Consider the following 72,089-nt stretch of genomic DNA (forward strand, 5'->3'; position numbering starts at 1 on the left):
AAGATTGATGCAGTAGTGAATTGGGCCAAGCCGAAGAATGTGCAGGAAGTTTGAAGTTTCTTGGGACTGGTAGGTTATTACCGACGATTTGTAGAGGGATTTTTGGTTTTGTCAGAACCTCTCACACATTTGACCAAGAAGAATGTCAGATTTGTGTGAGCTGAAGAATGCGAGTAGAGTTTCCAGGAATTAAAGCAGCGGCTCGTCACTGCACCAGTACTGACGATTCCATTAGGAGGTGATGGTTATGTGATTTACAGTGACGCGTCTTTAAGAGGACTTGAGTGTGTACTGATGCGACATGGTAGGGTGGTGGCGTATGCATCCAGGCAGTTAAAAGAATATGAAAAGAACTACCCTACTCAAGATCTGGAATTGGTTGCAATGGTCCACGTACTGAAGATCTGGAAACATTATTTATATGGTGAGAAATGTGAAATATTTTATGATCACAAAAGCCTAAAGTACTTCTTTACATAGAAAGAGTTGAACATGCACCAGAGGAGATGGTTGGAACTCATCAAGGATTACAACTGCACCATCTGTTACCACCTTGGTAAAGCAAATGTGGTGGCTGATGCTTTGAGCTGTAAATCAGAAGATACAGCACAGCTAGTAGCAGTGGTTCAACACCCAATTTAGATGGACTTGGAAAGGCTCGGCGTGGAATTAATAGCAGATGATCCTTAGGTGTTTATTGCCAATCTGGTTGTACAACCTACACTATATGAAAGGATTAAAGCCGCTTAGGGGAATGATCCAGAATTGGTAGAAGTGATAGCCAGAATACAAGACGGCCAGGGAGAAGAATTCAGTATTTCTAACGATGGGGCTTTGAGATTTTGCACCAGATTGTGTGTGCCTGTAGATGACAGCATTAGGAGGACGATTTTAGAGGAGGCATACAGATCTCTATACTCTGTTCATCCTGGCAGTATGAAAATGTATAGGGATCTGCAAGAGTATTTCTGGTGGAGTGGCATGAAAAGGGAAATAGTAGAATTTGTGCAGTAGTGTTTAACGTGCCAATAGGTTAAGGCTGAGCACCAGAGGCCGGCTAGTTAGTTGTAGTCACTTTTCATTCCTAAATGGAAGTGCGACCATGTATCCATGGATTTTTTTACTGGGTTACCGTCGGCGCCGCAAGGTCAGAATGCCATCTAGGTAATTGTTGATAGGTTGACGAAGACAGCGCACTTTCTACCTATTAAGGTTAGCTACCCTATGAATAGGTTAGCAAAGATTTACATACAGGAGATTGTTCGACCCCATGGAGTGCCAGTATCGGTAGTCTCGGACCGTGATCCTCGTTTTACATCGTGGTTATGGAAGAGTTTGCAGGAGGCATTGGGGACTCAACTAGCATTCAGCACCACTTTCCATCCTCAGACGGACGGTCAGAAAGAGAGAACTATTCAGGTACTTGAGGATATGTTGCGAGCGTGTGTATTGAATTTTTGGGGTAGCTGGACTCAGTATATGTCATTGGTAGAATTTGCCTACAACAACATCTACCAGGCTAGCATTGGCATGGCTCCTTATGAGGCATTTTATGATAGGAAGTGTCGTTCCCATTTATACTAGAGTGAGCTGGGTGAGACACGAGTTTTGGGTTCAGAGATAGTTCAGCAGGCGTATGATAAAGTCCGACTCATTCGAGATAGATGTAGTACAACACAGAGTCAGTAGAAAAGCTACGCGGATACTTGCCTCTGGGAACTAGAATTTGAAGTGGGTGATCATGTATTTCTAAAAAGCGCACCATTAAAGGGGATCATGAGGTTTGGGAATAAGGGTAAGTTGAGTCCTAGGTTCATTGGCCCATTCGAGATACTCAAAAATATTGGGTCAGTTGCCTATCAACTGGCTTTACCGTCATCTCTATTCAGGATTCATGACGTGTTTTATGTTTCTATGTTAAGGAAATACGTCCCAGATCCTTCTCATATCATTAGCAATGCAGAATTGGAACTTAGCGGTGATTTAGCATACGAAGAAGCTCTAGTGCGGATTCTAGATAGAAAAGAACAGGTATTACACAGCAAAAGGATACCGTTAGTGAAAGTCTTGTGGATGAATCATGCGGTAGAAGAAGTTTCATGGGAGCTTGAAGACCAAATTAGACAGAAATATCTCACTTGTTTAGTGGGTAATAAAAGTGATGTGTAATTAAAGTAGTGATAATTTTGTTTTGTACAATGTAATTGTAATGTAGAGTATAGGATAGGTAGTATTTTGGTTTTGGGGGAATTTTCTTTTATAATTTTAATCTCCTAGAACTACCCATGTAACCACGATATTCCTCCGCCTTAAGTGAGGGCAGGTAATAAAATAAATAGACCGTTTTGTCTTTAAGGGATGATGAGCTATATGAATAGTAAATTTCGAGGATGAAATTTTATAAGGAGGGGAGAATGTAATGACTCGAAGAATAATGGTATTTAAATAATAAGAGGGAGGAAAATGGAAATAGGAATAGAAGGAGGCAGTCGACTTGCGTTCGTTGACAATATTGCATTTTGGATGTGATAATCCCAAGAAATTTTTCGAGCCTCGTCGACGAACACAGGGGTTTCATCGACGAGGGTTCTTCAGGATCTCGTCGACGAGGTCCTGTATCGTCAACAAGAAGATACCGAGAGAGAATTTTTGGGAAGTCTGAAATTCATCGACGAACTTTCTACAGGACTCGTCGACGAGGTGACGTGACTCGTCGATGAATCCCACAGTATAAATAGCCTAAATCCAAGTTAAATGCATAATTTTTCAACCAAATTCTTTTATTTTCTCTCTCCTACGGTCTCTCCCTCTTCTATCTTTGATTCCAGCCCCTTTAGTCGCCGGATCGACAATCTGAAGCCACCACGACGCTCATGGGAAAGTTCTCTCCAAGTCTGCCGGAGCGGATCGTTGGTGGGACGAAATTGGATTTCATCCTAGAATTAGGGTAAGACCTTTTTGTTGGAATTTGACTTTCCCGCAGTTGTAGGAAATGTTGTAGACATAAAAAAAGTAATATTTTGTTATGAGATATATGATTTTCAGGGTGTTGAGTGGAAGACCCTACGGGTGTAGGACCTGTCATAGTAGGGGGATTTTAGCATAAATCGGGTAAGGGAAATATGTTGTGCTAGGCTATACAAGTATGATTTCAGCATAAAATTATATATATATATATATATATATATATTCTACCAGATTATTATTCACAGCACGAATTTATGTAGTTTTTCTACTATGTTTAATATATTTAAAATTACTGTGTGGCTTGAGAATATAGATATAGTATAGAAACATGTTTTACAGTATTTTCCAGAGTTATGTTTTACTGAATATACAGACAGTGGATATGTTTTATAGTAATTACAGCATACCATGATTATATAGTTGATATAGATACAGTTTACAGTACCATGATATACAGTTTTACAGTTCATTTTAGAAATATAGTTGATACAGATACTGTTTATCACAACGTTATGGTTAATACAGTTATGACAAAAGCATGGTAAAACAGATAGTTGTATATAAAAATGTATTATATAGTATTAGACCCTGATGGACCATGCAGATACAGTTTACAGAGCACAATATCGTGGCTATATACAGTATAGAGTGCAACCACCTATTCAGATAATACGTGGTATAAGTCAATCGTATAGAGACCACGAGTGGACAGGCTCCCCATCAGATATGGGTTAAGGAGGGCTGATCAGACTGATGGAGTATAGTAGTTTATCCTTGTCGGCCAGCTAGGGTAGATCCCGCCTACGGGCCGCACAACCCTATCATAAGGGGTTAAATCATGACATACAGTTTTCCACAGGGAAGTTTTCAATTATTATATGTGTATACAGTTTTACAGTAACAGTGGGCGTACTTATGTATAGTAGAAATATTATGAATGGAAAACCTATAAAAACAGATATGTTAAGCAACATGGGTACATGTGGTGGTTTTACAAGTTATTTGTACTTGTATTCTCATATTTAGTCATACATGATTATATACAGATAGATTTTCATAGTAATGTAACTCATTTGCCACACACTAGCAATAGTATATTCCGTCTTACTGAGCATTGGCTCATCCCATTACTTTAACATTTTTCAGGTGATCTAGGGAGGTGAGCAGATCAGGCTCGCAGATAGAGGGGCTTCAGTACTACCCTATCAGTAGAGTGAGTATTTATGTATAGCCCTAGCCAATTGAGGGTATTTTGGGAAACAGTCATTTATGTATATTTTGGGGACACATTTTAGCACTCTGGTATTGTATATTTTCTTGATTGTGTTTTTATGGATTCTGCTTCTCACTGCTTAGGTTGATGGTTTGGTTTAATTTAGTTGGTATCAGAGCATTACAAATTTTATAGTATAAAAAAAAATCATAACTGGAAAATAAATAGCAAGACATTACATATTAGCTGTTAAAAGAATACTTAGATACGTTTTTTGGACTATTGAATTAGGATTATGGTATCCTAAGTACGCCTCATTTGAGATTGTCAGTTACTCTAATGCTGACTTTGCTGGTAGTAAAGTAGATAGAAAGGGCACGAGCAACACATGTCACTTTTTAGGACAATCTCTAGTTTCTTGGTTCTCCAAGAAATAGAACTCAATTGCATTGTCCACAACCGAAGTTGAATACATAGCAGCTGGGAGTTGTTGTGCTTAAATGCTTTACATGAAGCAACACTCATGGAGTATGGATTGCACAATGGAATTGTTCCCATAAAATGTGATAATACTAGTGCAATAAATATCTCAAAGAACCCAATATCACACTCACGAACTAAGCACATAGAAATAAGATATCACTTTATTCATGACCATGAGCAAAAGGGGGATATGACACTTGAGTTTGTGTGCATAGATGAGCAATGAGCCAATTTATTCACAAAACCACTTCAGGAGGATAGATTTATCCAAATTATACGTGAATTAGGCTTGATGCACAGTAGAGAAGTTGCCTAGAGATATATTGGAGTGCATAACTGAGGGGGAGCAACTCAACTTGAAAATATTATGGCTCTGAAAATTAAGCATTCTCACAACTTTCTCTGATTTTACACTTACACTTTTTTATGAATAGTTGATGCATCTTGATCACAACATGAATTTTGGACTATATTGAACTGAATTGTTTGTATGCTTGTATAGATGTTGGTTGCAATACTGTTTTGTGCTCAACATGAAAATTTTTCTCCAATACAGTTATGTTTTTTTGCCAAAAAGGAAATTTCTTTAAGCTAAGGATTCTTTTAAATGTTAATATCTTTTTGCCTTCGCCCTTTTTGTTGATGTCAAAAGGGGGAGAAATATTTCCTAGAAAAATTGGGCATATCTTAAGTAAGAAAACTTGGGGAAGATTTAACTGTGCATATCTTAAGTAAGAAAACTTGGGGAAGATTTAACTGTGCAAACTATTTCAAAATTGCATATTGAAAATTTTATTGTTTTCATTCTCATTATGTTTGGATTACATTGCAATATTTTTTTTTTCATACATATTCTTAGGGAGAGCCTTTTAGGCTAAACCCAAATTATTGCTAGTGTATTTGTCATCATCAAAATGGGAGATTTTGTTGATTCTATGAGTCCAATCCTATTTTGATAATGACAAATCACGTAGTATCTTACCTGTGCATTAAGATTTTGAATAGGATCATTACTTAGCACGCACGCATGGTAAGAATGCTACGTAAGCTATGAGGAACTTGAAATGCATACAGGTTGACTCATTCCATAGAAGTAGAAAAGAAAAAGGATGAAGATAATCCAGTTTTCAATTATAATGTGCATTTAGTCATATTTGTATTTACATGTCTCATAAGATATAGTTGGAAGCTCAAAATGACCAATAGACGGACCCTATGATGCATGTTTTTCATGAAATATTCATATACACTTGACTTAGGTTGGATATGTATTTTAGAAGGTTAATAGGGCTAAAAAATAGGGAACTCGTCGACTAGTCCCCTAGCCTTGTCAATGAATGCATGAAGGCCACTCGTCGACGAATGCATGTTCTCGTCGACGAGAAAATATCGAGACCCTAACTTTCTTAGACAGACCACTCGTCGACTAATCCCCTGATCTCGTCGACGATCGAGTGAAGGACACTCATCGACTAGTGTGTCCACTAGTCGATGAGTCTGTCAGGTAGAATGACACTCTAGAGCTTAACGAGCAAATTTTTATTTAATTAAAATATTTTTATTGATCCAACAAGTAGAAAACATTTAGATGTCGAAAATGCTTATATATATCAACCCTGAAAACCCTAAAAATAACTTTTGAGAGCTCTAGCCTACACTCTATCGCATTCAAACATTTTTTAGCATTCTCTCAGTTTTTCAAAGGGCATTCATACACATATCTTGCAACCATCTTTGGTATTGAGGTTTGATAAACAAGTATCTTATTTAGGCAATCAAATCTTCATCTCAAAAGTTTTTCTTTTCTTATACTTTTATATTTAATATTTTATTGAGAGCACGAATCCTAGTTTTTTCATACATTCATTGTTTGATAAATCTCTTGGGAAAAAGATTATACTAGGATTTAAATCTTTGAAGCATTCACTTTCATATTTTTATTCAAAGATTTCAGTCTCTAGTTTTACAAAAACTATTTAAGAGCAAAACCTCGATCTCCAACACACATATTATTTTAAAAATTATTTTTTGGAGATATATTGCACTGGGTTTAGATCTCTGAAGAAACTCATCATACATAATTTTATATACAAAGGTCATGTATTCTTTTATTACAAATATCATATTGAGATCAACACATTTATTCCATTGAGCTTCAAGTTATATCTTAAGAGAGTGTGTAAGATTTCACTTGTACACATTAGCTTGTTGAGAAGCATCTGAGTGTATCTGAAAATTTTTATCACTTGTATTTACCAATTTGGAATGTGAACCGGGAAGGAGGAAGTTACGCCTCTTACAAGTAACAAATTGTAAGGAGGAAGTTGTGCATTTTGTAAGCAGCGGATTGTAACAGGAAGTTTAGTCCCAAGTTAAGGAGCGGCATAGTGGAATCACTACCCAAGATAAGGACGTAGGTTAGGTTGGCTGAACCTCGTAAAATCTGGAGTGTGCATCTCTCTCTTCCCTTATCTCATTTTTATTTCCGCTTGCATTTGATTATTTATTTTATATATACATATTGTGTCTGTCTTAAATATTTCATGCACTTGTGATTGATTGGGAAATACTGATTAGTTGTGGAATACATAGCTTGAATCTGTTAGGTTGTGTAATACTGAAATCTATATATCTCCAAACTTGTGTTTGTGCCACTTTAAAATTAGAACTTAAAGATTTAGAAATTTTAAAATACCCAATTCACCCTCCCCTCTTGGGATTACATCTAATTTCACATATATTGAGTGAAATATATGCTCAATGTTTCCTTATAAAACTCAAAATATTTTCTCCAAAAGATTTTTCAAAATGAAGAGAATGAGAGAAATATTTCTTCAAGATTGACCTTTCAATAATCAAATTGCAAGAAGGCTTTTCAAGAAAAATATATAGATATGAATATATGCTTAAGCCTTGCAAGTATAATCTAAAAGAATTTTCCCAAAAAAAATTTCAAAAAGAAAAAGTAGGAGAAATGAGCTTTGATCTTCAAGAAGGAGTATAAAATATATTTGGGAATCAAAGAATAATGAAGTATGCTCCCAATCCCATTTTCTAACCTTATACAAGTTGTTTAAGCTTGTATTTATAGGTCAAAACCAAAACTAGCCGTTATATGACCGTTGCGAATAAAATAATATTATAATTTTGAATTTTTATGACCGTTTGGAGCTTAAATTGGCTCAACTCGAGTGATCCGGTTGACTGGCCCTGAGGTCTAGTCGACCGACTAAAGGGCGATTTCCTTTTTTGCGAGTTTCAGTCTGCTAGGCTCAAGATCCGGTTTGCCAGATCATATGGCTGGTCAACTGGACAAATTAAGCCTTCAAGAGGTCAGTTGACTGGGCACATATATAATTGCCCATTTGTTCATCCCGGTCGACTAGGGCGGCAAGGCTTGAAGTGGCCGGTCAGGCGAGCCTTTTTTAAATTATAGTTTTCGCCCTTATTCCCTGCTGGTCGACTGGTCCAAGTATAACTATGGGAAGCCGGTAGATTGGGCTTGTTCCATTTACTATTTTGGCCCTTATGCCCTCACTGATCAATTGACCCAAGTATAACTATGGGAGGCCGGTCGACCGGGCCTTAACAAAAATGAGTTTTGGCCTAATCTTTTATTTCAAAAGCATTTTAAACCTTTTGTGAAACATAATCTTTAAGTAAAAATGTTTTCATTTAATTTAGGGTTCCTAAGGTCAATCTAGGTCATGATAGAGCTTCAATTTAAATCAAGTGAGCATGCACACACAAATAAAACCTTAATTACTATTACAACTTAAAAACCATAAAGTCTTCAGGCTATGCTCTTTAAAACTTCATGGAATACGCCTTGGAATATGATCAGATAGGAGCTTTTTAAGGATTTTTTATTGTATCATCATCTGTGCTTTTTTAGAAAGATAAACCTGTATAAACTTGGCACATAAATGAGATGTTGTGATTTGTCATGATCAAAACAAGGATAAAACTAAAAAAATCAACAATAATTATCATGCTTCTACTCATAATATATATATATATATATATATATATATATATATATATATTGGATGCGCATGGTCACGCTAATTCTTTTTTAAAAATAAAAATTAATAAACCTATTTCAATTTTTAAATTTCTATATTAGATCCATAACTTTCTATGTTTTATGAATAACCACTTGGCTACCACCCTCAAGATTTGTATTGTGCATTGCTTAAAAAAAGTAAGAAGTTATGGAAATATTTTAGGAATTTTAAAATTGCATTAATTTATCAATCCTCTAGTTTTTTTTTAAATAAAAGATAAAAATGGACTTACAATGATATTTTAGAAATTTTAATAACTTGTCAAATTACACACACACACACACACACACACACACACACACACACACACACACACACACACATATATATATATATATATATATATATATGTATGTATCCATATGAAAAGCAAGGTGTAGTCCTAAGAGGGGGGGTGAATTGGATTTTAAAATTTTCTTTTAATTCCTTTTAAGATTCCTTTAATTTCTTTTATTTCTTTTAACCAATTCTTGACTTGTTTGTTTAATTTATTAATCACACAGGAGCTTAGTTTCCTTTATCCAATCAACAACACAATTAAACAACCAATTAATTAAGCACAATTTCCAAACCAAACAACTAATTTATTTGCCAAGTATAAGTTAACTGCAGCACTATTAGATTGATGAAAGATTCAACACTCTTTGGAATATAAACACAATCCACTTAATATAAAACTTTAAACCATTCAATCACAATATAGCTTTTGTTGTCAGCCTTGAGTATATAAATTTGATTTAAGCCCTGTAGTGAATGATAATTTGTGTTTGCTAATGTAAAGCCTTGTATTAATTGATTTGCTTAATATCACGTATAATATAAAATCCAACACAATATTCACACTCTTCCCAATATTCAAAATTCAAATAAACTCTCAATTAATTTATTTTTGGATGTTTAACTAAGTAACGTACTCCCATATAGTTTTCGCAAATAATGGTTTAACCAACGTACTTCATTTCGGTTTCCGCAATCCCAAATCTAAATTAAACTTTAAGTTTACTTGATTTCCAAATATACGTAGTATATATGATGTCCAATTAAACCATCTACACAATTTAAATATGCTGAAAATAAAGAGTAAGGGAAAGAGAGAGTGAGATCGGGATTTTTACAAGATTTGGCTTATACCCAGCCTACGTCCTCACCTTTGGCAAACCACCAAAGGACTACTAAAATCAGTTCTTTTTCTGGGAGGAACAATACCGTTTACACACTCCTTCTACAGGCTAGAGCCCGCCTCTCCAAATGATGTACCCTCGTTCGGTCACTTTTTCAAATAGGCTAGAGCCCGCCTCTCTAAGCAATATCCCCTTACTTAGCCAACGATCCAAACAATCCTTGGAATCATCAATCTACAAGAAATACAACCAAAAGATGTGTACAAAGAATGCTCACACAAAGAGCTGATTAGTACAAGTTAAATCTATATACTTCAATCAAATTCACAATATAAAATATATGAAGCTCAATAAGATATCACCATAAGCCTTCTTTCTAGGTTGAAAGAATTAAGAGTAGACTCAGAATTTTCTTGATAAATTCACAGCAAATATCAGTAGTGAAACTTGGAAATTGATTGCACAAGAGAGCTTTAAGATAATCTTGTTTGCTGTATTTTCTTGATGTAATTAATCCTTAGCCTTTGGAGGGTTATTTACCCAAGTGACTTGGAGTGTTTCCCAAGTTTATAGAAAGTTTGGAGCACAAGAAATATAAGTTTTAATTTAAAAATTTTCCAAGTACGTTAAAAGGTTTTTAGATCTAAGAAATTAACCTAAGAACTTCTTATATCCATATGAGAATCGAATGAAGTACTTACATAAAGCTTTCTTAAGATTCCTTCAACTCTTGAAATCTTCATGCTTTGTCTTTCTTTGAGCTCTCTCACTTTGCTTTTCTTTGGCTTTTTTGACTTCTAAATTTTCTTTGTCTTTCAACAAATCATCCATGTCCTCATTTTCTTCAAACTTTAAAATATCATCTTTAAATCCATGCTTTGACCCTTTTACACTTCATTTGATCCTTATGAGCACTTTGACCTTACTTTCTCATATATGAGCCCTGAGATAACATTACTCACACGAATACGTTAAATTCCACTTGTTTGTTAGCATCAAAACAAGATAACAAGATTTTAAACTTTGTAAGCCCAACAATCTCCCCCTTTTTGATGATGACAAATAAGGAGCAAAACTTTGAGTAAGCCTTAAAAAGGCTCCCCCTTTCAATAAGCATCATATTGACAAACTTAACAATATCATGATCAATTTCAAAAACTCTTTTACTATCATGCTCATATATCAAATCACATTATTCAATATTAATATCAATCAACATCAATTACTTCTCCTCCTTTAGATATATCATTTCAATAAGCTTCCAATTTTTAATATCATGCTCAATTTTTGCTGCCTAAAACTTCTCCCCCCTTTGACATCGATCAAAAAGAGTAAGACTTTAAATACTAAGGCTATTAGCATCAATAAAAAATATAGTTCTTTAAAACTTCAGCATGCATAATAATTCATGATACCAATTATTTATTCCATGATTCCAATTTAATAATTAGGGAAGAAACATAACACAAGCAATAAGTCATAATACTCCTCCTAAATTTAATACATTCATATTTGATTCCAATTATGCTTTTAAGTTATTATCCATGTTTCATATATTGATTCATATCTTGTATGTTCTCATGAACACAATCATCAAATACCAATCTCATATTATCATCAATATCATAACATGCTCATGAGTTCAATTATACTTATCATTCTTAAATATCAATTTGTGATAACAATTGAGCCATTTAAATTGTGATACCAATTAAAATTTTTAAAATGTGATACCAAAAATACTTTATAGATACAAAAACTAATATCATATCATGCATAGTTCATGGATATCAAAAATATCATTCATAGCTCATGGATACCAATATAAAGAGCATCACAAGACAAATTTATCCACTTGATTCATTATTAGCATGCATAACAACAACAACAACAACAAAACCAAGCTTTATTCCCACTAAGTGGGGTCGGCTATATGAATCCTTTTTCGCCAATTTATGCGATCATGAACCATTTCTTTTGATAGATTTAAGGATATTAAATCCTTACTCACTATCTCATCCCAAGTTATTTTAGGTCTACCCCTACCCCTTCTATTCCCCCCCCACAATAACTAAGTCACTCTTCCTCATAGGTGCACTATAAGGCCTATGTTGCAAGTGTTCATATCATCTGAGTCGTCCCTCCCTTATCTTATCTTTTATAGGAGCTACACCTAACTTACCACGAGTATGTTCATTCCTTAATTTATCTTTCAATGTTATACCACTCATCCATCTAAGCATCCTCATCTCGGTAACTTTTACTTTTTGGATATTATGTTTCTTTGTTGCCCAACATTCCGCTCCATATAGCATAGCTGGTCTTATAGCTGTCCTATAAAACTTCCCTTTCAATTTTAAGGGTAGTCTACGATCACATAGTACACTTGAAGTACTTCTCCATTTTACCCAACCTGCTTTAACTCTATGCATTACATCATCTTCAATTTCTCCTTCAGCTTGCATAATAGATTTAAGGTATCGAAATCTACAAGTACTATTTATTTCTTCATCATCAAGTTTAACTTTGTCTCCAATATTCCTCTTATCATTACTAAAATTACATTTCATATATTCTGTTTTATTTCTACTTATCTTAAATCCTCTAGATTCCAAAGCTTCTCTCCATAATTCTAACTCAGCCTCTACTTCATCCCTAGTTTCGTCAATTAATACAATATCATCTACAAACAATATACACCATGGAACCTCCTTTTGAATACTCTTAGTTAGTTGGTCCATCACTAAAGTAAAAAGATAAGGACTCAAAGCAGATTCTTGATGTACACCTATGGTAATTGGAAATTCTTTAGTTTCTCCATCTATAGTCCTTACACTAGTCATTACTCCATTGTACATATCCTTAATGACATCGATATACCTACAACATACACCCTTTTTTTCTAAAACCCACCATAGAACTTCCCTAGGTATCCTATCATATGCTTTCTCAAGGTTAATAAATATCATATGCAAGTCCCTCTTCTTTTCCCTAAACTTTTCCATTAATCTTCTCAAAAGATAAATAGCTTCCGTGGTAGATCTCCTAAACATAAAACCAAATTGATTTTCTGAGATCTTCGTTTCTAACCTTAATCTTTGTTCAACTACTCTTTCCTATAGTTTCATCGTATGACTCATAAGTTTAATTCCACAATTGTTATTACAATTTTGAATATCTCCTTTATTTTTGTATATAGGTATTAAAATACTTTTCCTCCATTCATCTAACATTTTCTTAGTTTTTACAATTGTATTAAATAAATTAGTTAACCATATAATTCTGTTATCACCTAAGCATTTCCAAACTTCAATTGAGATGTTATCTGGTCCCATAGCTTTCCCATTTTTCATCTTTTTTAGTGCAAACTTAACTTCTTTAACTCTAATTTTGCGAATAAATCTTATATTTTTAGTATTTTCCTCATTTGACAATTCTAAGTTTAAGCCTTCTATTTGGTTTTTGTTAAACAATTTACTAAAGTAACTTTGCCATCTTTCTTTAATATCTTCATCCTTAACCAAAACAATATCATCCTCACTCTTTATACATTTTACATTTCCTAAGTCCTTGCTCTTCCTTTCTCTAACTTTAGCAAGTTTAAATATATCTCTTTCCCCTTCTTTTATACCTAATCTATCATACAAACTATTAAATGATCTATATTTAGCTTCACTAACGACCCTTTTTGCATCTTTTCTTGCCTCCTTATATTTTTCAAAGTTATCTCTGTTTTTACATTTTTGCCATGTTTTATACCAAATTCTTTTTGTCTTTATGATTTTTTTACATCTTTATCTCACCACCAACATTCTTTGCTATTCGAGAATCTTTCCCTTGATTCACCTAAAATTTTGTTTGCTATCTTTTTAATAGAGTTAGCTAATCTATTCCAAAGAGTATTTGTATCTATCCCATCCTTTTAGGTCCAATCCCTATCTTTGATAATTTTATCTTTAAATTTTATTATATTTTCTCCTTTTGGGTTCCACCATCTAGTTCTCCTACATTGGTTTATTTTATCCTTTTTCTTCCATTTTTTAATGCATATATCTAACACTAAGACTCTATGTTGTGTGGTTAGGCTTTCATCTAGAATAACTTTACGATCCTTGCATGATAAACGATCTACCCTTCTAGTTAAAAAAAAATCTATTTGACTTCTATTTTGTCCACTTTTAAAGGTTATTAAGTGTTCTTCTCTCTTCTTAAAGCAAGTATTCATTATACTAAAATCATATGACATAGCAAAGTCTGAGATCATCTCCCCAGACTCATTTTTGTCTCCATATCCATATCTTCTATGTATCCTCTCATAATTTTTATTATCTCTTCCAACGTGTCCATTCAGATCTCCTCCTATAAATATTTTCTTAGTCCCTGGTATGCCTTATATAATACTATCCATATCTTCCCAAAATTGTTCTTAAGATTTTCTGCTAAGCCAACTTGAGGAGCATAAGCACTAATGATATTTTTAATCTCGTCCTAATACCATCTTGATTTTTATAATTCTATCCCTTACTCTATTTACATCCACAACGCTATCTTTTAAGTTTTTATCTATAATAATGCCTACTCCATTCTTATGTTTTTCTTTTCCAATGTACCAAAGTTTAAATCCTGATTTATCGATTTCTCTAGCTTTCTCCCCCACCTACTTAGTTTCTTGAAGGAAAATTATATTAATTCTTCTTCTAATCATTGTATCCACAATTTCCATACTTTTACTCGTAAGTGTCCCTATATTCCAAGTTGCTAATCTAATCCTAGTTTCCTGAACTAACGTCTTTACCTGTCCACGTCCAGAATGATGCAGGAACCCTTGTATATTTGACACCATACCTCGGTGCCGACATGGTGCGTTGCTTCAGGGCGACAACCTAGCCCACCCTTGCCCACTTTTCGCTACACCCAGGTGGTTCAAGTGCAACGCGTCGTTCGTAGGGGATGCCCCAACAAATATTCGGTAATGATTCATATTATAGTGATTTGAAAAATTTACGCTGGCTGTCAGCTACCTAATGCAACCCTTCTCCTTAACCCGGGCTTGGGACCGGCTGTGTGTGAAAAAAATTAGCATGCATAATCAATGATTAATCTTATATTAAAATTCATGCTTTTGTTTAATAATCTCATGCTCAAATTTTCAACATAGTGAGCCATAAAATTTCAATATTGGTCAAGTCAAGTCATACACATGTAACATATAGCATATCATATAGACATGTAAGCATGTAGCATATAGGCTTTCATTCTCAAATATCTTTTTCTTATTCAAGACACTTATGTAATACGCTCAATTTGATATTTCTTAATATTTTTCTTAAGTTAAGCCTTATAAAAAATCATCCTATGATTTTGGCCAATAATGTCATTTTTAATTTGTTATAATTTAAACTCATCTTTAAGTTTTTCTATTTCAACTATATTGTTTGTTGATCATGAATTAGTCTTTTATCTTGGTACCCATACTTTCTTGGGTCCGCTTGGGTTAATAAAGGATGATTCTTTTACTCTCCATACTTGTTTAGTTTTCACATTCTTTCTCTTAAATAGACATTGAAATTTTATCTGCCCCTTTTTCTTACATTGATGGCATATAGTGTTGGTGTAGGCATTAGAGGATGTGCTAACATAATCTTTGGATTCTTTTGAAAAATAACCCATATAAAGATTCTTTTTTCTTATAATTTCAATTCTATTAAAACCAATGCCTTCTTTATTTAGAGTCACCCTTTGTGAGCCTATCATTTTGTCAAAGTTTGTTTTTCCTTTTGTTAAGTTATAAATGACATTTTATTTATCTTTAATCTGATTTTTGAGATCATTTATTTCAATGTCTTTCTTGTTATCATCATTCTTTTGTGATTTCTCTAACTCTAGAGATAATTTTCTTATTTTATCCTTTAATTCAAAAATATATATATCTTTCTTATATTCTATAGAGGATAGGGATCAAAGGTCTTCTATCATTTTTTCATTCTTGCTTTCTAATTCTTTGATTTTCAAGTCTTTTTCTTCTTCAACAAGATTTTTGGATTTTAATTCCTTTGTTATAGCTTCATTCTTATTTTCTATTTTCTTGATTCTTGAATCCTTTTCTCTTTCAGCAATTCTAAGAGAATCTAATTCTTTCATGATACCTTCTGTTTTATTTTTCAATGAAGTATTTTGTTTAGTTACTTTAATTAACATCTTATGCACTTTGAATAAGTCATTTTGAAGTTCTTCATAAGATGACATGCTTTCATCATTGGATTCATCACTACAAGAATTATTTGAAGATTTAGATGAGGAGCTTTCCTCATCATCCCAAGCCATAAAGCACGTACAAGCAACCTCTTGGTTACTAGATTCATTTTCTGAACTACTTGTACTCATCATGTCTCAAGTAGTGGCTTTCATGACTTTTTTCTTTTTCTTCTTAGACTCTTTCTTAAGTAGTAGTGGACATTCTGATTTTATATGTCCGACTTTGTTGCAATTATAGCATGTAAAAGTTTTATCCTTTGATTTCTTGCTAATATCTTTTTCTTCTAATTCGGTATCTTGGTTTCTTCTTTTAAATTTGTTTCTCCTTCTTAGTATCCTTGCTAGCTTTTTAGATATGAAGGCTTCTTCTTATTCATCCATTTTACTACTTGAGTTTTCTTTTAAGGCTTTAAAGGCTATTGAATCTTGGGCTTTGGTTTTCCACTCTTTTCATTCATTGTCATTTCATATGTGAGTAAAGAACCTATAAGCTCATCAAAGGAAGTGGTTTTTAGATTTCTTCCTTCTGTTATAGCAGTGGCTTTTGGTTCCCATTTAGGTGGCAGCCCTCTAAGAATTTTCCTTATCATCTCATAAGTAGTGTAGGTTTTTCCTAGTGCATTTAGGGAATTAATTATGTGAGTGAACCTACTAAACATATTAGTTATGGAATCATCTGAATTCATCTTAAAAGCTTCATATTCACTTGTAAGCATGTCGATCCTATTATCCCTAACATCTATAGTTCCTTCATATGTTACTTCTAGCTTGTCTCATATTTTCTTAATTGATTTGCAAGTCATTACTCTATTAAATTCATTGGTATCTAAAGCACAATATAGAGCATTCATAGAGCTAGAGTTTATTTGCAACATTTTATAATCTCTTTCAGTCATGTCTTTCTTTTCCTTAGGTATTTTTTTTTCCATCTACTAATGTGGTAGGAATTAGATCACCATCCATGACAACCACCCAAGCTTTTCAAGCCATGGTTTGAAGGTATATTTGCATTCTCTTTTTCCAAAATGTATAGTTGTGTCCACAAAAGATTGGTGGCTTAGTTGAAGATTGTCCCTCTCTAAAGGGAGCTACGCCTAAGTTTGCCATTAGGATCTTTTTACAGCTATTAATTAAGATATGCTATAACCTCGCTCTGATACCAATTGAAAAGCAAGGTGTAGTCCCAAGAGGGGGGTGAATTGGATTTAAAATTTTTTTTTTAATTCCTTTTAAGATTCCTTAAACTTCTTTTATTTCTTTTAACCAATTATTGACTTGTTTGTTTAATTTTCTAATCACACAAAAACTTAGTTTCCTTTATCCAATCAACAACATAATTAAACAACCAATCAATTAAGCACAATCTCCAAACCAAACAACCAATTTATTTGCCAAGTATAAGTTAACTGCAACACTATTAGATTGATGAAAGATTCAACACTCTTTGGAATATAAACACAATCCACTCAATATAAAACTTTAAACCATTCAATCACAATATAGCTTTTGTTGTCAGCCCTAGTATATAAATTTGATTCAAGCCCTGTAGTGAATGATAATTTGTGTTTGCTGATGTAAAACCTTGTATTAATTGATTTGCTTAATATCATGTGTAATATAAAATCCAACAAAATATTCACTCTCTTCCCAATATTCAAAATCCAAATAAACTCTCAGTTAATTTATTTTTGGGTGTTTAACCAAGTAACGTACTCTCATATAGTTTCCGCAAAGAATGGTTTAACCAACGTATACTCCTTTTCGGTTTTTGCAATCCCAAATCTAAATTAAACTTTAAGTTTACTTGATTTCCAAATATACGTAGTATATATGATGTCCAATTAAACCATCCACGCAATTTAAATATGCCGAAAATAAATAGTAAGGGAAAGAGAGAGTGAGACCGGGATTTTTACGAGGTTCGGCTTATACCTAGCCTACGTCCTCGCCTTTGGCAAACCATCAAAGGATTACTAAAATCAGTTCCTTTTCTGGGAGGAACAATACCTTTTACACACTCATTCCGTAGGCTAGTGCCCGCCTCTCCAAATGATATACCCTCGTTCAGTCACTCCTTCAAATAGGCTAGAGCCTACCTCTCCAAGCAATATCCATTTGCTTAGAAAACGATCCAAACAATCCATGGAATCACCAATCTACAAGAAATACAACCAAAAGATGTGTACAAAGAATGCTCACACAAAGAGCTGATTAGTACAAGTTAAATCTATATACTTCAACTAAATTCACAATATGGAAATATGAAACTTAAGAAGATATCACCATAAGCCTTCTTTCTAGGTTGAAAGAATTAAGAGTAGACTCATAATTTTCTTGATAAATTCACAGCAAATATCAGTAGTGAAACTTGGAAATTGATTGCACAAGAGAGCTTTAAGAGAATTGGGAGATTTGAGAGCAAGAAAACTTGCTGTATTTTCTTGGTGTAATTAATCCTTAGCCTTGGGGGGTTATTTATAAATGAGTAATCAAGTCTATTTCGTGTTCCTCAAGTGACTTGAAGTGTTTTTCAAATTTATAGAAAATTTGGAGTACAAGAAATATAAGTTTTAATTTAAAAACTTTTAAAAAATATGTTCGTTAACAGTGTTTAGACGTCTGAACTTTTGGAGTTCAGTCGTCTGAGGTGGTTTTGTCTCTTTAAAATTAATCTTCAGTCAACTGAAGATATTCTTCAGATGACTAAGGTCAAGGGTCAGACGACCGAAGTGTCCTATTCAATTTTCTGATGTTCTGCCGTGAACAGTGTTCAGTTGGTTGACAACTTTAACCGCATTTCAGTATTTTAGCCATAAATTTTTCTATACAACTTAAAATTATGTGTTCTTTCTGTCAAAAGAAAGTTAAGAGAAAATCTTACAACTTTCATATTGAACATATTTTAAAATAAGGAGTTTTTGATAGAGAAAATGCGGATATATAAAAAATGACAATAATTGTGAAATCCCCTTTTTGGTGTTTTTCATTCCAAAAAAGAGTCCAACATTTTTGAAATAATTTTTGACCTTATAAAAATATTTTCTAAGTATGTTAAAAGGTTTCTAGGTTTAAGAAATTAACCTAAGAGTTTCTTATATCCATATTGAAATCGAATGAAGTACCTACATAAAGCTTTCTTAAGATTCCTTCAACTGTTGAAGTCTTCATACTTTGTCTTTCTTTGAGTTCTCTCACTTTGCTTTTCTTTGACTCTTTTGACTTCTAAATTTTCTTTGGCTTTCAACAAATCATCTATGTCCTCATTTTCTTCAAACTTTAAAATATCATCTTTAAATCCATGCTTTGACTCTTTTAAATTTCATTTGATCCTTGTGAGCACTTTGACCTTATTTTCTCATATATGAGTCTCGAGATAACATTACTCATACAAATACATTAAATTCCATTTGTTTGTTAGCATCAAAATAAGATAACAAGATTTTAAATCTTGTAAAACCAACACCATGTCATAAAAAATATTATCATGCAATAATAATGTGTAAATGGTAGGAGTTTTTTTAGAATATGATAAGAAAAGATGGCCAAATTTTGCTATCCATTTCCTTAATTAATTATTAATAATATGTGTTTGACAACATGGATGCTATGATGATTATGAAGAGCGATTAAGGTAATGTGGCGCAACAGGAATATTATTAGAATTTAAATTTAATATTTGGTTGGATCGCATAGACATTAATGATTTCTAAATATTGCAATTAAACCATAATGTGGGAAGCTGATGAATATTTTCCTTAATTAAAAGCAAAAAATATGGATAAGAAATTTAAGGACCGTTAAAATTAGAACAAATTAATTTTATTAAAGCTATAAGATTAAGACCAGACTCAAAATTACTGGAAAGCCGATTAGATAGATTAAGGGTGACATTTTCATTTGTCGATAATTGAGGTGTCCCACAAGAGCCGTGTGGCGGTAAGACGCGGCAGCGCACGTTCTTCTCTGGCGGCCCCCTTCAGTACTTATTCGCAGCTTCCGACCCACTCAAGCTCACTTCACTCATTATGGAAGAACAACCAAGTCACCGGTGACAAAAGTGTGAAACACAAGTACAGAAAAGAGGCAGAAATATCCTCTCTCTCTCTCTCTCTCTCTCTCTCTCTCTCTTCTAGATTTCACGCGCATTTCACAGAAATCAAAGCTCAGAAAGACCTTAAATTTCAGGGGAAAACGATCTGCACGAAAGCCCTAATCAGCTTGTGCTCTTGTTGATTAGCTGATAGCTTTGGATACACTTTATTTTTCTTTGTTTAAAGTGAAGAGATTGGAGGAGGAGGAGGAGGAGGAGGAGGATCAATTCGTTGGAATAATCTGATCGAACGGTGTGGTCGGCGTCTGTTGGATCGCTGAGAATGGAGGAGAATCGGAATCTGAGGGAGGAGGAGGCCGCGGTGGTGAAGGAGGAGGAGGAGGATGCGGAGGAGGATTCGACCGAGAGCAGCGATGATTGTACGTCGGAGAATGAGGGGACGGAGGACTACCGGCGGGGAGGGTACCACGCGGTTCGAGTAGGGGACACCTTCAAGAGCGGCGCTTATGTGGTGCAGTCCAAGCTCGGTTGGGGTCATTTCTCTACTGTCTGGCTCGCTTGGGACACCCTCAAGTCCGTAAGTTCCCCCAACTCCCTTTCTATTTCTATCTCATCATTTCTCATCTTATGTCTTCGTTGATCCACTATTATTTGGCGTTTGGAAAAATTGTAGTTTCCATGGGTTCTTTTGTGCTCATATTAGTGCAGATACATGATGTTTTCACTCTCTCTCTGCCTCCCAGTGGTTAGTTTGCAGAATAATTATTCATAGGAATAAGATGAAATGGCGTAAGAATTTAATGAGAATTGTATATGCTCAGTAAGAATTTAGAAAGAAGTCGCCATTGCGTTTAGCATGGAATAGAAAATAAGTAGGCATACCATGACAAAATTTGGAATAATACTTGTCTATTATTTGTCATGGATTTGTAAAAATTTTTGGTGGTTATTTACTTGTGGTAGTAACACTTTTTTTTTTTCTTTCTGTAACCATCAAATTATTCTATTATAATCATTCTATTCTTCTGCAAACCAAATGTAACCATAACCTTGCTGAAAACCCATTTCATCTTTGTCCTTGGTTTGAGATAATCTGTCCTTATTTACGTCCCTAGCGGTTGAGGTGGTACATTGTATTTTGTTAATGAGAAAAACATATGTGAGGGCAAGAAACTAGACAGTTGGGGTTAATCTGGAGACTAACCAAACAATAATAGCTATATAAAGCCAACTAAAGTTTGGTGGCCACGTTGACATAATATTTTTTTGGTGCACAACAATGGAATGGAATTTGCCTTTATAATTTTACATTTTTATCATATAAATTTTTATTTCATTCCACTCGAAAACCATTCCACTCCTGCATAGTGCATACTGTATATTAGGTTATAGTCAATGGCCATTAGGCATTTAATCCTAGATATTATGCTTTACACTTTTGTTTATGAATTATTTTGGAACCCTTTAATAATGGAGTATTAATCTCAGTCTAGTGAGGGTTCTAGTGTTCTTGGATTGAAAATGATGAGCAAAAATGTACAATTTGGAATTTCAGTTTGTTAAACACAATTAAAGGAGCAGTGGTGAAATGATTTTCTTATTCTATTTTAAAATTTCATTTATCAACATTGCAGCGATATGTAGCTTTAAAAGTTCAAAAGAGTGCTCAGCATTACACTGAGGCAGCCATGGATGAAATAACTATACTGCAGCAGATAGCAGAGGGTGACCCAGATGATAAAAAGTGTGTAGTGAAGCTTTTGGATCATTTTAAGCATTCAGGTCCAAATGGACAACACATTTGTATGGTTTTTGAGTACCTGGGAGATAATCTTTTGACGCTTATAAAGTATACAGGTTATCATGGGATGCCTATGCATATGGTTAAACAGATTTGCTTCCATGTTTTGGTGGGTTTGGATTACTTGCACAGACAACTCTCTATCATACATACTGATTTGAAGCCTGAAAATATTTTGCTAACTTCCACGATAGACCCGTGTAAGGATCCTAAAAATTCTGGTACACCTCTTATTCTTCCGAGTGGCAAGGATAAGTCTTTGTTTGAGTCTGGGATTGCAAAAGAGATTAGGACTTCAAATGGGGATTTGACTAAGAATCAGAAGAAAAAGATTCGAAGAAAAGCTAAGCGAGCAGCTCAGGGTTGTGTGGGGAAGGAAGTTTCTGCAGAAACTGAGCAAAATGCTGAAACATCAGTGGAGCATTCCTTGAATACAAACTCAAATGTGGGATCTCTGGAAGGCCAGTCAAATAGTTCTGGTGGTATAAATAGACTGGCAGATGCCTGTGGACCAAAGAGTACTGGGCAGGGAATTCAGGGTAGGAAGGGAAGTCGTTTGAGAAGGCAGCAGCTGTTAGCATCTGTTGAACTTAAGTGCAAATTGGTTGATTTTGGGAACGCCTGTTGGACTTATAAACAGTTCACAAATGATATACAGACAAGGCAATATAGATGTCCAGAGGTTATCCTTGGATCTAAATATTCTACTTCAGCGGATCTTTGGTCCTTTGCTTGCATTTGTTTTGAGCTGGCAACTGGTGATGTTCTATTTGATCCTCACAGTGGTGACAACTTTGATAGGGATGAGGTATGGGTGTATTTTAACTATTAAATGTTACAGAACTTTTTTAAAACATGTTTGTCATTGTTTATAATTATGTATTATTGTTAGTTTTGCATGTGAGTGATTGCAAGTGTGTAATAAAATTATTAGATTTAAAAATATTAACCTAACATAAAGCTTAGGAAAAAAACTGGATGGAAGCTTGTCTATGGAAATGTTTCTGTTTAAAGATTGACTGATGCATGTTATAGATGTTTTTAGGGTTTTAAAAACTTAGTTGAAGCTTGCTATGTTGCGCAGCTAACAGCCAATTACTAAAATCTCTCATAGTCACAAGATAAAACCTTCATAGTGTTTTTGTCTGGTCGATAATAATGTGCAAACACAACTCAGCCTTATCCATATTGGTATATTTAGATGTTTAAGCCCCTTTTTTGTCGCAATTTTTGCTTCCACCATTCTCAAAATTGTAATGGCAGTAAAAGTTCCATAAAATTTTCCATGAATTGAAATATTTTAGTGAATTTGTGAAAATTTGACTATGGAACGAAGTATTATTAAAATTGAAATTTGAGATTTAAGACCCAAAAATTGAAATATTTCTCTTAATAAATCTTTTCATCAAGAAGGATATGAATACTAACTTTTAGATTTTTGAAAATTTACCCCAAAATTGAACTTAGATATTAACTACTATTTAAAAAAAAAAAAAAACCTTTAAAGTCTAAGTTTAGTTATTTTTACATGATAACTAATATCTAAACTGATTTGTTAATATCATTCATATTGCTGAATATGTTTACTATGTTAATTGTATTGTAATTGTTGCACCTTACACACTTCTGTAATTGATGCATTTTATCAGTTCTAGATCTTGTATTATTATATCTATTAACAATTTCTGTGGTTTCATAAAAATTTCATGCTTTACTTCTAATTTTCACCATTTTAAAAAATCAATATTGAAATTGACATTGACATCTAAATTTCAAATGAAATTTAATGCTTTTGAAGTCTCAAAATTTTTTAGTTGAAATCGATATGTGAACTTTGTTAACAAGTAGTTTACAATTCATTTTTATTTTTTTTTCAAATATTATTTGGTGATTTACTAATTTCCCTATTTTTTCTACTTATATGTAATTATTTATATTTTATATTTAAAAATGAGGGCGGGCCTTGGATCAACGGTAAGGTTGCTCCTTTGTGACTGGTTGGTCATGGGTTCGAGTCCAAGGAAACAGCCTCTCTACATAAAAGTAGGGGTATGACTACATACACTGTGATGACCCTCCCCTTACCCTCGCGAAGTGGGGAGCCTTATGGCCCGGGGAGGCCTTTTTTTTTTTTTTTTAAATTTAAAATGAAGTTTCCAAAAGGCTTATGCCTTGTTTAATTAAGGTTAAACTGTCTCGCGTTTGTATATTTGTTATTCTTTTTTTGAATTTGGAATTTTGCATTGGAAGTTATTAAATAGTGATATTCGTATATTTTGAATATACAAATTATTAATAACTTGTTGAAAATTTGTAACTATAAAAATTTGATTAATGCTTAACAATAGAAACAAATTCCCTTTCTGCTGATATAAGAAGCAAATTGAAGTCATGCATAATATTTCTCAAGTACGAATCTTAACCTATTTAAACTAAATGCTATGGCACCATGGTTAGGATCTTGAGTTTGAAGATTTAGGTTTGAATTTGTGTGGATTTGGACAAAACTAACACAATTTTCTATAAAATGTTGTTCAGATCTGCACAATTCCAAATCCAAGCCTTATATTCCGTTGTTAAACTTAATTCCTTTTTGAATATTTTATTTTATTTTTTAAAAGATAAGGATATGGATATTTTGCCTACAAAATGGTTTATACTATTCATACTTTATATATAGTCTAAATCTATATTTTTTGGTACTCAGATTTTCTGTTGTTGAAGCCAAAAAGACAGTGGGTTTATTGTTAAAATGTGAACCATGACATTGTGTGATTGAAGATTTGGTTTAATTTTCCAATAATTGCAAGCTTAGTTTCCATTTTTTGTTTGTTTTATTTATCTAAGTGTACATTGTTAAATCAAAATTTACTATAATAGGGATACGGTTAAGGTCAATTGTTGGTCACAAACTAATATAATGTTTGCGTGCTAGTCAAAATTCTTATACTAGATTCTTAGATTGAACTTTGGAGGCTTGGAGTTTTTCCCTAATTGTGTACTAGATAGGTTCAAGGTTCATGGGATTGAGGTGAAACTACATGGATTTCAATGTTTTATACTTTGTATTTTTTTTCATATATATATATATATATATATATAATATTTTCAATTTTTAGCTCCCTTTTTCTGACACAGCTGGCTGACTGGGTTGTGGGTCAGTCAATTGGTCATTGCTGGCAACTGCTTTTTTTTTTTTTTGGGGGGGGGGGGGGGGGGGGTTGCAACGTGTGAATGTCCCTAAACACTCATTTTTTCTGATCCTCATCCTCCAAACTCATCTTGTTCATATTCTCCTCCAAACACACATTCTTCGTCCATCTTTTATGGGAGATTTTGTATCAAATATCTGTTTGTTTTCTTGGAATCATGGCCTTTTTAAGCACTGGCGAGGAGCTAAACAAGTAATGTGCAAGCCGCCAAATGGAAATGGAAAAAATGGTATTCCTCCAAGCGTATGACAAAGGTCTGATTTGTCTCCACTGCATGATGCTGTTCCTGATAGATGCTCAATGTTCAAAAACTGAACTCTTGCAAATGGTTGCTTGATAAACATTACTGAACTTGCTGCTTCTGATGTCTTTTTTTTTTTGGAAGCTTTTCATAATGACAGATGGTAAATTTTCTTGGATCTTAAGGAGTATGTTAGCTCTACTCTCATTTGAAAATTTTACTCAAATTTAAAAATTTTTGGTGATTGTCAGTCCATCTCCTTTATTGTGTGTGATTTGAGGATCACCCTGGATAAGTACAATATTTCTGACATGGCTAGCGGAGAGGATGTTGACATCCTGTACTGCCATAACCCTCTGGCCTATTTGTTCCATCTACGTTTTTCAAGCAACAAATTTATCTTAGGATTGGCTATAGAGGAAAGATTGTCCCATTGCCGCCTAAAATGAAGTTGGAAAAATCTTTGCCCATAACAGTTCTTCCTAAGGCCAGGCGTTTTAATGCTATGACCAACTTTCAGGCCAAATTATTGGTTTATGAGAGAGGGACTAAAGGTAAATATAGACCATATTATTTTACACTACATGAATGATGTTACCTAAAGACTTGGAGACAAATCACCTTTTTTTTGTTTTTTTTTACTTACTGTATGTTTATCACCACCATCTTCAGACACTTTTTTGATTCACTTATGGGCATGAGCTCTAACATTCAATACCGATTGATTACGATAATGTGAATCGAATGAAATTCCGGAGGTGCTTTTCAGGAAGAAGAGGATGAGAGTGAGGATGAGTGGGACATGCAGAGGAGGCTGGTGTACAACATGGAGCTTTTGATGGTATATATGATAGCATCGGTGCCATCGTATTTCGGTTGGATGGTTAGGGACTGATCTTGCCTCTTTGTGACAGGATATCACACCTTTTGTGACCTCTGTTATGGCTATCCAGTGTCACCATACCAAACAGTTGGGACTCCTTTACTTGATGATGATGCAGTAGATGAAGTCCCACTTTCCTTCACTACCTCTTCCTTTCCGTTCAAATATGCTTGGGCTTCTTGCATTGATAGCAAATGATTAGCTTCTTTCCTCTCCTTGGAATTCCTTTAGAGGAATCTTTTAAACTTTCTTGTGATGAAAAATCTTCATCGTTTTTGTTACCAGTATCTGCATTTTCCTCACCATCATTTTTGTGACCTTTGTTTCCATTTCATATGCAAGCAAGGACTTAATTAGTTCATTCAATGTTAGTACTTCTAAGCGCTTGGCCTCTTGAATTATTGCTGCCTCAGTGCCTTGGCTTCCCAAGAGTCCGATAACCCTACGAATTTTCTGTACAAGTTCGAAGTTGGTACAAGATTCACCAAGAGGTTTTTACCCATGTATAATATTGGTAAATCTTATAAACATGTCTCTAATGTTTTCTTGTTGTCTCATTTTAAAAATTTCATATTCATGGACAAGCATGTTGACCCTATAAAATTTAGCTTTATCTCTCATGCTTGACTTTTGGAGATTCCCAATGGCAGTTCCACAAGTTGACACCTGATAGAATTCACTATGGTCTAAGACATAAAACAGTGTGTTCATTGACCTTGCTTTTAGGGTGCATATACATGTCTCAACTTCATCCCATGATTCCCACCTACTCGTAGGTTTGTATTTGGTATATTCATTAATTATATTTGTAAGTCTTGTGAATCGTAAGTCTAATATTTTCTTGTGATCTCATTTCAAACATTTCATATTCATGGACAAGTATGTTGACCTGGAAGTTTAACCCTTTTTGTTCCCTAATGTGTGACTTCTAGAGCATGCTGAATTTTGATGGTGGCTCCACAAGTTGAAACCTGAATGAATACCCAAGGATCTAAGGCACAGAACCATGCGTTCATTTTGCCTTTACATTCAGGGTGTGAAATGTGAATACATGATGTATGACCAACGTCCAACAACTTCAATCCATTCCAATCTCAAGAAAAACTAAGGGATTTTATAGGCTTATTGATGTCTGTAAGAAGCAAGACCTTGGGAAAATCCTTGTTGGAGAATAATTAAGAAGAATTGGGTCAAAGGATTCTTGGGTTTAGTTAATAAATTAATTGTGTTTAGTTTAATTAGTAGGATTAAGTGTATTTGGGGGCTTGCTTATAATATTTGTGTATTTTAGGGGTGTGTTTGTAATTTCATGTTGTTTTAGGGGTATATGTGTAATTTCATGTGTAAGCTTTCTTATAAGTGTGTGGAAGCCATGTTGTAAGTAGTTATTGATGAATTTGAATTGAATCATGTGTGATTTTCCCCTTTGTATCTTGTCTTTCCTCTCTTCCCTTTTCCTTCTTCTTCTTCCCTTCTCTCCCACATTCTTTCATGGCTGCAGATCCTTGATGCTGCCCCTGCATCATTTGGTATCAGAGCCAATGACGATCTCCATTCTTCTATTCTCAGTCCCCCATTTTCCTTCCAGTTATTCTTCTTCTTCCTCCTCCCTTCTTCTTCATTATCATTTTCCTTCTTTCTCTGTTCTGATATCCTGTTCTTTCCCTACTCCCCTGCTGCCCAGTGGCATTCTGATCTCTCTGTTATTCTCTTCCCTTCCCCTCTTATTTCTAATTCTTTCCTGTAGCTCTCTCTCCTTCTTCTTCTTCTTCTTCTTCTCTTTCTTAATTCTTTCCATCTCTCTATTTCTAACTTTCTATCCCTGTTCTTCATCATCACCAATCCTAGATTGTGATGAAAAAAAAAACACCTGCAACTTCTTGAAAATTACAGCCATGCCCCTTGATTTGAAAAATTTCCAGCTGTCTGCCCGCGAAGTCCCTAGTTTCGTGGGATTCTTTCTGCACACGACCAACACCATTGCAATACACATTGCCTGATCTATCTTCTCCTCAAATTTCATTGCTGGAAAGTCACTGCTGGTTAGGGGTGTGCAAATGATCAGTTCGGCCAAATTCGGTTGATTATCCGAATTAACTGAAATTTTTGGTTAGCAATAATCTCTAACCGAACCGACCGAATTAGGTGTTGTAACCGAACTGTACCCGACCAAACCAACTTTCTGGGTAATTCGGTTAGCTGAATTTGATCGAAATAATTTAAAATTAATTATAAAAAAAATTTATGATTGCAAATTTTAAAATTAATTATAAAAATTAATGTTTACCCTTTCTTTTAATTGTAAGAGCTGAATTAGGAGAATGACATTGATTTAATAAATAAATTAAGAAAATTGAACAATTATATAATATATAATATACATGGTTTTAAATAAAGGCTGCGACCATTACGTAACACCATTGCGTAGCGGTTTTTTGGGTTATTGATACCGTTGCACACCGCGAAATCGGTGGGAAGAAAAATCACATCCGTATCAGCCGTTACGGACCGCGACCATTACGTAAAGGCTGCTATGGCTGTTACGTAACCACTACAGGACTGTTACACCAAAAAAATATTTTATTTTTTACTTTATCTTCTCACTTTTTCTCTCTTTCATATATCATTCTCAATATACCTAGTGGCAAGAGGGGGAAAAGTAATGAGGATGGCAATGATACAAAATTTACTATTTCTTTAAATACTAACAATAGATGCATTAATTAACAATTTGAAAATACTAACTTGTTAGGAAAATATTTTATTTTGATAATATCAGTATTGTGATATTTATGTTCTATATTTTTCAACTTCAACCTTCTTTCTTTTCTAGCTATTTTATATTTGTATTATTCGTATGTCTTATGTGTCTAATAGATTAATGGAGTGTATAATGTATTTTTTTTTATTAATTAATTTAGCACACATAAGAATTTGTCACAGATAAGAACAATGAGAAGTATAAATATGCACACACACGTAATTTTTCTATCAATGGTGGTTTAAAACAAATGTAAACTTGTTGCCCTTACCAAATAACTTAGTTACACGAACTAAAGGATCCAAAATACACTAAAACTCTTTCTAAGAAGGGCTAAAAGCTTAAAACACGCAAGTATGCTAATATGCACAAGGTTGTGCGTGCTTCAAAAAAATTCACGGCTGTTACACCTGCTTCCCGTTATATAACATCTGCTACTCCTGCTTCCCGTTACATTCATTACCGTTACGTTGCGCTACCCGCTACCGCGATGTAAAACCATGATAATATATCAGTTATATTTAATATTACTCATTTATATTTAATTTTTAATTAATTAGTAATTTGGGTAATTTGGTTAACTGAATTAAAATTCCCCAGACCCAAACCGAAACCGAATACCCAAAATTATCCTATAAACTCACCAACCAAACCAAACCGACCGAACTCGGTCGGTTAATTCAGTTAAACCCAAATTATGCTCACCCCTACTACTGGTGACTTTTGTTCCTCATGCGCCGACGACATGTATGAGAAAATTTTCCAGAAAAAGCCTGCAATTGCCAGTTTTGCGAGAAATTAATCCTGCCACAATATTTTGGGTTTCTTCCATGATATTTCGATCTGTGGCATGATATTTTGATTGTGGATTTGATATTTTGCATGCAAGCTTGATAATTTGATACAAAATGCTAGAAATGCTTTCTATCACGGTCCTTCATCATCACCAACCCAAGATTTCGAGGAAAAAATCCTAGGAAACTAGGGATTGAAGAGGACCAACTGCTGGAAATTTTTCAGCCAGCACATGGAGCTTCTCTGGGGATTGGACGATGATGAAACTTTAGGAGATAGTGTGTCAGGATGTCTTGTCTTGATGGTGTGGGCCGTGTTGTGAAATCTTGTCTGGAAATTCGGGTTTTGAAATCAACCGTCAACGGGCATGTTTTGAAATCAAGTTGGTCCTCTTAAATCCCTAGTTTCCTAGGATTTTTTTCTGGCGACTTATTGCCTCGTGCACCGGTGACTTGCATGAGAAAATTTTCCAAGAAAGCCTACAATTTCCAGACTTGTGAGAAATTGATCCAGCCTCGATATTTTGGGTTTCTTCTATGATATTTTGATCTGCATCATGATATTTTGATTGTGTATCTTTTTGCAAGCAAGTGTGATAATTTGATGCAAAACTCGAAATTGTCGCCAGCATCAAAAATCAGGTTTTGTTGCTGCATTTTGTTTATTTTCAAAGTGAATTTGTTTCATTTCTGCAAAACACTCAAGATCAAAGGTGAATTGAAGATAGTTTTGGAGAATTGGTAGTAAGGCTTGTGGTCAAATTGTGTTAAGGCTTTTGGAGATATATAGTTGTAGTATATATATTTATATATCCAGCAACAAGGTGAAAGCTTATTGGGAAAAGGAATGTCTCGTCACACTTTGGGCATAATATCAAACCATTCCATATCTTTCTTAAGTTTGGGGAGATAAAGTACAAATTCATTATTGATGGAAGTTCTATGAACAATGTTTCTAGAAATGGAGTCATTTGTAGCAACTTCATCTGGAAGTCCATCCAAAGCCTTATGAAATACACACACACTTTCTGTAGAGTGGATGTCATCCCGTGGTTTGAAACACCAACCACTCTGTAGAATGTCACAAACATCAAGGATTACATTAAGATTATTAACAATTTGCCTACTAAACCAGCTGGAAACAAAAGCATTCCACTGCTCCTTGCAAATCTGAAGCAGAGTACTTGTATCTTTGAAGGCTCTCTTATTTCTTTCTTTCCAAGCACACCAAACGATAGCATGAGGGATGAGGTTCAAAGCCTTTCGCTCCTCCTTGGTGACTCATATGCCTTTCCAAGCCCAAATCTCCCCTCCTGAATTTGCCGTAACCCACTGCTGTCCAGTCAAGGATAAAACCATATTCCTTAAGTTCCTTGTCCAGGGGCAGTGGAGAAGATTGTGGTTGACTGATTCTGCATCAGCCATACAAAGAAAACACATATTTGTGACTGTCAGCCCCCTTTTATACAGATTGTCAAGGGTTAAAATATTTCTTTGTGTGGACTCCCAAACAAAAAGGCAACGTTTGAAGGGGCTGCTGTCCTCCAAATATGAATCCAAGGGGAGTTGTTGCAATTTGTTCCAATCGAGGAAAGCTTCTTGTAGAAAGATTTAATAGTGAAAACACCATTTTTGTCCAAGCCCATTTTTTTTCGTTGGGGATGTTTTGGTGATGGAAATTATAGAGATTTCTATGTAAGTCAAAGAGTGCAAGAAGTTCCCAATCTTGCACATTCCTAGTAAAAGGAATATTCTAGAAAATTCCTTGCTCAATGATTGGGAGATGATGACAGATAAGGGCATTTTTGTCACAAGCGAAGCTATAAATGGAAGGAGAGACAACTCTAAGATTACTGTTCTTATGCTACACATCATGCTAGAAGTAAATATTGGTCCCATTTCCTACTTGAAATCTCACAATTTGGAAAAAAACATCCCATCCTTTTCTGATGAATTTCCAAACTCACACTCCATAGGGTCCCCTATTATTGTGTGCTGTCCAACCATTGACCTCGAGCCTATATTTAGAAACAATAACATCCCACCAAAAGTGGTTTTTCTCCTTCATGAGCCTCCATGACCACGTCCCGAGGAGGGTTTAGTTGAAAGTGAGGAGGTATTTTAGCCCCAAACCTCCCAAATGTATGGGTTGTTCAACTACTCTCCATCTAACAAGCTTATACTTAAATTCCTCCCCTAAGCTTCCTAAGCTTCCGTAAAGAAATCTTCTCTGAGTTCTCTCCAATCTCCTACCAACTGAAGTTGGTGAGGGAAGAAAGGACATGAAGGAGATTGGAAGATTTGTCAAAGTGGTCCTGATAAGGGTGAGTTTGTCTTTTTTTGATAAAAAAATTTCTTTCCCATCCTGCCAATTTCCTTTCAAACTTCTCAATAATGGGGTCCCAGAGTCCTTTGTCTTTGAATTTGAGCCTGAGAGGGAGACCGAGGTAATTAGTAGAAAAGAATCCCATCTTGCAACCCAAAAGTCTAGCAAGGAAGGTCCCCCTCATGTTATCTCCAATTGGAATGAGCTCACTTTTACCAAGGTTCATTTTCAAGCCCGAGACAACCTTAAACTCTAACAAAATGCATCGAAGGTTGAGGATATGAAGGGGATCATCTTTACAAAAAGTGATAGTATCATTTACGAAAAGGAGATGAGAAACATTGTAAGCCTTTCATTTCTTCCCACCTTGAGACCTCTAAAGATTCCTCCTTTAGTAGCTTTCATCAGCATGAGGCTAAGCACCTCCATAACCAAAATAAACAAAAAAGCGGACAAGGGATCTCCTTGTCTTAAGTCTCTCGAGGAGTGCAACAAATTAGAAAGGCAACCATTTATGAGCACTGAGAAGCTTGGAGTTTTGATGCATTGAGCAGTCCAATTGTGCTAGAGCTCTCGCTCCCTTAAGGTTATTTTCCTGAGGAGATAAAGAAGGAAGTTCCAATTGACATGATCAAATTTTTTCTCCATATCCTGTTTGTACACAATTCCCCGTTTTCCCTTATTCAAATATGCTTCCACCACCTCATTAGCAATAAATGCAACATCCATAATCTATCTTCCAGCCACAAAAGCATGCTGATACTGACCAATGACTTTCGGTATTGCTTTCTTTAACCTCTCGGCTAGGACTTTGGCAATGATTTTATAAATGCCTCCCACCAAGCTAATAGGGTGGAAATATGAGATATCAACTGCCCCAACTTTCTTTAGAACAAGAGTGGCAAAGGTGGTATTGATGCAACCGACCAATTTTCTTGATTTGTGAAACTCCTCAAACACGTTTAAAATGTCATGCTAGAGAAGGCTCCATTTTGAAAGAAGGCCAAGGAGAAACCATCTAGTCTAGACAGTTTATCCCTGTTGCAATTTTTAATAGCTTGGAGGACTTCTACTTCATCAAAGGATCTCTCAAGCCACCTTGCAATGTAGGAACTAAGAGATATGAAATTGGTGCCATCCACTGTAGGTCTCTAAATCTCAAGTTTAGCGTAAAGATCTTTATAAAAACCACAAATACCTTTTCTAAAATCCTCTTCCCTAGTCAAGGTGATTCCCCCAATTTCTACCTTGGGTGATAACTCTATTGTACATGCTTGTGAAAGATGTTCAATTCCTATCGAAATGGGTGACTATTTTGATAATGTTTGCTGTGATATCGTACCCATGAATATTGGCCATGTATTCCTTGGTTATAGAACTCAAGGATATGAGAACACGTCCTCCACTACAATAGCAAGAAGATCATTTTGGAGCCTTCTCTACCAACCAACCAAGACAAAGAATCAGTCAGAGTTATTTACAACAAGGATATGAACGTGTTTGAAGACATCCAAAGTCTTCCAAACATTCTTATTTTTGAGTTTGTCATTTTCAATGTGTTTATTGATGTCGACTCTCAATTCAAGTCTATGATGCTGCTGAAGGATCATGGTTTCTTGTATCTCTCAAGTGCTGGATTTTGATGAGTGCAAGTTTGCTTCTTGTTTTTGATCCTCCAACATTACAAAATTCAAGCCCAATTTTTTTTCAAACAAGGGGAGATTTGATGTAAGCCAAGAAGCAAACCTCGGGAAGATCCTCCTTGTAGAATAATTAAGAAGAATTGGGTTAGGGGATTGTTGGGTTTAGTTAGTAGTTAATTGTGTGTTTTAGTGTATTTGAGGGCATGTTTCTAAAATTGTGTATTTTAGGGGTGTGTTTGTAATATCTTGTTGTTTTAGGGGTATATATGTAATTTCATGTGTTAGAGACTTTCTCATAGTGTATGAAAGTCATGTCGTAAGTAGTTGTTTATGAATTTGAATTGAATTGAATGTGTGATTTTTTCCCTTGTATCTTCTCTCTTCCATCTTCCTTCTTCCTCCCTTCTCCTCTCCTACATTCTCTCATGGCTGCAGATCCTTGATGCTGCTCCTGCATCACTTACAATGCTTGAAATATAGGGAAACTATTTAAGCCAATACTAGTTTTAAATCACTTTTTTTTTTTGGATCAGTAAATAAAGTATACACTAATCCTAATATCTAGGCTTATATTGTTTGGAAAAGAAGGAATCTATCTGAGAATCTTAACTATGCCAGAGTACTAGTTCGCTAAATGGTAATACTCTAATACCTTAGAATTTTGATTCCTAAATAATTAAATCCTAAAATCTTTAAAATATGGCCATAATAAAAATATCATCAAAAAAGGTAACGAAAATACAATAAAAATTAGGAAACTAAAATAGCTCTATTTTGCATATGCATAATTTGTCCCCAATTAGAAAAAATTTGATCTCGAATTTAAAAATCTGAAGACAAAGAACCCAAAGTCTGATCATGCTTGAGGGAGTCCAATTTAATATTCTGGCTGCAGATAGAAATAAGATTGTATGAGTGAACAGTGTGTGGGGGTGTAACTAACAAATTTATCAAGGATGATGAAGCCAACTGCTCTGGCTCCAAATGTGTGGCATTCACTGTTTTATGTAGTGGTTGTTCAATTTCAATAGTAGCATCCTCAATTATCTTAAATGAGCTGAAGGGGAGGACTTTCTTTTAATCACCATAGTTAGAGTTGATAATTGATAAATTTGATATAGAGCAAAGCATAGAGTCAATCTTTGCTCATCTTAGAATCTGTTTCTCGAAGACCAGTTCAAGCATCATGTCTCTTTTTCGTCTTGTTTATTTTTTGAAACGTGCTGTTTGAGTGGTTTGGTCCAGTTCAGTCAGTTTGCTGGACCTGTTTGGTTTGGTTGGACTGATGGAACCAAGTCTTTTACAGTTATCCTTTTGAGTGAACATGCAGGGTTTCAAACTTTTCTTCTTCAAATAGAAGGAGGATCGCTTTCAATGATGAACACATGGATGAACGATGGCAGTGGAGACCCAATAGACAAATGTTAAGTGGTGATTTAGGCACTGGCAACAATGAACTAAGCTTGGAACTGTGGCTGTCAGTAAGGATGGGGTCGACAATTGGTGCAGTTTGCTTCTGATGATGAAGAAGGTCCAGTGAAGTTTCCAAGAACAGTTACGGAAACTCCTTGTGTTTGATCTGACGGTGGTAGCAATGATTGACCTTTGTTAGTTGACAAAGACGATTGAAGGTCTTCAATTTGTCAGCTTGAATAGGTTCCATTAAGGGTTTGATTCATCGAAAGGATTCCCAATGAATCTTCTGGGTATTAGACTGCACGATAAGATATGATATTCAAGAAATCAGATCTGATTTGCAATGTACACATTTTTGGGTGTGCTGTTGTGAGAGATGGATTGACTGAATATGGTGGAGACAGTAGCACAAGGGGATATAAGTTGAAGTCATGAACTCTACAAGTTTAAAGTGAAAACTCATTTACAACCCTGTCAAACACTGGCAGTGGTGGCAATTGGAGTGGAAATTGTGAACCCTGTCAAAACACTGACTGCCTGTCAGATAAGAGTCTTCTCTGATACCACTTAATGCAGTACCAATGTCCAGCAACTTTAATTATCAATTTCTGCTCTCGATAAAAACAACCCTTGGGGCTATTTATAGGCTTACAATGCTCGGAAGATAAGGAACTAATTAAGTCAAACTATTAGTTTCCTAATTGATAATAATGTAGAATCTTGAAGATCTAATCCTAATATATAGGCTTACAATGCTTGGGAAGATAAGGAACCTAATAAAGTAAAGCCAAAATACTAGTTTTCTAGATGATACCTAGAATCTTGCTTCCTAAATAATAATATCCTGGGATCTTGAAGATATAACCCTAAATAATTGAAATGAAAATATAATAAAAATCAGGAAACTAGAGTAGGTCTTGTTTGAATGCTGCATCATTCTCACCCAATTAGAAAGAAAAGAATTACCTCTCCTCTCTTGTTATGGGATGGAGTAGCTTTTTTTGGATTCTTTTTTAGGTTCATTCAAGTTTTTTAGGGGGATGTTGCTGTCCAACCTACAAAGAGATTGGGGAGCAGCTTTATTGTAACTCTATTTTAATTTTTGTTCTTGCTTGTAGGAGGACATTTTGTTCTCTTCTCAGTGCACTTTTGTTTGCACTCTGTTAATATATATATTTTTCTTATCCAATAGAAGAACCCAAATTTTGACAAATGCTTGAGGGAGACCGTTGTAATATGCTGGTTGCAGATCGAACTAGGATCATACGAGTGAACAGCCCATGGGGCTACAACTGAAAAATTTATTTGGGATGATGAAATCAACTGGTTGGGGAATTAATAAGTAGAGTTGCTGGACATTGGTCCTACATCAAGCAGTATCGGAGGAAACTCTAGGCCTACATGGCTGTGAATATTTTGACAAGGTTTGCAGTTTCAACTCAAATTGCCATGGCTGTCGGTTTGACAAGGTTTTCTATGAATTTTCACTTAAGCTCGTAGGGTTCACGATTTTAACCTAAATCACCTTGTATTGCAGCCTCTGCCTCAGGCTCTGTCATCTCTTCTCAATCAATCTTCCACAACAGCAACATTTACCCAAAAATAAATTTGTAATTTAAATTAGATCTGACTTCTAGAATTTCAAACCTGAATCCTGCTGCACCCAAAATATTCGTTGGGGATCCTTCCGCTGAGTGAAAAACTTGCTAAAGCCTATCCAACCTTGACGAGTAACCGAGTGTTGACTAATAGAGGTTGATCCACTTGGGTGGATCAACTTCTTGAAATTGGATTCAGGTTTAATGGGAAAGGGTATCAAATTTTTTTTTTTTTTTTGGGATGAGGGGGGGGGGGGGGGGTGGTGGGGAGGTGTGGTCGGGGGAGGGGGAATTGAATGGCAGGAGCATAGTTAGAATCTTACGATTCACGATTCAGTTCGTACGATTTGTATCAATTCCACACCAAATCGATTCGAATCTTAAGTAGTGAATCTAAAAATGACTGAATCATTGCCAAATCTGTCGATTCATCTCGTGAATCTAACAAATCAATCAGAATCTATCAATTCACACAATTCTGAACCTATCATATCATGACAACCCAACAAGTTTAAAATCCTAAAAACAAAAATTTTTTATTGCTTTTATTTTTTGCACGATTACCTTCAATTCGTTGTTTACATTACTTTTGTGCTAAAAAGGAAGATAAAATAGAATTTAAGGTCTTACGTTGCCTTCACAAAACCATTCATCACTTTTGGAGGGGTATAGTCTTCTGCCATTGAGAAGGGGCAGAACACTCATCAGCTAAGGTGGTCCTCATGTTTCATTGTTTTCAGATTCAAAAGTTGGTTTTTTTAGTAGTTTATTCAATTATTATCAATTTTTTTTTTTGTTTTTCTATTTTTTATTCTGAGAATGAATAAGCAAGAAATATTATTATTTTTTGATTGCTGATAGGCGTTAAAAATTCAGTTTTTTATTATTTTTCTTGATTCCTTCCCTTAAACAGCATAAAGTTCATTCTTTATTAATATTTCTTGACTCATTCCCTTACTTTTCATTTGTTTAAAGAAAGCATACACATGAAATATGATGTTTTTATTGTCAAAATTTAAATGTATATTACCATTTTATTTCTTGTTTATATATCAATAAATGCATGTCATTTGGAATTGATTTTGGAAATTTGTACTGAATCTTTCAATTAGATTCGATTCTCCATTCTCAATTCCCAAAATTGGAATTCGATTCTTGATTTCACAACTATGGGCAGGAGTTGGAGCTTGTTATGTGATACACTAAAGCTGGTTGTGGATCTGGGAAGGAGACTCGATGATGGCATGGTGTTGTAAAGAAGATGAGAGCATGGAAAATATATCAATTGGTTAAGATAATGTTGTCAGCTCTGTGGAGGGTCTAACAGCAGGTCATGGTGATTGAGGAGAGAATGCAGCGACTATGATTAGGCATAAATCGGATTTAGGGTTTACTGTGTTTGAGTCTTTGAAGAGGATGATGTTGGAGGATTGGCCAGTGACCTTTGCTGGGCTGTTAGTTCTGAAGAGTTTGGGGTCAATGGATAGGTTGGTCTAAGCAGTGGGTTGGGCATACAAGTAGTGGGCTAATGCTCAGTGGACATATGGGCAATTGAATTATGGGCTTGCTGCAAGAGGGAGGGATTTGCTTTAAAAGTTCTAATTGATTTAATTCAGCTGGTGAAGTGTTATGGCCCATTTCTGGAGAGGTGTAGAATGAAAGCAGGTCAAAGCTTCTTGGTTCAGGGCCAACATAAAGAAGGTTTCTGTGAGTAATGGATTGGCCCATGTATGATTGGAGGAGGGTTCATATAGTGGTTTGTTTGTGTCTCCTTCCCACACAGCTGATAATCACCTTGAGTTCCTCTCCACAATCAGACAAATGGCTCTGGATGGATGCTATGCAGTTGACTAAGGTTGCTGTATGGGGTCGTTTGTCTGATTTGGCTAGTAAATCTGGACAATATGTTAGAACAGTGTTCATGAGGTGGTGTTGTCCACTGCTCAATTTTCAATGAGTAAGGGGAGTAATAATGTGGGAAGTGGTGGTTGTGGAAGCATGGCATATTTAAAATAAAGAGGGTTATAATGGTGAAAATAATATTTTTGATGGTTGAAAAAAGTCTGCTCTGGATGGGTCTACTAAAGCATATGTTTATTGGGTTGCAACGCAGGAGGGTGTTGGAAAGGAAAATTTGTACATGGGATTCAACTTAAGTCTGATATTTGGTTGGCTGATTCTTTAAAGGGAACAGTTACTGTAAATTTTTTACTTCTGGAAATATGAAGGATTAGGATTAGGATGGAATCATAAGAGAAGAGAAGTGAAAAAGAAATGGGATGATTAGTGTGATAATGTGAGTTATTCTGGGAGTGATTTTGCTTGTTATTGGATAAATTTCATGAACAACATGGTTATGTTTCAGATTCTGATATACTTGGTGATATTTGTCATGCGTCGGCAATTCCACTTGAAGGTTTGGAAAATGCTTCTGTTTCTGAGGATGATGGTGGCTAAGGTTTATGGGATTGGACTGGACTGAACTGGCTATGATAGTTATCCCACTTCATGTATAAAGGATGGGCTAATCATTTAAAAGACACAAAAACTGTTAATGAAAAGAATAATATAACCAAAAAAAAAAAAAAAAGCGAAGGACAGTCTTGTCCTCAGCCCATGGGGAGGGACCAGCGAGCTTTACACCATCTAAATGGGCCAAGGTTATCCCTCTTGGCCATCCTACCCCACACCTTTGTTGCACCAAACATAGTCTAAGAGTGTCTGCCTTGCCTAGCCTAGCCGAGCCAAGCCAAGCCAAACCAGAAAAACACACTCATCCTAAGGGAACAGTGCAGCGAGTGGTCATCTTAGGAATGGTAATTTTCCGACTCTGGTTCTAGAGTAGAAATTGAAAAGAAGGATATTCAAACTCAGCAATTGTTGCATGAAATAGGTTTATAGTTGTCAGATCCGGAAGGAAATGAGGCTTTGGATGGTGGTAAATGCAGCACAAATGGGAAAGAAAAGGTCAACATGAGCTAACAAATTTGAAATGTTCTACTATCAATGATGGAAAGGGATTAAGAAGGAGCTTCTTAGTTTGTGTTTAGTTTTTTCTTTTGTTGATTTTATTTTAGTATATCTTTTTCTTTAATTTTCTTGATGACTCCTGGTCCTCAGTTTTGTCACTCTTCTCCCTTGTTAACAAATTTATTTTTCTATTAAAAAAATAAGTATGGTGCTTGAATTTATCATCTACTTGACTGATTCAAAATAAAATAAATACACACTAAAGTCTTCAGGTTTCAAGCTCACCTGTTTCCATTTGAATGAAACCTATAAGAACTCACCTCAAACTCAAATATTTTTAGTCCAAAATAGTTTATTATCATTGGAATGAAATTATGAAACCTATGCTTTTGCATTAACAAAGATGTCATCTTGTGCTTTAATTAAGCATGGTGCAAAATGAGTTTTTGATATATGATGAACTGAAGGACATGACCCTAGATAGTGCGTAATGACTGAGAAAGGATTTGTGTAACCATATCAAAGTTTGTGTGGGGGCACGGGCTTTTCTGACCTCTGGTTCACCCATTTTTGCACACTAGTTCTCTCTCTCTTTCTCTCTCTCTCTCTCTCTCTTCTTTTGGTGTGAGAAAGTTCCAAGTTTGCGAAAATTTTGAAAAACTTGGTCAATATTAACTGTCATCTTAAATGTCTAAAATACTGACCCTGCACTCAGAGTTCATAAAGCATGTATTGTTATTAACAAACAGCAGTGACATTATAGTCTTAGTTGAGTGGAATGGAGCAGTATGTTTCAAGCATGGTCTTAAATTTCCACGAAATTGTCGAAATTTCTGATTTCCGTCACCCTTGAAATCGAAATGGCAGTCGATTTCAGTCTTGCATAATTTCCGTTGAAATCTCAATGAATCATCCAAATTTATTGAAATTTCGAAATTTTAGTGAAACTTGTCAAAATTTTAACTATACGATGAAGTTTCGTTAAAATTCAAATGAGAAATTTAAGAGTGAAGTGAAATTTCTATCTTACTTTATTTTATCGAAACAAAAGATTATTACAAATGCTTTTGAAATTATATGAAAAAATAAACTTACAGTAACATTTTATTTAACCATTTATGTCTAAATTATTATTATTTGTATAATAAATAATATTTAAATGATTTATGAATTTCATTTGTATTAACAGAATATGTTTAATGTATATAATCTTACAAATATGTTTGATACAATACCATTTTACAACTTTTCCACCTCATACAAAGCATAGATGTATTTAATTTATAATATATTAGTCGTAAAATTTATATTATTATGTTTGTTAACCATTTTAAAAGTTTCACAAAGAATTCCATGCTTTACTACTAATTTCCGTTATTTTTTCAAATCAAAATCAAAGTTGACATCAAAATCGAAATTTCAGTCAAAATTCTCGTACTTTTAGAGCTTTGAAATTTGAGTCGAAATCGAAATTTAAGACCTTGGTTTCAAGTAAACTGTTTTATGGGGAAAATGGGATGCCAAGAAAGGTTGTGAAAACCAGTCAGATAATAATAATGCTGTTCTGTTGGCATGAAAATTGAGATTTAATGATCGGAATATGGCAGTTCATCTAGCGGATGGCAATTCAGTGACGAATAATGGCATTGATTTGCTCAGTAGGTTTTTTTATTAATAACTTTTTGATATACTGTTAAATTTAATGGGAAATATGCCTGTAGAATCTGCTGTTTATTTTATACCTATCTGGGTTCTGCAAATCAGTTCTGCCCAGCTTCTTATCTGTTATTCTCATTGATCTATATCTTGCTCCTGCCATTTGGGCTAGCCATGGGAATGCACAATCTGTTATCCGCAGCTGTTTTGAGGTATATGGTGTTATTTAAATGTTAGAAAATAAGTAAAAACTGTACTAAAATATTGTGATATAGTTATTATAGAGGATAATGACCAAAAAATAGAAGTACATAAAATACTGTGATGCAGTTATTATAGAGGATAATGACCAAAAAATGGAAGTACATAAAATAAGAGTGGTCTAAAGTTGAAATTGATTTTTCTTTTGGGAGGACACCAAACTTACCTAGATTATTTAGCCTCTAGAGTCTTTGTGTAGTCAAATGATTAATAAGTGTGGTCCCCTCTAGGTTCTTTGTAGTCAAATATGATGTCTGCATCTCCATTTGGTTGGCTCTTTAGCAAATTCACATTTCTTTGTATTTATGTGATGGAAACACTTTAGTTTCAAATTATTTCATTACTTAATGATGGGATTATGTGATTTTAATTATGTTTGTATGCTGACATGTTTTAATTGCATATGTGAATAACATGCATGTCTAATTTTAACATGTGATCCTGGAAGTAATGCATGTAAATTTTCATGAGGACAATTGTGATAGGTTGGCATAGAATTACAAGTTGAGGAGTTCCTTTTAGTGCCATTTTGTTTCTGTTCTCATGTGAAAGACAAACAAGGATTCGTTAAACCAATACTGGGTAATTATGATTAATCTTAGCTTTGTTAACATGAACACCTTTTGCATGGCTAATTCCATTCCCAATATTTATTGTTCATTTTCTTCGTTTTTGTTCTTTCTACCCATGTTAAGATTCTGGGTGGTATGATACTGGTTAGGATGAGTTGTTTTTTGCTGGTGAATAAAAGCAGACTCCAACAGATTGGGGCAGTTTTTCTTCTTTTTCTGTTCATGGCAAATCAGAGTAGGAGCCTGCAATTAGTTGCACTTGTCTTCACATTTATGGTTTATGGTCAATTGGTCATAGGCATTTATGACTTGCATAACATCATGGCCATTATTCAGTCTTTGCTTTTCCCTCCAAATCAGAGTCTAAGAGGAGGAATGTGAATGGTTTGTAATTATGAATTTTATTGGCACTGGAAAATAGGGTGGATTTGGATTTTTTTAGCTGCTTCTATTGTACTGACAACTTGTAAATAACTGCTGCAAGTTTCAAGCAATGTTGACCAGTGAGGGCCTTCTTTTCTGTTTATAGGATCACTTGGCATTGATGATGGAGCTTCTTGGAATGATGCCACGAAAGGTGAGAGCATCACCTTTGCTACCTTCATGGATATCCACTGACTTTATAATCTACGTGTTTTTAATATTCAATATGCTCACTATTATCCTCAGATTGCCTTAGGTGGCCGTTATTCTCGGGGCTTCTTCAATAGACATGGAGACTTACGGCACATCCGTCGGTTGCGTTTCTGGCCCCTGAATAAGGTACTTATAGAGAAGTATGATTTCAACGAGCATGATGCCAATGACATGGCCGACTTCCTGGTTCCCATCCTTGATTTTGTCCCTGAGAAACGGCCTACAGCAGCGCAATGCCTTCTTCATCCTTGGATCGATTCTGGTCCTCGCCTTTTAGAGCCTTCAATGCCTTCTGTTCAAACACAATCTGTGGATTCCGAGAAGGAAAAGAAGGAAAAAGATGGGAGGGAGGCCATGGAGGTTGGAATGGGTAATATTGTCATCAATGTTGATAGTAAGGCTGTGAAAGATGCTCATTCTAATGATAAACATTCAAAGACAGCTATAAATACTTCATCTGGATAGGATTCTGGCCAGTGTTTCGGCTTGCAACCTCCCTATTATCCTTCTTTATGTGTAGTTTTCTTCAAAAGCAGCTTGTATTCCTACAAAGCATGATTTTCTCCCGGTTTGATATTTCCCATCATTTGGTTGATCGCTATGGTTGGGCATGGTTAGGCAGCAGTTTGTATTTATGTGGGTCAGAGCTTGAAAGGAGCAATTACTTAAATTTTTTGTGCTCATTACCGAAGAATCCGTTGATAAAGCCTCATGGATGGAGTGCACCGTCCATATGTAACAGGTCAAATCTGGCACTTGCTCAAACTTATTTGCTTCATGCCAAACTGTTTCATGTATCTCACTTATTTCTGATACTGAAATTATTTCTACATTGCTTAAATTCTTTAACATATCTCTCAGCTTTTAGTGTTGAATTTTTCTGTATTTGAGGTATACAAACTCACTCCTTGCCTGTTGTTTGAATATTTTGAGTTTTTCCTCTATTCTAATTTCTCAAACCTGTCTTGGATATGAGGTTGTCTGCAAGTTCTTAGGTTGTTGCACTCAGAACTTAGTCAGCCCCTTATCATAGAATGCCTTAAATTTTGCACATTGCATATCATTGAGGACCAGGATGCAAGTTCTTGGCTTGAATTTAGCTGAAATTAGTGGTTGATCAACCTGCAGTAATCAAGTCCCTGAGGGTCAATTTAAGGGATTTTAATTTATTTTTTTAGTTACTCCTTTTCAAATTAAAAATGAGTCTGACACGAGACTGGACACCCATCCAGTTTAGGAGGATAATATGTCTTTTGGTTGTTAGTCTGGATTTTCTTTCTATTTGTTTTCATGTTTTGTTTTAGTCTTTATAGGTTGTCCATTTCCCATTTCCTCATCATAGATGCTTCCGGAAAGGGGTTCAGACCTAGATAAGCCTCACTCTCGTGAAGCTTCAGGTAGCCCAGTTTCTTTCTGCTCGTTTTCTTGTCTCTTTACTCTTTAGTGGCTGCTCATTTATTTTCTCCTCATCTCAAATAGTTCCCAAGAGGGGTTTAAGACCTAGAGAAGCTTCTCTCTGGTGACGCTTCAGATGCACCTAACATTGACTTTAAATAATGATTTTAATGATGTTTTGAGGTTGTTTACCATGAACAGCACATATTAACAAGTGGTTCCCATGGATCAGGTGATGGAGATTCGATTCTACATTTCTACCTCATTGTAGAACAGATTCGCATGATGTGTGCAATGATACACCTAACCAAAGATTCCAGAATGATGATTTGGTGGTAACATTTCAGACTCGGGCTTGAAATCTCTAAATTTTAAATGCTAACAGCTTTTCATCTTCTAGCATTGCTTTCTGGCGAAGATCATGACAACCATTTCCTCTTTTGACCTCCCAATTTCATACATGTTTAAATGGATGCTTTTGTGATCCTCGATCACCATCCCTATCATCACAATTCCTTCTTCACCATAGAAGAGAGAGGGGAAGAAATAGGTAATAGATTTACTAGCCTGGGGATAAGCTACAGTTAATTGGGAATCGGCAATTAGAAGTAGGGGCATTAGAAAGGGATTGTTGGAGGAACATCCCACTTTGATTCATGCATTTGGTTTATTGAATTTAGTTGGGTAAAATTTGAAATCTAAAATTTAAAGGACCTTTGTCATTCAGAAATGAAATTTCTTATACGCAGATTGACATTTTTTTGAATATCATGTGGGATCTGTTTCATTTCAGTTGTACAATTTTGGATGATAAGAATACAACAATCTTGAATAAAAATGAGTTCTTCCTTCATTGTGACTGCCCTTTACAAAATTTGGTTTTATGATTCAAATGATGGCCAGGGGCAAATCCCCTGTTTCCAGAGTCAATTGGTTGCTGGTGCCTTCCATATTTCATTGTTCTCAAATAACACTAATGGCTACATCCAACCATTGCATATATTTGATTGTGAAATTGCGGAGGATGAAGTATGGACAGAGATGGGGGATTATCATGAATAGTTTACTATTGGAAGCAGTGTACTGTATCAAAATGCATGCATTGATGTATTAGCAACATGTAAGAAACTATGCGCAATTATATAGTTGTGTAAACACGCACTTGACGGTCTCCAAAAGTATATAATGTTCTATTTGTACAATTATACTCGTGCAACCATACAAAGCAACCATTTTGTAAAGCATCTCATCTCATTAATTGGGACCAAGCAGTACTTAAGTCGCATTTATTAGCTGGGAATGAAATGATTTGAAATAGGGGCAATCAGAATTGGGTTGTAGGAGGGATTGTTATGGCTCAAGCATATGGTTTTTTTGGAATGGACGTAGAAGTGGACAGTTGAAATTGAAAATTCATTTCACTTGTAATTCAGAAACCAAATGTGGCCTAAATTGTGGATCTGTTTTAACATTTTGGATAATGTACAATTTACCATCTAGAGGGGAAATGACTTTGATTCCTTCATTATGATATGTTGGAACACATAGTATGGTGATGGCGTGGATTGGGTCATTTCAGATTCAATGAGTTGACACCAAATGGTGCTTGCACCAATGGAGATGGACTTGTCAAATACTTTTAGTATATTCAAATTCAAGTACTATAATTTATGCTCTTAAACACTACTTGAAAAAGTATAATATTGTTCTAATAAAAAAAATACTTTTGGCATAGCAAAAAAATAGTATTTCGATATAATTTAATAAGGTAATGAGAAATTATGCTTCTACATTTTCTAGAATTTCTAAATTGTTTACATGCATTGCATCAATTGTCCAGGTCAAATAATGCCTGTATTTTAAAAATATTTGTTACCTTGATAATTTCAACTTTTGGCCCAATACCCTCTAGCAACACGAATACCAAGTTTTCTTCTACTTGTGTGATTCGAGTGGCACTATGTGAGTTGTCTTGCCAAGTCGGCTGATGTTTCCATAGTCGAGTTTGTATGTACGAGCTTCACATAAATTACTTAAATTACTTTATCTACAACGATAGCAAAAAAATAATATCATGTGCAACCATTTGAATACAAGGGCCATAATCATAAACATGATGGGGAATTTGTTTCAAATAGGTAACCTTATTCAGAGTTTCATAGTCGACATCGAACATCAAGCTTCCATCTTGCTTCTTTTGGAGCAAATCAAGGGCCCTCAAAGGGGATTTGGAGGGTTAGACAAATTCTACTTTAACTAGCTCATTAGTTTCCTCAATAATTCAACCAACTCTAGGTTCGATTTAATAAGGGGCTTAACTAGTGATATTACCCTGAGAAGGGGTTCAATTTTGTGATCCACATCACATGGCATTGATGTGGGATTACTCTTGGAAGTTGATTTGGCATCATTTCTTGAAATTCACCAAAGCCTCCTTATTTCAATTGTACCTGATTCACCACCTTCTTGTTTCATGAGAAATACAAGGAATAATAGTTCCTTTTTTAAATTAAAGGGTTGAGAGGAGTTTCTTTTTGTTTATGTTGTTCATAGGAACTGGCATTGTGCATCATTTATCCCTAAGAATCAAGGGGCAATTTTTTTTGTAGGAATTGGGTAGCTACCATATCGAATTCATCTAGCATGGCACTATGAAGTCTACTATCATAACCCAAGGTCCCATCAAACAAAGTATATCCTTGAAGTGATTCCAACTATAGACAAGGCTTCATAATGATTACTTTCAACTTCCTTGAATCCTTATTGACTTATAATTTTAACTAGAGAGCTTCCAAATCAGTATGAAGTTGTGGATGGTGCCATTGTCATTCATAGATTTTATGCTCTTACCATTCAACACTAAGTCAGCATATATGAGACACTTCTCTTGGCTCTTGTTACGAATCACTTGGCTTTCAAATGCTTCAAAAAATCTGAAAATTCCTACCATGTTTTAATTTTCTATTAGACCTTCAATGGGGACTTCTTTTTCTTTTCTTTTCTTATTGCCTTTAAAGCATTCAATACTTTCCGGCATTATTTGTTGATAGGGCCTTTCACAAAAGAAAATGGCAAGGGAGTTCAGCTCTCTAAGGTTCTCACTTGTTCGCCCTTCCAATCTTTAGAATTGAATGACTTTCTTTCTCTCTCAAAATTAAAAGGTCTATGCTCCCCTCCCCCAAGTCACAAGCTTATTCATTTTGTTAGGACTTAAATCATTCTTGGTGGGGTTTAGGTTCTTCCTCTTTAAAAGATTGTTTGAGTAATCATTCAATCGTTCAACAACAATGAGGGCACAGGGAAGGTCTTAAACTCCTTTTCTTCTTAATTATTTTTTAGACCAAGTCTTTAGTCATTTGAAGAAATGGAATAATTTATTGGTATTAGTATGTCTATTATGTCCTTAATATTGAGCTTCACCACTATGAATTTTCTTATTTGTATTCTCAAAAATTAAACCTTTTTTTTTTTGCATATCATATCGTTAACAAGAAGCTAGGTGTTCGACATTTTTTGAATAAAATTGAGTCTTCAATGCATGTTTCAAGTCCTCCCATGTGTCCCTAGTGCATCTACTACAACATTGCATCATTAATGAGATTCATAGTCACTATGGCTACTTTTCTCTATTTTGATTCAATTTGAGAGGCTTTAAAATACCACTTTAAGTTAGAAAAGAAAGTTGAGTAATTCTTTAGTATCTTAGGCTTCATATTAAGAATTTGGCTTCGATTAGTTTCATTTGAACATGATTTAGTTGAATTTGTTCTAGATTAGCTAACTCGTTGCATGACCATGGTCAATTTTACATTTAGCTTTTGCATCTGTCTTTGCTGTTAGACCAAAAAGTTCCCCTGATCTTGCTAGTTTCTATTGCAGTCGCATTGAATTTATTTAGTCTAACATTAATCCTTGACATGATCTATAAGAGATTAAAAATTTATTTAGTCGATGAGGGCGGCCGAGTCAAAGGGTTATAAATATCTATTTTCATTACTTCTCAGTTAAGAAATCTCAAATCCTCTCTCTGTCTCTCTAGGAACTCAAAATACACACACTCTCTCTCTCTCTCTCTCTCTCTCTCTCTTTAGATTTCTTTGTCGTACATTGCGGGAATCGTAGATCCTACATTACCACAAGGATCAAGGAAGGATTCTTTACAAGATTTACGGATCGGATCTTCGTTTCGGACATTTTTCGGGTTTTGGCTTGAAATCGAGGTAATGCTCGGTTTTCAATTTTTGTTCTGGTAGTTATGGAGGGAATAGAATTGTGAGTATATTCTATACTGTGGTTTATAGGTTTTGGGAACTCGGTTTGCTGTTTAGGTGCCGTAGAGTTCGGGATTTTCCGTTTGGGGAAAGGTAAGAGGATTCAGTTTATGTCGGTTATTTTTGAAATCGGACTTGGTAGAATTGTGGTTCACGGTCTTGTGTGCGTTTTGGTTACTTATTTGGGAAAATCTAATGGCTAAAATTATGAATTTTTCATATTACATTTTTGGGAAAAGGGGGCAGTGGGCTGCATCCTTGGTTTTGTTGGAAAACCGTTAATATATTGTGATATATATTGTGTTATAGGGATGACCGTGCCTTGACTTGTTTAAACTGTATATGTTTGGAAAATCATGATTTTAGATTACCAAGTGGGTGTGGAATTGTTTAGTTATATGAACATGCATGAGTTGTGTTTTGATGAAATGAAATAGGAACGGAGTTCTGAATTGTTCCAGGTTTTGAAATCCAGCTTTTTTCAAAGAGTGCGCAATACCACTAGATTGGTCAGCTTTTGCCAAAGGGTGTGAAAACACTAGATTTGCACCGGTTCAACATTGTGGGCTGATGCTATGCTAGGTTATCGGGGGCATCGGTGTTTGCCAAAGGGTGTGAAATATCACTAGACTACCAGCTTTTACCGAAGGGTTTGAGATATCACCAGATCACTAGTTTTTACTGAAGGGTGTGAAATACCACTAGACAATAACGACACAAGATTGTATTGCTTGTTTTGTTGCGAAAATATTGGAACTACTTTTACTGTTTAAATCGTGCATGCTATTGTGTCATGATAGCACTCATATGCCACACACCGATATAACCTGATTCTTCCTTACTAGGAGGTGTTTCGCCCCTACTGTACGTACATATTTTTCAGGTCATTCGAGTAACCGAAACTAGGGTCCTTGAGTTGGGAGCGTAGTGGTCAGTGTACTGCGAGAGGTACTTGGGTAAGTACTAGGACTGTGCTGGGTTGTCTTTTGTGGTTTTAAGTTGACACCCGGGTTGTATTTTGTATCATGGATCTTTGTTCTTTTGTATAGATTCTGGTATGGTACGAAGTATGTATATAATGACTTTTTTTGCGCTGTATATGATTTGTATATGGATGTGTATAGGGTGCCTGGGAACCCCATGGGGTCGGACCCTCATTCATTATGGTGTATCATAGATTTTTTATATGATACAGGGACATGTTAGGTTACTAATTCACCCCTGGGTCCCATTATCGGGTTTGGGGCGTGACAGCTTGGTATCAGAGCTAACCAGGTTGTTAGGTCTTGTAGACTTGGTTAGGCATAGTTGTGTGTACATGCTAGAGTATAGGATGTTAGAAATAGGTAGAGTAGGTCGAGGGTTGTTGTGTTGCTAGACCGGGACTTATTGGCGGTATTCTGTGTTTCTCTTGGAATGACGATTTTAGTAAAATCATGGCAAACCATTGATGATTTTCGTGTCAGTGTGATGGGACAAACCTGAACCCGTGAGGTGGTAGTTAACATGATTAATCGTAGATAATTGTGTTAGTTGTACGTGTTATAGGAGTATTAATAGATTCCCATTGTGTTTTCAGAATGGAGCCCAAGGATAACAACCTGGGAAGTGGCTCTGAGGAGACGGTGAGTGATGAGTCTCCTTTTGTGTCTCGAGGGTTGACAAGGTAGGTTCTGCGGGAGATCGCGCGGAGTGTCAGGAGACGTGAACGCTCTCCTACGGTTGCGGGGTAGACCATTGAGAGGTTCACACGCATGCATCTTCCGACGTTCTCAGGAGGACCTGATCCGATGATAGCAGAGGACTGAGTTGAGAAGACCGAGAGGATTTTGGAGGTCCTACACTGCACAGGCAGGCAGAGAGTCCTCTATGCTACCTTCCAGCTGTTTGGGGAGGCAGGGCAATGGTGGACTGTGGTGAGTTTGTTGGAGAAGTAGAGAGTTGGTTCTGTGGAGATGACGTGGAGCCGTTTCAAGGAGGTGTTCTTTGACAGATACTTCCCGGCTTCCACACGTGACGCTAAGGCGGATGAGTTTTCTACTCTGACTCAGGGAAGTATGATGGTGCAGGGGTATGCTGCTCGGTATATAGAGCTATCTCGTTTTGCGTTGTGTTTGATCTCGAATGAGTACGAGAAGACTCGGAGGCTTGAGAAGGGCCTGAGGAAGGACATCCGCAGATTAGTGGGTATGCTTTAGATCCGTGAATTCTTAGTTTTGGTGGATAAGGTCACTGTGATCGAGACCGGTATTCGAGAGGTTGAGGTAGATCAGGAGCCGAAGAAGAGGCTAGTACCTTCTGGTTCTCAGTCTGGATCTCGTCAGGGATCATGGAAGAAGAGGAACAGCGGCTCGGGTCACCGCCAGAGTACCAAGCATCAGGGTTCTCAGATGAGCTAGTCGTGTGATCGTTGTATTAGGTGTCACAAGTGGCATGACGGTGCATGTTAGCCGTTTGGGGGTAATTGCTACAACTGTGGCTAGTCAGGTCACATGGCTCGGGATTGTCACGCACCAAAGAGGGGTACGCCTTCTTCGAGTCAGAATTAGGGAAGTAATCAGGTATCCCGGGGAACATATCAGGCGAACACAACTCCGGCAAGGGTGTACTCGCTTACTCCAGCGGATGCTGAGCATGCGGGGAATGTGGTGACATGTACTGTGATGTTGCTTTTAAATAAAGATGTGGTTTTATTTGATTCGGCTACGACCCACTCCTTTATATTTGCTAATTTTGTGAAACTATGTGGGGTGGAGACCCAAGTCATGAAAGAAGGGTTGTCTGTAGCTACACCATCTGGGAGTGTATCATTCTGTAGGAGGATGTTAGAAAACTACCTAGTGGTAATTCAGGGAAGACTGCTACTAGTGAATCTTGTAGTATACGACATGTTTGGGTTCGATGTCATACTGGGGATGGATTGGTTATCCTCCAGTTATGTTGTGATCGACTGTCGTGGAAAGGTAGTAGTGTTCAGACCTTCGGGGAACAAGAGTATAAATTTGTAGGATCGTGTATGCGTTCGACGTCATAGATTATATCGGCATTACAGGAGAGGAGGTTACTCTTGGACAGAGGTCAGAGGTACTTAGCTTGCGTAAGGGAACCGCCGCGGGATGAGTTGAGGCTTGAGGATATTCGAGTAGTCAGCGAATTCGCGGATGTGTTTTCAGAAGATTTACTCGGTTTACTTCCAAATCGTGAGGTGGAATTTGCAATAGAGTTGCTACTTGGCAAGACACCGATTTCTAAAACTCCATACTAGATGGCTCCAATAGAACTTCAGGAGTTGAAGGAGCAGTTGCAGGAATTGCTGGATAGGGGCTTCATTCGACCGAGTGTTTCACCCTGGGGAGCTCCAATTTTGTTTGTGAAGAAGAAGGATGGGTCGATGCGTATGTGCATTGATTACCGTGAGATTAACAAGGTAACTGTGAAGAATCGTTACCCTTTGCCTCGTATTGATGATCTCTTTGATCAGTTATAGGGGATGCAGGTCTTTTCGAAGATCGATCTATGGTCAGGGTATCATCAGGTGAGGGTTCGATCTGAAGATGTTGTGAAGACTGCTTTCCGAACCAGATATGACCACTACGAGTTCTTAGTTATGCCTTTTGGGTTGATGAATGCTCTAACAGTGTTCATGGATATTATAAACAAGGTTTTCCATAAGTACCTGGACCAGTTTGTAGTTGTGTTTATTGATGATATTTTGGTATACTCGAAAAGTTCGGAAGAGCGTGAAAACCATCTGAGGTTAGTATTACAGATTCTGCGGAAGAAGAAGTTGTATGCTAAACTGAAGAAGTATGAATTCTGGTTGAATCAGGTTGCATTCTTAGGCCATGTGGTACCTAAGGACAGAATCTCAGTTGATACTAGCAAGATCGAAGCTATGGTTGACTGGGTGAGGCCAAAGAGTGTGCAGGAGGTTCGAAGTTTTCTAGGACTGGTGGGTTATTATCGTCGATTTGTGGAGGGTTTCTCTAAGTTGTCTGGGCCTCTGACTTAATTGACTAGGAAGGGGATGAAGTTTGAGTAGACCAATGATTGCGAGCAGTGCTTTCAGGAGTTGAAGTACTAGCTGGTTATTGCTCTGATTTGACCATTCCTTCTGGGGATGGAAGTTTTGTGATTTATAGCGACGTGTCTCTGAAGGATCTGGAATGTGTGCTTATGCAGCAGAGTAAGGTAATAGCGTATACTTCTCGGCAACTGAAGGAATACTAGAACAATTACCCTACGCATGATCTGGAATTGGTTGCAGTAGTTTATGCATTGAAGATCTGACGACACTACTTGTATGGTGTGCAATGTGAGATTTTCATTGATTATAAAAGCCTCAGGTATTTTTTTCACACAGAAAGAGTTGAATATGAGGCAGAGACGATGACTTGAGCTGATCAAGGACTACGATTGCACCATCAGTTATCACCTGGGAAAAACTAATGTGGTAGCTGATGCGTTGAGTAGGAAGTCGGAACATGCAGTTGTATCTGCAGTGGTGGCTCAACATCACATTAGACGAAATTTGGAGAGCTTGGGTATAGAGTTGGTGGCTGGTGATCATTAAGCTTTCATTGCTAGTTTGGTGATCCAGCTAACTTTGTTCGAACGTATTAAAGCTGCAAAGGCTAGTGATGCAGAGTTAACTGAGATTGTAGAGAAAGTGCAGTAGGGGTTGGCTACATAATTTAACATCTTTGAGGGAGGTGTGTTGAGGTTTAGGACTAGGCTATATGTTCCATACGACGACGAGATCAGAAGGACGATTCTGAAGGAAGCACATCGTTCTTTGTATACGGTACATTCGGGTAGTACGAAGATGTATCGGGATTTGCGCGAAACCTTTTGGTGGAGTGGTATAAAAAGGTAGATTGCACGGTTCATGGAGCAGTGTCTGATGTGTCAGCAAGTAAAGGTTGAACATCAGAGGCCGGTAGGGACGTTACAGCCCTTAGCCATTCCGGAGTGGAAATGGGAGCATATTTCCATGGATTTTGTGATCGGATTGCTGCCAGCACTTCATGGGCAGAATTCTATCTGGGTGATCGTGGATAGGTTGATGAAATCTGCTCACTTTTTACCGATGAAGGTTAGCTACCCTTTGAGTAGGTTAGCAGATATGTACGTGCATGAAATAGTTAGGATGCACGAAGTACTGTTGTCCATTGTGTTAGATCAAGACTTGAGGTTTACTTATCGATTCTGGACGAGCTTGCAAGAAGCACTGGGGACGAAGCTTACTTTTAGTATATTGTCCCATCCCCAGACTAATGAACAGTCGGAGAGGACAATACAGATCTTGGAGGATATGTTACGGGCTTGTGTGTTAGGCTTCGATGGTAGTTAGATACAATTTACGCACTGGTAGAGTTCGCCTATAACAATAGCTTCCAGGCTAGTATCGGGATGGCACCGTTCAAGGCGTTGTATGGTCAGAGGTGTCGATCTCCTCTGTATTGGGATGAGGTTAGTGAACGTCAGGTGTTAGGACCTGAACTTGTACAGCAGGCGTCTGAGGTGGGTTTGATCCAGGATAGGATTAAATCGGCTTAGAGTCGGCAGAAGAGTTACGCAGATGTTCGCTGCCGTGAGTTAGAATTCAAAGTGGGGGATAAAGTATTTCTGAGGATCGCTCCGATGAAAGGGGTGATGAGATTCGGGAAGAAGGGCAAGTTGAGCCCGAGATATATTGGACCATTCGAGATTCTTGAGCAAGTGGGTCTAGTAGCCTACAAGATTGCACTGCCCCCAATACTCTCGAGGATCCACGATGTGTTTCACGTATCTATGTTGAGAAGGTACGTGTTGGATCCATCACATATTGTTAGTTACGAAGACTTTAAGATTTGTGATACTTTAGCGTACGAGAAGGTACCTATTCAGGTTCTGGACCGTAAAGTTTAGAAGTTGCATACCAAGGACATATCGTTAGTGAAGGTATTGTGGCGGAATCATGAGGTTGAGGAAGCTTCTTGGGAATTGGAAGCGGAAATACGCTGGAAGTATCCACAGTTGTTTTGAGTATGTGTACATTACCTTACTTTGTATTGGAATAGGTGGTTAGTCGTTGGGAGTGTGTATTTGTGAACTCCTAAGACGGTTTATGTATGTAACCACGGTATTCCTTCGCCATAAGTGAGAGTATGTATATGATGTGATGGGCCTACATTATAGTGGTTGCCGATTTTCTTTCTAGAGTTGAGTGTGTGTTTGATTATATGAATGAGTTCGTGAAAGAGAGATTGCAAATTTTTGTAAGGAGGGGAGGTTGTAAGAACCTGAACCATGATATATGAATTTAATTAATTAAAAGAAGGGTAGAATGGTAAATTGAGCAGACTTCATCGATGAAGCCAGTGTTCGTCGATGAAGGCCTTATGTTGCTCGGCGACGAAATGCAGAGGCTCGTCGATGAGGCCGCCATCTCGTCGATGAACTATCTTTAGTGCCTCGTCGACGAAGACGCCATCTTGTCGACGAGGAGGGCCAAGTCAAAGGGTTATAAATATCCATTTTCATTACTTCTTAGTTAAGAAATCTCAAATCCTCTCTCTATCTCTCTAGGAATTCGAAATATTCTCTCTCTCTCTCTCTCTAGATTTTTTCGCTGTACATTGTGAGAATTGTAGATTCGACATTACCACAAGGATCAGGGAAGGATTCTCTACAAGATTTAAGGATCGGATCTTCGTTTTGGGTATTTTTGGGTTTTGGCTCGAAATCAAGGTAAGATTCGGTTTTCAATTATGTTATTCTAGTTATGGAGGGAATAGAATTGTGAGTATATTCTGTACTGTGGTTTATAGGTTTTGGGAATTCGGTTCGCTGTTTAGGGGCCATAGAGTTCAAGATTTGTCGTTTGGGGAAAGGTAAGAGGATTTAGTTTATGTCGGTTATTTTTGAAATCGGACTTGGTAGAATTGTGTTTCACAGTCCTGTATTCGTTTTGGTTACTTATTTGGAGAAATCTAACGGGTAAAATTATGGGTTTTTCATATTACGGTTTTGAGAAAAGGGGGCGGTGGGCTGCATCCCTGATTTTGTTGGAAAACTGTTAATATATTGTGGTATATATTGTGTTATAGGGATGACTGTGCCTTGACTTGTTTAAACTGTATATGTTTGGAAAAATCCTGATTTTAGATTACCAAGTGGGTGTGGAATTGTTTAGTTATATGAACATGCATGAGTTGTGTTTTGATGAAATGAAATTGGAACGTGGTTCCGAATTGTTCTAGGTTTTGAAATCTAGCTTTTGCCGAGGAGTGCACAATACTACTAGATGGGCCGGCTTTTGCCAAAGGATGTGAAAACACCATATCTGCATCGGTTCAACACCATGGGATTATGCTATGCTAGGTGACCGGGGGCACCGGCGTTTGCTGAAGGGTGTGAAATATCACCAAATTGTTGGCTTTTGTCGAAGGGTGTGAGATATCACCAGATCGCCAGTTTTTATCGAAGGGCGTGAAATACCACCAGACAGTCCGGCTTCGGTCGAAAGGTGTGACAACACCGGATTGCATTGCTTGTATTGTTGCGAAAATACTGGAGCTGCTTTTACTATTTAAACTGTAAAGGCTATTGTGTCATGATAACACTTATATGCCACACACCGATATAACATGATTCTTCCTTATTGAGAGATCTCTCACCCTTGCTGTACATACATATTTTTTAGGTCATTCGAGTAACCGGAACTAACGTCCTTGAGTTGGGAGCGTAGTGGTTTGTGTACTGCGAGAGGTACTTGGGTAAGTACTAGGATTATGCTGGGTTGTCTTTTGTGGTTTTGGGTTGACACCCGGGTTGTATTTTGTATCATGGATCCTAGTTCTTTTGTATAGACTCTGGTATGATACGAAGTATGTATAGAATGACATTTTTCCACTGTGTATATGGTTTGTATATGAATGTGTATAGGGTGCCTAGGAACTCCACCGGGTCGGACCCTCATTCATTATGGTGTATCACGGATGTTTTGTATGATACAGGGATATGCTAGGTTACTAATTCACCCCCGGGCCCCATTATCGGGTTTGAGGTGTGACAGTCATTGTGTTCCTCATGTTACCCTGTTATACTATCATATAGTGACACTAGGCACAACCATTGAGCTGTTGTAAACTAGACACCCCATAGTATATATGTTTATAGCTGTGGGCCACATTTTAAACACAAACTCATGCCCTTGATCTTTTGATGCATCTCTTTGATTATTTTGTGATTTTTTTTTCTAAATATTTTCAATAATTTCTAAAATAAGAAAAATGTATTATTTGAAAATCAAATCGTTAAAGCTATTTTCACCTAAAATTATGCATAACACCTCTTACAAATCCTTTTGATAAACTTCCTAAAGTAATCAAAGTTGATTGTAGTCAATGCTCCAAGAAAACCCTTGCGCAAATCCTTCCAACCAACTTCCTAAAGCAATGTGGTTTGATTGTAGTTGATGCTCCAAAAACCCTTTAATATTTAAGTTAGACAAGGTTTCATTGAGAAAAAATTGTCGAAAGTGAATTGTTGTGATAATTCATACTTACTTTCTTCCTCCTCTTTCACATCTTATTTTCCCCTTACCAAGATAAGATATCTTTGACGGTTGCTCGAGGTTTTTACTACCCACATTCTCCTATTCCTTGGGTAGTTCATGTAAGGTGGGGGTGGGGGTGGTGGTGGTGGTGGTGGGGGTGGGGGGGGGGGGGGGGGGGGGGGGGGTTGGTGGGCAGGGAGGGTGGGGTAAGCCGAACCTCGTAAAAGTGGTGGTGTCGCTCTCTTTCCCTTACTTTCTTTTAAATTTCAGCAAAGATATAACCTGCATGAATGTTTTAATACTTTTAATCATAAAGTAATGTGTATTGAAAATTAAGTAAACTCAAAGTCTAATTTTTTTTTGGGCTTGCGGAAACCAAAAGGGAGTACATTGGTTAATCGATCTTTTACGGAAACCGAAAGGAAGTATGTTGATTGGTTAATAACCCAAAACCTGTTAGCTGAAGGTTTAATTAAATTCTAATATTGAAAAGGTGTTTGGATGTCATTTTAATATTCAATTCAAAAGCCAACTACAGAATTTGCACATTCATATACAGGGCCTCTAAATATTGCAAATTGATTTCTTGTTGTATAGTTGTTTTGTTTAAATAGTAAATTAATTGATTGTGTTTGTTGTGATTGTGGATTGGTTAGAGGAAATAGAAGTTCGTGTGGATTCCCCGATTAACAAGAAAACAAGAAATCCATAAAAGATTGTAAAAAGGGTTAAGAACTCTCAAAAAGGATCTAAGGAATTTTTAAATAACCCAACTCACCTCCCCTCTTGGGACTACACCTTAGGTTTCAATTGGTATCAGAGTCCAGTTATAGCAAAACCTAACAAGTAGCTATATAAAGATCAAAATGGCACAAATAGGAGTAGCTCCCTTTGGTGAGGGTCAATCTTCAACTAGGCCACCTATTTTCTATGGATTCAATTATCCTTTTTGAAGCAACAAATGAAAATCTACCTTCAAACAATGGACTGAAAGGCATGAAATGTTCTCACGAATGGAAATTTAATCCCCACTAAACTAGTAGATGGAAAATAAGTACCTAAAGAAGATAAAGAACTAAACGAATTAGATTACAAAATGTTGCAAATCAACTCAAGTACAATAAATGCCTTATACTGTGCACTTGATGCAAATGAATTCAATAGAGTAATGGCGTGTAAAACAACCAAAGAGATTTGGGATAAATTGGAAGTAACCTATGAAGGCAGGGTAGATGTTAGGGAAAGTAGAATCGATATGTTAACTAGTGAATACAAAACTTTTAGGATGAACTTCGATGAAAGTATAACAAACACGTACACTGGGTTCACACATATCATAAACTCACTAAGTGCCTTAGGAAAAACTTATTCCACTCATGAGATGATCCGAAAATTCTAAGAGCACTTCCACCTATTTGGGAGCCAAAAGCCACAGTCATTACGGAAGGGAGAAATCTTAAAACAACTTCCTTAGATGAACTCATAGAATCTCTCCTAACCTATGAAATGATGTTGAAAGAAAGAAGCATTGAAAACAAAAATAAGAAGTCTATAACTCTAAAAGCCTTGAAAGAATATTTAAGTGAGGAAGATAATGAATCTAGTGAATTAGAAGATGAGGACTTAGCTCTCATAACTAAAAGACTTGGAAAATTCTTAAGAAGAAATAAAAAATTCTCTAGAAAATTTAATGGATCAAAAGCTGAAAAAGGAGAAAGTAATAGAAAAGAATACAAAATCAAAAATGATCCTCCCACTTGCTATCATTGTAAAAAGGTTAGGCACATCAAACCTGAATGCCCACAACTCAAGAAGGAAAATAAGAAAAAGAAGCCTGCAATGAAGGCAACTTGGGATGACACTAGTTCGAGTGAATAGGAAAGTGAGTCAAGTGATCGAGAAGTAGCAAACATGTGCTTCATGGCGCATAACGAAGAGGTAAACTCTTATTATTCTCTCTTTGAAGATTCATGTAATGAATCTTGTAGTAATTCATGTGAAAGTATGCCCTCTTACAAAGAACTTCAAGCTGAATTACTTTTTCTACCTAACAAGTTTATTAAAGTCTTAAAGAGGAACATAAGCTTGAAACAACAAAACAAAGCACTTAGAAATAAATTTGAATCCTCAAAACTAGTTGAAGAAGAAAAAGATTTAAAGATTGAAGAACTTGAGAAGAAAGTAGATAACTTGTCTCAGAACTTAGCTAAGTCTCAAGTAAATGAAGATAGTAAGAAAGTGCAAGAAATAAATGATCTTAAAAATCAAATTCAAGAGAAAGAAAAGGTCATCTACAACTTTACCAAAGGTAAGGATAACTTTGAAAAGATGGTAGGACAACAAAGGATGACAAACAAAAAATAAGGAATTGGTTATAATGGTGCACCAAACAAAAGAAAGAAAAACTTGTTTATGAGATATTTTGTAAATGAATCTAAATATTATGCAAGCACTTCATCAACGAATATTTATGAGCACACCACTTGCTGCATGTGCAAAAATAAAGGACACATAATGTTTAATTGTCCACTTAAGAAAAAGTATATTAAAGTAAAGAATGAGTGGAAGATAAATGTTAAAACAAGACAATATTTAAAGAAAGTTAAGAAGGTTTGGGTTCTAAAAGCAACAACTTAAATCCTTTCTTGTAGGTTTGCTTTAGGACCACTCCGTCTAAGGATAAATGGTACTTGGATAGCGGATGTTTAAGGCATATGACGGGAGATAAATCTAAGTTCACCTCTCTCACTCAAAAGGTCGGAGGATTTGTAACTTTCGGTGACAATGCAAAAGGCAAGATCATCGGAATTGGTAAAATAGGTAAAGACTCTTCACTCACTGTAGATGATGTCTTATTAGTAGATGCTCTAAAGTATAACTTACTAAGCATTAGTCAACTTAGCGACAAAGGATTTGAAATAAAATTTAAGAAAGATAAATGCATAATTCAAGATTCTAAGGATCAAAAGACACAATTCAATGCACATAGAATGAACAATGTATATTGCATAAAGCTTGATAGTTTGATCTCTCAAGATATAACTTGCTTAGTAGCCATGAGTGAAAGTAGTTGGCTTTGGCATAGGAGGTTAGGACATGCAAGCATGAATCTTATATCCAAGCTTTCTAAAAAGAATTTAGTTAAAGGCTTGCCTAACACCAAATTTGTCAAAGATAAAGTATGTGATGCTTGTCAATTAGGAAAACAAATCAAGAAAAACTTCAAAAAGATGAAACATATATCAACTAGTAGACCCCTAGAACTCATACACTCAGACTTGTTTGGTCCTACTAGAACCCAAAGTTTAGGAGGAAAACAATATGCCTTCATAATCGTTGATGATTACTCAAGATACACATGTGTGTTGTTCCTAGCTAACAAAGAAGAAGCTTGCAACTTATTAATTACTTTATGTAAGAAGCTTCAAAATGAGAAAGGGTATAACATCTCAAAATATTAGAAGTGACCAAGGAAGAGAGTTTAAGAATCAAGATGTTGAAAAATTTTGTAATGAACATGACCTAAATCACAACTTTTCAGTACCTAGAACCCCATAACAAAATGGAGTTGTGGAAAGGAAAAATAGAACTCTCCAAGAAATGGCAAAGACTATGCTTACTAAAAATAACCTACCCAAATATTTTTGAGTCAAAGCTGTAAATACAGCTTGCTATATAATTAATAGTGTTCCCATTAGATTAAACCTAAACAAGACACCATATGAATTGTGGAAATTAAGAAGGCCTAACATAACTTACTTTCATGTCTTTGGATGTAAGTGTTTTGTCCTAAATAACAAAGACAACTTAGGAAAATTTGATACTAAATCGAATGAAGGTATTTTCTTAGGATACTATACAAATAGTAAGGCCTATAGAGTCTACAACAAAAGAACACTCACCAGAGTTGAATCAATTCACGGAGACTTTGATGAATCTAACCCTTTTTCAGGAGAAGTCAAAAATGAAGAAAAAATATGATATGTTCAAAAAGGAGGATGAGATAGAAATCAAGGAGGAAAAGGAAATAAACGAAGAAAAACCAAAAGATGAACTCACAGAAGATATAGAATTACCAAGAGAATGGAAGTATAAGAAAGATCACCCTTAAGAACAAATAATAGGTGAACCATCTAGAGGTGTGACTACTAGATCTTCACTAAAGAACCTTTGCAATCATTATGCATTCCTATCCCAAAATGAACCTAAAGATGTTGAAGAGGCCCTTAAGGATGAATTTTGGATAATTGCAATGCAAGAAGAATTAAACCAATTTGAAAGAAGCCAAGTATGGAAATTAGTACCCCAAGCTTGAAAATCATTCGATTATAGGAACTAAATGGGTATTTAGAAATAAAAAGGATGAAAATGGTATAATCACTAGAAACAAAGCTAGACTTGTAGCAAAGGGGTACAATCAAGAAGAAGGGATAGATTATGATGAAACCTTTGCCCCTGTAGCTAGAATGGAAGCTATTAGAATGTTGTTAGCTTATGCTTCCTACAAAGAATTTAAGTTATACCAAATGGATGTTAAAAGTGCATTCTTGAATGAACATATTAATGAGGAGCTATATATTGAACAACCCCCCGGTTTCGAAGATATTAAAAATCCTAACCATGTATTTAGACTAACTAAGGTTTTGTATGGATTAAAACAGGCCCCTAGGGCTTGGTATGGAAGACTTAGTGGATTTCTAATTGAGAAGTGATTTTCAAGAGGAAAAATTAATAGTACCTTGTTCATCAAAAATAAGGAAGATGATATACTTTTAGTTCAAATCTACGTAGATGATATAATATTTGGTACTGCAAATGAACATCTATGTAAATAATTTGCAAAGTGTATGCAAGAAGAATTTGAAATGAGCATGATGGGGGAATTAAACTATTTTCTAGGACTTCAAATCAAATAAGCAAAAAATGAAACTTTTATAAGTTGATCTAAATACATAAAAGAAATGATACAAAAATTTGGTATGGAAAATAGTAAACCCATAGGAACACCTATGAGTACCACCATCAGCCTAGACAAAGATGAAAATGGAAAATCCGTAGACATAAAGCATTATAGAGGTATGATTGGAAGTCTATTATATCTAACAGCCAGTAGACCCAACATAATGTTTAGTGTGTGTATGTATGCACGTTTTCAATCAGCACCTAAGGAATCACACCAAATAGCTGTTAAAAGAATCCTAAGATACTTAATAGGCACTATGGACTTAGGACTATGGTCCCCTAAAGACACTAATTTAGAAATGATTAGTTATTTAGATGTAGACTATGCCGGTTGTAAGATAGATAGAAAAAGTACAAATGGCACATGCCACTTCTTAGGAAGATCTTTTGTTTCTTGGTTTTCTAAGAAACAAAATTCCGTGGCTTTATTAACTGCTGAGGCCAAATATGTAGCAACTGGTAATTGTTGTGCGCAAACATTTTTCATAAAACAACAATTAAGAGATTTTAATTTGAAATACAGAACTGTACCAATTAAGTGTGATAATACGAGTGCGATTAATATATCTAAAAATCCTATTTCACACTAAAAAACAAAGCACATTGACATAAGACATCACTTCCTAAGAGATCATGTTAAAAAAGAAGACATCATTTTAGAATTCATCAATACAAATGATAACAGAGGCTAGTCAACCAACTGACCCTGAGGTTAACCGACTGACTGAGGTAAATTGCCTTGAACCAGAGAGTAGTCAGCCAACTGACATTGAGGTCAGCCAACTTACTGACAGAGCAACCCTAAACTTGTTTGTAAAACTTAAAGTTGTCAGTCAACTGACCTAGGGTTTGTCTCTTTGTGTGATCTAAGTTTGTATTGGAGTGTAATTTGATGTGTAGTACAATAAAATACTTAGCTTGGATTGCTTTCCTTGTTGTTTGAAAAATAGGCTCATGATATGTGATATGCAGCATGCTACATGTGGATGTTTTAAAATTGGTATCTTGAAATTGGTATTTTGAAAATCTGAGCATAAAATTATTAAGTATGAAACATGATTTTTGAAATGTCTTGACCATGTATGTTTATGATCACATGAATATATGAAAAATTGGCATCTATGAGCAGTACATGATAAAACATCAACATGAATATTTATTGGAATCCATGAATATATTAATTGGTATTACTTGGCATTTGAGCAATGCAGCATAATTATGAACATGAAATGATACTTACACTATTATCATAATCTTGAAATTGAATGCCAAATATGAAAACATGTTTGACTATTGTAACACACTATATATACTATATTGTAATATGTTGAGAAGCATGAGATCATACGTTCATTTAAATTTTTACCCTTTTTGATTGATGTCAAAAGGGGGAGTAGTATTTGAGCAAAAATTTTGATTTTGGCATGATTAAGCATGATATTGAATTTTGAGCATGTTGAGCATGATAGTAAAAAATCATATTCAAGCATGTTGAGCATGATATGAAAAATTGAGTAATGAGCATGATTGGTCTTGAAACTACAAATTGTTAAAATAATGTTTATTGTAAAGGAAAGTAGAATAATGTTAGTTGTAAGGGGGAGATTTTTTTTTAACACTTACTCATATTTTTGCTCCTCATTTGTCATCATAAAAAAGGGGGAGATTGTTGGTCAAACTGGGTTTTTCAATCTTGTTTTGATGATAACAAAATGAAGGATGCTTTAACATGTGGTGTTGAGTGATTTGATTTCAGATCTAGGTAAAAGGACATTCGCGGTTAAACATGGAGGTAAGTTGAAGATCAATGATTAATCTAGTGAAAGTTCCTCAGCACATTTAAGTAATGAAAGTCAAATGAAGAGCTTAAAGGCCAAGTAAATCTTGAAGTTAAAAGTGAACCTCAAGAGGCTGAAAGACTTAGTGATTAAGGAGACTAAGCTTAGAAAGATTTTTGTAAGTATTTCAAAGTCAATGCTATTTAGATATGTGAAGCTCCTTAAGAATCAAATACCTAGAGATCATTATGTGAAAAACTCTTAAAAATGGTTTTAAAATGTTCCAATTAAGTTTTTCAAGTAAACTAGAGTTTTAAAGAAATCAAAAGTTGGAAAAAATTTGAAAATAAGGTCTGCCCAGTTGACTGACTAGTTCAACTAAGAATACCCAGCTGATTGACAAGACCCAGCCGACTGACTAGTTTTGAATGTGGTTTAATCAGCCGATTGACAGGTAAACTTCAGTAAATTTACCTGTTCAGCCGACTGACTCAAATGAACTACAAAGGCCCAGTTGACTGACAGTACCCAACCGACTGACTAATTTGAACGTGGTTCAGTTAGCCGATTGACATTTAATTTGAATTAATTTTTGAAAGTCAGAATGGTGTCAGCCGCCTGTCCAGCCAACTAACATGTGCAAAAATAATCCAGTCGAGTAGGTTAGCCGACTGACTCTGCAGGGAATTTCAAATTTCAAAACGTGCGAGAAATCTTTCAAATTTAATTCTCTAAATTAATATTTTATGAAAAGTTGCTTAAATGTTCTATATTAAATGAGGAAACTTTTTTCAAAAAAGGTCTATAAATACCACCTTTGATCAATGAAAAAAAAAAAAATACAACAAAAGAAAAACAAGCTAAAAGATCAAACGATCAATACACCGAGGCTATATACGAGCCCTGTGCTGAAATTCTCCTTAAGTTCTTTTTGCTCACATTATTTTGCTAGAAAAAAAACTTTACGATATTGGTGGATTGAAAAACAAAAGATTGGTTTTGAATTGCATCTAAATTTTTATAAGAACCATTGGTGACTTCTAAACCTTTAAAGTTTCACATTTTCTATTTAGCTTTGGTTTTTGAAGTACCATTTAGAATTTAATTTGTACAACCTGCTCTAAATTTTGAGAGTATTTTTGTATGCAGATCTATTTCTTTCATCTTGATCTTTGACGGTTGAAAGGTTTGTTGAATCGTTGGACCAAGCACAAGTTGGTGTTTGGAGAGGTTTCTCTTCCTGAAAAGGAGGGTAATTGTTGTAAGATTTTTGTTCCACCCGGAAGGAACAAAGTATAGTAAATTCCTTAGGTGGTTAACCTTAGGTGAGGACGTAGGCTGGGATAAGCCGAACCTCAAAGTGGTGGTGTCACTCTCTTTCCCTTACTATCTTTTAAATTTCAGAAAAGAAATAACCTGCATGAATTTTTTAATACTTTTAATCATAAAGTAACATGTATTGGAAATTAAGTAAACCCAAAGCCTAATTTGTTCTTTGGCTTGCGGAAACTGAAAGGGAGTATGTTGGTTAATCGATCTTTTGCGGAAATCAAAAGGAAGTACATTGATTGGTTAACAATCCAAAACCTGTTAGCTGAAGGTTTAATTAAATTTTGATATTGAAAAGGTGTTTGGATGTCATTTTAATATTCAATTCAAAATCCAATTACAAAAATTGCACATTCATATACAGGGCCGCTAAATATTGCAAATTGATTTCTTGTTATATGGTTGTTTTGCTTGAACAGTAAATTAATTGATTGTGTTTGTTGTAATTGTGGATTGGTTAGAGGAAATAGAAGTTTGTGTGGATTCCCCGATTAACAAGAAAACAAGAAATCCATAAAAGATTGTAAAAAAGGACAAGAACTCTCAAAAAGGATCTAAGGAATTTTTAAATAACCCAATTCACCCCCCTCTTGGGACTACACCTTAGGTTTCACAAATTAAGTGTGATTCTTTAAGTTTTGGAATCTTGCATATAACATACACTAAACATAATATGTTTTAATTGCCATTAAATACATAAGGCTACCAATTATGACCTCATTATTGTTTGACATCTACACTTTTAACTTGCTTATGCTTGCCAAGATGTAATGATGTCCTCATTGGAGTCCAAATTTGCTTAACTTCGTCTATTTTGAAACCTCTTGATAGTTTTTGTAACATACTTGGCTTTACTTTTCTTCTGTTCAAACCATTTTCAATAAGAAATTTACATAGTTTGTCATATCATGCTCTAGGAGCTTATTTTAAACATACAAAGATTTTGTGAGTTTGAAGACATGATTAGCAAAATTTTCATTTTCAAAATTGGGAGGTTGCTCAAAATAAACTTTTTTCTCAATAAATCTATTTAAGGGTTTCTTTTTATCCCTTAACTAGCAAAATGCAAGCAACATTCTTATATCCTCTAATCTCAAAACTAGCAAAATGTTTCATAATAGTCAATTCCATCTTATTGATTGAAACATTGAGGTACTAGTTTTGCTTTATATTTTACAATAATTTTCTTTTATCAAATTTGTTTCTATAAACTTATTTAGTTCCAAGTACTTAATGTTCATCAAGCCTTTTAGCTAAAGTTAAGTTTGGTTTTGAGAACGTCCATACCTAGGAATATAGTGATTAAACCGTGAAAACGGAGTTGTGGGAGACCAATCCAAGCGTCGCCTGATACACAAACATTGGCTCTAGGCATTTTCTCAACCCCTTCTTACCTTAAAAAAGTAGGGTCACCTTGCGTCCTTGTTTCCATAAACTTATTTAATTCTAAGTACTAAATGATCATCAAGTCTTTTAGTTAAATAAAATAACAATGTAATTTTTTTTTTAAGTGATAATTAAGTCTTTTAGCTACATTTAAGTTTGTTTTGGGGAATTTATGTACCTCGGAATATAGTGATTATAATAGATTATTATCTTAAAGAAAATAACAATGTAATTTTATTTTATTTTATTTTTATAATCTGTAGTACGGAATAGATAAGTGTCACAGTCCGACTATTTTCACACCATTGTGAAGGGGCCGTGTGGTGCTAGTTAAAGCACTATTGTTTAACTAGCTAGCCTATCGTTACCAACATTCATCCATGAAACACTTTCATTAGCATTCAATCAAATGGAAGTGGAAACAGTAAGCATTCATGAAAGCAGCGGCAAGCAAGCAGTAAACATTGAATCTACGCAATTCATTAACAACACCTCCATTGACATTGTGTGTTTAGTGAGGGAGGCAAGTAGGCTAAACACGTTGACAATAGATAGTGAGTTTTATAATGATTGATGAACATTCACCCTCCCCTAAAGAGCTTTCTAGGCCATTCCCACTCTAGCACTAGGAAACATCAAAGTGACCGAGGAATTATACTGCCTTATTGGGCATACATAGACACAACTAACAGAAAATAATCCTACATTAGTATTTACATGATGGAAACCCATCTAAAGAACACAAGACAAGTGATTATAGGCAAGCATAATGTCCTAAACAACCTTAGCTGGTGACATTCTCCCCCATTTATGTGGTCGACATCCTCGTAGATTTTGGCACTAGGTACACTTTAAATTTGTCCACGAATGGTTTCATATCTTCCGTAGAAATCCAATTGATTTCTTTGTCATCAAGGCATTTCCACTTCACTAGGAACTTCTGCCGCTTCTTCCTCGAGGATATGAACTTTTTGTCTGCAAGGATATCTTCAACTTCATGTCTGTTAGGTTGCACTGTCTTTAACTCTGCTCTGTTGGACTGACTTTTGCTCAGGTCATTGGTGTCGGCATTGAACGGATTGAGGCAGGTGACATGAAATTGCGGTCTTCTCCCCTGATTTGCCCACTTCTTCTTCTGCTTAGAAGCTTTCTCCAGATAGGCTTAGGCAAACTTTGCATTCTGTCTCCATTCTTTGGTGAAGATGTATGCACTGGGACTCTTTCATCTGTATGAATCGCCCACTATGTGAGGTAACAACTGTTGCTAGCTTGTAACAAGCTCAAAAGGGCTCTTGTTGGTTGTTGAGCTCTTTTGGGCATTGCCACAGAACAGCGCCACATCAAGTAGTTGCACATCATTCTCTTGGTTGTCGTTGACAAAATGGCGTGAGTACTCTTCTAGTAGTTCTCTGAATATCTTCATCTGTTCGTCTATCTGTCGGTGGTAACTCAAAGAGATGTCAAGATGTGACCTGAATATCCTAAAAAATTCTGTCAAGAAGTTGTTAGTGAATATTAAGTCTTGGTCACAAATAATAACTTGGGAACACTCCAATGTTTCACAACAGTCACAAGGAACAATTGTGTCATCTCCTTTGCCGAATAGTACTTTGGTGCGGCCATGAAACTACCATACTTCTTCTACTCCCCCTTGTCTTGTTGGCAAGTGAGACAAGTTCTAGTATAACCAACCACATCATCCTGCATGTGCGGCTAACAATACCTCCCCAGTAGTCCTGTCATTGGAGTCATTCTCCCCCTTGTCTTGTTGGCAAGTGAGACAAGTTCTAGTATAACCAACCACATCATCCTGCATGTGCGGCTAACAATACCTCCCCAGTAGTCCTGTCATTGGAGTCATTCTCCACGAATATCCCACAACGAACTTCTTGAAATAGTTAGTAAGGCCAAGAAAGGAACACAATTCCTTCACTGTCGTGGGGATCTTTCATTCTTGAATCATCCTTACCTTCTTTATACCCCTTCGGATGTGACCTTGGTCAACCACATGACCAAGGAATTTGTTGCTTCACTGAGCGAAAGAGAACTTCCCTTTCTTCACATACAAATTGTTTTCCCTCAGCCTGTCGAACACCTTCCGTAGATGCTCTTCATGTTTCCTCTAAAACAACACCGATGCTCCCAACGGTGCTTTGGAAGGGCGAACACATCCTGCTTCCAATTTATCAAGCTGCTTCCCCAACTCTAATATATTTGGAGGCACAATCTGACATGACCCTTTGGCAGGTGGTTCCACTCCCAATAACAATTCGATTTTATGCTCCATAGTCCATCGTGAAGGCATATTGTGAGGCAGCTTATCCGGCAACACCTCCTTGTACTCATCCAACATCGATTGGATGGTTGTAGGCTCTAGATCTTGGCCTACTTCTTTGTCTACCACCACTGTGGCTAGACGAGTTTGCTCACCCTGACCCAATCTCTCATTGAGTTGTATGACTGAAAGGGACTTCCTGTCATCTCGTTTCATCGCAACGACTTGCACCATGCACGAGTGATCTCCCATAAGACATAGGGAACCAGCCAAAGGCATCAACACTGCCCTCGTCCCCTTTAGAAACTTCATTCCTAGAATGACTAGAAATTTATCTAATGGCATCGCTATGAAATTCGCATGACCTTTCCACTGTGCAAGCTTCACAGTCACTTGCTTGGCTACTCCCAGGGTAGGCTGGGCTACAGAATTAACTGCTTTCATGTGGCCTGTATTATTCTCTATGGATAAGTTGAGTCTCCATGCTTCCAATTGCAAAACAAAATTATAAGTGGCCCCGTATCCACCATAGCACAGGTACTCTTCCCATTTATCCTCGAGGCCACAAACATTAACCCTTTTGCTCGTGTAACTTTTGGTGTTTTTTCCTGCTTTACCAATGCGCTCACCAGCCACACTGAATCCACCCTTGGGGCATTATCCTCTTCCTCCTGACTTTCCACGACTTGTCTCGAAGTGGAAGCTTGTAACGCATTAAGTAATCTCTTGTGTTGACACTCACTCACTTTGTGGGGTCCTCCACACAAGTAGCATGAAATTTTACTCTTTCCCTTTTCACTAGGTGTGTTGAACCCTTGAGACGACAAAACTTCCTTTGAGGTTGATGATTTAGAGTCGGCTCCCCCACTCTTGGGTTTGCCTTTCTTGAAATACTTTCCACTATTTTCACACTATTGTGAAAGGGCCGTGCGGCGCTAGCTAAAACACTCTTGTTTAACTAGTCAGCCTATTGTTTACCAACATTCATCCATGAAACACTTTCATTAGCATTCAATCAAATGGCAGCAGAATCAATAAGCATTCATGAAAGCAGTGGCAAGGAAACAGTAAACATTGAATCTACGAAACTCATTATCAACACCTCCGTTGACATTGTGTGTTTAGCAAGAGAGGCAAGCTAGCTAAACACGTTGACAATAGCTAGTCAGTGCAAAACTCACTAGCTATTGTCAATGTGTTTAGCCTATTTGCCTCCCTTACTAAACTCACGATGTCAATGGAGGTGTTGTTAATGAATTTCATAGATTCAATTGTTATTGCTTGCTTGCCACTGCTTTCATGAATGCTTACTAATTCCGCTGCTATTTGATTGAATGCTAATGAAAGTGTTTCATGGATAAATGTTGGTAAACAATAGGCTGGCTAGGTAAACAAGAATGCTTTAGCTAGCGCCGCACGACCCTTTCACAATGGTGTGAAAATAGTCGAACCATGACAATAAGGAATGACTATTTCCCAAATTTTATCATAGGAATATATTTCTTTCCTATTCTATGTTGGATGGTGTTGACCTTATAGGTCGCACCCAGTTTTGATAATGACAAATACTGATATTTGATGACTGTCAAGTGTTTGTGCAGGCTCGAATAAATATCCCAAGGAAGGACACTTGAAGAAACAAGAAGACCCTCAAGACTTGTAATTTATAATTGTAAATTTTAATGTCTGTAATATGGGTATGTAATAGTAACCTAGGCTATGGTTTGTATGCTTCTTACCTGCACATCACGCATACAAGATATATCATAAGCTCAATAAGACCATAGCAAGACCCTAGGTTCCAACACTCACACACACATAGCATATAATATATAAGTTTTTTGAAACTGTGCTTAAATTGAACAATTCTAAGCAACTTGAGAGAGCTCGGGAAACCGAACCCTTGGGGTACAAAATTCCTCGGGCGCCCGAATGTTGACAAGTCAAAATGTTGACCAGGCTCTCGAGCGACCGATCCTTGAATGCACACACCATCCACGGGTGCCCCAACCCCTCGAAAAGGACAGCTCACCAACTCGGGCGACCGATCATTTTAGTTCAAAATAGACCCCGGGTGACCGAACCCATGAATTCGGGCCACCAAATATTGGTCCAGGCACCCAAAGTCACGAAGCTTCACTACTAACTTTGATTCGGGCTACCAAAGCTCTATCTAGACGATTGAACTGCATTGAACACTTTTTTAGCATGTGTCTGGACGGGCGACCGAACTTAGGTTCAGCCACCCGAACCCTAGTCGGTTAAAATTATTTTAACCACAGTAAAACAGGGTTAATTAGGGCTAATTGCATTTTAATCATTTGAGACTTTTTAAATTATTCCCATTATATCCCAAATGGTTATATTTTTACCCCTGGCTATAAATATGAGTTCATTTGAAAGATGAGATAGTGATTAGCAAAGTGATTAGTCAAAAAATCCTCTCTCTTGAAAGTTCACCCTTTGCCCAAATACTCTCAAACTTGCATCCTTTTGATAAAATCTGAGATTGTGAGAGTTATTTTTGTATAAGTGTGACTGATTCTCTGTGCTAATACTCCCACTTGTATGTGTGTTTGATATAATTTCTTTGGAAGCTTAGCTTAGGTTTATCCCACAGATTTTTCTATTATAAATCTTGTGTGGGATTAAATCAAGGAAGCTTTGGATATTTGCATTTTGTTGCAAGTATCCAATAGCTTTGTTTTTGGTGTGCAAAGATTTTTCAAACAAGCAAATATTTTCAAACTAGTATTATGCAAATTACATTGAGGAAATTCTCTTAAGCTAGTTTGATTATCTAACTTGTATACTTGGGATATTAATTTGTTATTGAAATATTTGGTTTAGATTCCAAGTCATTGCTTGTGTTGAATACTCTTGAGCATCATAATGATTATACTGTGTTGAGTATTGATTGAACAAAACTTGCATCATTGAGCTTACACTATATCCATGCTATTGATGTGTATATGAACGTGTGCATTTGGGTACATGTATGCTTTACGTGAAAGCACTATTTATGTACCATCCATTTGAGAGAATACTGTTGTATTTCCAGGCGTGACCCGAGGGGGTGGTAATCCATCCCGGTAAGGATTGGTTGTAAAGGTTGATGTCAGCCCTATGCTAATTGACCTGGTTTGTTTAGGTGTCGCTCCATCCATTTAAGTGAGCAATTATAGTGGTAATCCTTGTGCTTGTTAGCCAAGGTGGGGACGTAG

General features: G+C 36.0%; 1 protein-coding gene across 3 annotated transcripts; it reads left to right on the top strand.

The window, feature by feature from the left end:
* The first annotated feature begins 20,020 nt into the window (after nucleotides 1–20,020).
* LOC131168296 (uncharacterized) lies at nucleotides 20,021–45,175 on the top strand. 3 transcript variants are annotated; one of them, XR_009140278.1, is made up of 6 exons: nucleotides 20,021–20,734; nucleotides 21,792–22,766; nucleotides 42,821–42,868; nucleotides 42,961–43,669; nucleotides 44,241–44,324; nucleotides 44,555–45,175. XR_009140278.1 is itself a non-coding variant. In XM_058127621.1 (4 exons), the coding sequence occupies exons 1-4, from the start codon at nucleotides 20,480–20,482 to the stop codon at nucleotides 43,390–43,392; spliced, it is 1,710 nt and encodes a 569-aa protein (XP_057983604.1). In that variant the 5' UTR covers nucleotides 20,021–20,479; the 3' UTR covers nucleotides 43,393–43,886. The 3 variants fall into 3 exon arrangements, 1 of the variants encoding a protein (XP_057983604.1); XR_009140277.1 differs by lacking the exon at nucleotides 44,241–44,324; XM_058127621.1 differs by lacking the exons at nucleotides 44,241–44,324; nucleotides 44,555–45,175 and having other exon boundaries at nucleotides 42,961–43,886.
* The last annotated feature ends 26,914 nt before the right edge of the window (nucleotides 45,176–72,089 follow it).

This window comes from Malania oleifera, chromosome 11, assembly GCF_029873635.1.
Source record: "Malania oleifera isolate guangnan ecotype guangnan chromosome 11, ASM2987363v1, whole genome shotgun sequence".
In the NCBI taxonomy this organism is placed as follows: Eukaryota; Viridiplantae; Streptophyta; class Magnoliopsida; order Santalales; family Ximeniaceae; genus Malania; species Malania oleifera.

Excerpts from the sequence above, each read along its gene's own strand:
- LOC131168296 (XM_058127621.1), top strand. The coding sequence starts at position 20,480 with ATGGAGGAGAATCGGAATCTGAGGGAGGAGGAGGCCGCGGTGGTGAAG. Across the intron at positions 20,735-21,791 it reads CTTGGGACACCCTCAAGTCC|CGATATGTAGCTTTAAAAGT; the intron begins GTAAGTTCCCCC and ends TCAACATTGCAG. Across the intron at positions 22,767-42,820 it reads ACAACTTTGATAGGGATGAG|GATCACTTGGCATTGATGAT; the intron begins GTATGGGTGTAT and ends TTCTGTTTATAG.